Source organism: Sciurus carolinensis, chromosome 11 (assembly GCF_902686445.1).
Source record: "Sciurus carolinensis chromosome 11, mSciCar1.2, whole genome shotgun sequence".
Lineage (NCBI taxonomy): Eukaryota > Metazoa > Chordata > Mammalia > Rodentia > Sciuridae > Sciurus > Sciurus carolinensis.
The window spans coordinates 122808424-122880512 of record NC_062223.1 but is presented as its reverse complement, the minus strand read 5'-3'; the positions used below and the strand labels follow the sequence as shown (position 1 = coordinate 122880512).

At 35.7% G+C, this 72089-nt stretch overlaps 5 protein-coding genes across 5 annotated transcripts; 2 read left to right on the top strand and 3 right to left on the bottom strand.

The window, feature by feature from the left end:
- The first annotated feature begins 10745 nt into the window (after positions 1–10745).
- On the top strand, positions 10746–11698 carry LOC124960136 (olfactory receptor 8G1-like). Its single transcript, XM_047518701.1, has one exon. It carries the CDS (start codon positions 10763–10765, stop codon positions 11696–11698), a length of 936 nt encoding a protein of 311 aa, XP_047374657.1. The 5' UTR covers positions 10746–10762.
- A 29242-nt stretch (positions 11699–40940) lies between these two features.
- Positions 40941–41885, top strand: LOC124959682 (olfactory receptor 8D1-like). Its single transcript, XM_047518030.1, has one exon. The coding sequence runs from the start codon at positions 40941–40943 to the stop codon at positions 41883–41885; it is 945 nt and encodes a 314-aa protein (XP_047373986.1).
- Positions 41886–49180: 7295 nt separating this feature from the next.
- On the bottom strand, positions 49181–50107 carry LOC124958765 (olfactory receptor 8D1). The gene has a single exon (XM_047517167.1). The coding sequence runs from the start codon at positions 50105–50107 to the stop codon at positions 49181–49183; it is 927 nt and encodes a 308-aa protein (XP_047373123.1).
- A 7613-nt stretch (positions 50108–57720) lies between these two features.
- On the bottom strand, positions 57721–60736 carry LOC124959729 (olfactory receptor 8D2-like). Its single transcript, XM_047518067.1, has 2 exons — positions 60701–60736; positions 57721–58659 (listed from the first exon to the last, which is right to left on the bottom strand). The coding sequence occupies exons 1-2, from the start codon at positions 60734–60736 to the stop codon at positions 57721–57723; spliced, it is 975 nt and encodes a 324-aa protein (XP_047374023.1).
- An 8248-nt stretch (positions 60737–68984) lies between these two features.
- LOC124960294 (olfactory receptor 8B3-like) lies at positions 68985–69920 on the bottom strand. Its single transcript, XM_047519009.1, has one exon. The coding sequence runs from the start codon at positions 69915–69917 to the stop codon at positions 68985–68987; it is 933 nt and encodes a 310-aa protein (XP_047374965.1). The 5' UTR covers positions 69918–69920.
- Positions 69921–72089: the final 2169 nt, after the last annotated feature.

Here is a 72089-nt window from a genome sequence, read left to right as displayed (position 1 = left end):
CACACACACACACACACACACACACACACAAACATACACACATCATGAAATATAACTTATCTTGAAAGAAGACATTCTGAAATTTCCACATCATGGGTGAAGGTGGTGGTCAATATGCTAAGTGAAATCAGGCATACACAAAAAGCAAAACAGTACATAATTTCACCTACATGTGGAAACTGACTTTAAATGGTGTTCTAAGTACCTATCCACTGTCTCTTCCCAATTTAAACTAATCTACATACTACCATTGGATCCATACTCACTGGATACATTCTATTTTATTCACTTTGTGTAAAACTTGTGTTCCCTTCTAAATTTATCATGCACATTAATTTGCTATTGCTGCTGTAAAAAACTACAATGATTTTACTGGTTTAAAGCAGCACAAATTTATTATCAAGTGTCCGAACAGGTCAGAAGTTCTAAATTAACCTAAGTAGGTTAGAGTCATTGTGTTGACAGAGGTGGTTCTTTCTGGAGCCCTACGGGGACCTTGACTTTTGTCAGTTTCTAGAGGCTGTTGTGTTCCCACCTCCACAACACTCCAACCTCTTGCTTCCATTGTCCTATATCCTACCTACTCTGTTCATTCCGTCTCCCTCTTATTGGAACTTTTGTAGTTGCATGAGGCCTATACAGATAAGCCAGGATACCCTTCTATATCAAGTTTCTTAAATTAATCACACCCAAAATTTGTTTGACCATTTTTATAATATGTTCACAGGTTCTGAAACAGATACATAGATATCTTTGGGGTAACATATCAGACTATCACTGCCCATGTTCTCTGGCTTCCAAAGATTCATTCCTATCCTGCATGAAAAATACCTTCACTCTTTCAAAAGATTCCCAAAAGATTCAGCCCATTACACCATGAACTCAATCCCAAATTGCATTCAAGTGTCATCAAATTGAAAGTCCCAAAATATCATCTAAATAATTTTAATATGATGGATGAAAATCTGAGTATGATCCATTATAGAGCAAAACTCTTCTCCAACTACAGATCTGGGAAACTGAAAAAGAAATTGTCTAATCCCATAAAACAATGTAGGGATCCTGTGATCCTGAAAATATTCACATTCCATCCAGTTCCAGCTCCCTTAATCTTTTTGTCCAGCACTCTTTTGTAAGAATCAACCATAGTCTGCACTCTTGAGACAGTATGAATGACACTGAATATTCCCTGAAAGGAATCCTAGAATCCTGTAATTGTTACAGTACCAAAGCAATAAAAGAGGCTTTCTGAATCCTGGATATGGGACTATTAAAATTTCTTTGTTGATTTGAAATGTGTGATCTGAGTAGAAACACTAATCCAGAGCAAACCTCTTTCACTTTAAGGTAGTCAAGGCTTACTTAGTTACAGTATTTTTCTCAGAGCACCTAATACATGACTGTCTGTATATTTTTCTTAGATTCATTCATTTACTTGATTGACATTCAATCTGAGAATTCTTTCAGAAAAAATACAAAGATATAAAAAGTAAAAGGAATGTGGAACATATTAGCTGCCTAATAACTAAATACTTCTTTTGATTATAAAAACTAGGAAGTAGTATGTAGATCAACAAGGAGCTCCTAAAGTTACGTGTTATATCACTTTTCCTAATCCTAGCACATCTTGATTCCTCAAATATAATTACAAATCAATTAGACCCTTGAATCAATAATTTAAATTACCTATTTACAAGTGACATAAAATCAAACATTTTTGTGAAATAAATAAATAAATAAATAAATAAATAAATGCTTTAGCTCTGATATGGTCACTAGTTCTCTAACATCTGGTATTCGTACTCTGGGCTATGAACCAATAACACTAAATAGGAGCTTGTAAGAAATGCATAATCTCAAACCCCACTCAGATCTGCTGGATCACAATATATGTTTTAACACAGATGTCCCTATGCTCAAATAGTTACCACTAATTGATATATTTAGACTTTAAAGAGAAAATTAGGCAACTGGGGAAATGTCAATGCTAATTTCTTCTTTTTTCAAGAGTGTGAACCCTGAGAAATGGAAATCCTCGGAGAGTGTTTGCTTCCTGTTATTTGGTACCTGGCATATCTAAGCCAAGGTATAACCTTAAGAGACAGCAACTAGAACTGTTCATGTGACTGTGAAATTCAAGATGAAGTGAAACAAACTGAAAAGCAAGTTTTGGAGATGCTGACTAGTGATGCAGACAACAACATAGCTCCAAGACTGAGGACTAGGCCTTACCTACCCTCTTAACACTAAAGACTGCAAAGCACTGGATACCTATCTTTCAGCACCTGCATGAGTGCTCTTTTCAAGCAGTAAATAAAATTTGGCATTTTGTCTTCAGACAAAAGAAAGGTAAGTGTTTTCATCCCACATCTGTAATTTGAATCTATGAAGTCTGGAAATAATCACTGTTAAAATTCAGGCACTGTAAAAATAAATTTATTCAATTTTTAACAGCATAGTTTTTAAAAACTTCTACAATATGCTGGCCATTTTGATAGTTCTTAGGATACAGAGAATAGATGTGGTCCAACACCTGACTTGCAGCATGGTTCAGAGTCTAAAAGTGAGGCATTTAGATCTTTATTTCTGAGTCTGGAGTAGGAAATTCCACTCAGTTCCAATGAACTGGAGAATGTTTCCATGATGACATCAATTTAAATGTTATTTGAGAAGAAGAAAATATTTACCAGACATCAGAGGGAAAGGTGCTGGTAACTGTGTCATGTAAAAGGAACTGTGAATGAAAGGCTAAACAGCTGAGTGAAAGTGACATATGCCAGGAACTGAAAGAAATCAAATGTTCCTATGTAGACAAGGAGTATGGCAGGGACTAAAATGAGAGGGGACAAGAGATAATGTGAATCTGTGGACTTTATCTCAAGAGAAGTTATGGGGTATTCTTCTGGATGTTCTGGAAATTGGACCATCATCTGATTTTGGTCAAGTATATTTTAGGTCCAGAAATAAGTAGTTCATTCCATTTTTAAGAACTCCATTTTTAAGGTTTTTGTTTGTTTGTTTGTTTGTTTGTTTTGTATTAAATAAAGGTGTGTTCTTAACAGTATACACAAAATAATACTCTCTTCCTTTTTGCTTATGTTAGGATATATGAAAATGCCTAGTACTTCTCCCCTTGCTTAAAATATTTTCCAAGTTCTTAATAGCTTTTTTGTGGTTCCCATCTTGTCAGTGTCCCTCCTTAAAAAAGGACATCGATGGTGAACCAGAAACCCCAGATGTGTTATGAAAAGCATAGACCAGTGTTTCCTTACCACAAAAACACATGAACAGTAGAGTGAAACAGATATTATTACCTCATGTACACATATGACTGCATGACCAATGTGATCCTACAAATTGTACAATCAGAAAAATGAGAAATTATACTCCATTTATGTATGATCTATCACAATGCATAAATGCCTTCTACTGCCCTCTATAATAAATTAGAGCAAAGAAAAAAATTAAAAATAAATAAATGATTGATCTGAAAAATACAACACATGAAAAATGGTGATGACAATGTGGCATACTGGAGTAAGTGGATAAGAGAGTTGTGTTTGATAGAAAGCAGCCAAGAAACCACAGGTTCATCCACTGCACTTGAGAAATAAGGACTAAAACCTCAGTGCTATTTGAAACCTTTTTTGATATTCCAAGTCCATAGCACTTGAATCAGAAGTTATATTATGCATCTTATTTGGATTATTAACCATCAGTTTAGAGCACTGTATCTTTACAAGTGAAATATGAATCTCTCATTGATTTATTCACCATCCATGGTTCTATGTAGTTTATTGCATCATAAGGAATTATGAAATTTTGTTTTCATATAAATTGCATTACACCAGATCTCTCATGTGAAGAATTAATTTTTAAACTAAGATTACAAGTTAACATATATATTCTTGCTAGATTTTATCTTGTTTATTTTAACTATATTCAACACATATGTACATTCTCCTGTTTGTTGTTGTCCTATAGAGTTGACAGTACAATAACTTGGGAGCTTTGATGACCACAGGGAGTTCACCAGACCATGGAGATGGGCAATGCCAACTCAGGTTTGACTCAGAAGGAAAATGTCACAGTTTTAACTCCATAAAACTCTTTCCAACTGAAATCACCACCATGATGACTATAATTCACCTGAATCAAGAGTAAGAAAGAGGTGAATAAAAATCATTTGATAGTCATGGTGTTCAGCAACCTAATCTCATCCTCAATATTACATAATTAATAATTATTAATAACTAAGATTAAATATAACATGCAGTCATGTATTCTTAATTTGACTTCATGGTCATAGGGAACCATAATTTGCTTCACAGGCAGAGATTTTTCAGTTGCATATTCATTTTTGGCAGATTAAAATAAATAAATAATGGGAAAATATCATGTTAAATGACTACAAAAATTCAAATGCATGTAACTGCATAACTTTGAATAAGGGAAAGCATTCAAATGGTTAATGCCTGTCTAACTTCACTCCAGTTTTCTTGCCACATTATATACCTCACTATGGTGAATTCTGCAATAACATTTCTCCAGTTCTTAACACAAGCCAGTTGGGATGTATTAACAGTCAATTCAGTTATTAGTTTTATTACATATCCTTCCAGATTTATTTCATCTGTAAATTTGATGACTGTAAATTAACATCTCAATTGTAGTTAAAACCTAGAAATTGTATTAACAGGATAGAATTAGATGAGTTCTGTTTGACATGAGTAGATGTCATTTTACCTTTAATAACTGCATATCTGAGCTCAGTGTCTTATTCTTTGTCTCTCAGTAATATTTGCCGAAAGAAAGTCCTGCACCAGCCCTGAGGCATGCCACTGGACTGATTTTAATATCTTAATCTAATGTTCCCCAACTCAACTAGTCACCAGAATTACTTTGATAGTTTTGTGGGGCTTGTTGTTTTATTATTGTAATTTTGGTTTTAGAATGTTCAGATCTCTAAATCCATCCTAAAAGATTCTGATTCATAAAATCTGGTATAGGGTTAAGAGGTCTAAGTTAAACAAACAAAAACAGTTTTGCCAGATGGGTTGAGAAAAATTTGAAAGCTGATGAATAAAGAATTTTGAGAATATTTTAACAGTTCTATAGGCTCTTCACATACCTAAAATAAAACACAACTGCCAAATACCACAATGAGGGAGGAAGTAGTGGCATTGGTTAACTAAAGTCGCTGCACATATTACATGGAAGGTTGGTATAATGTTCAAAGTTGACAATTTCTGAAACAATGTGAGCAAATTATTTAGAGCTATGAGGGTAACCTTCAGAAAACTAGAAACAAAATGTTTATTGGAGCTATTCTACAGAGATTAAGTTTTCTTTTTTCCATATTTTTATTGGTGCTCTATAGTTGCACATAATGGTGGAATTTGTTATTATATATTCACACATGCATAAAAACGACAATATAATTTGGTTAATATCATTCCCCAGTATTTCCTCTTTCTCTTCCTTTCTCCCTCCCCTTGAAGAAAGAGCTAAAAGAGGTGAAGCAGTAACTTTTGTAGTTCATTATAACCACAATCACATTTTTACATTCATCATGCTTTTGTTAAAGCTGTAACTCGCTAGGTGAATCTGATGACAAAGTATACTGGAAATCCCTGGATTCATAAACACTGTTTGTGTTCAGGTGTTCTCTGCATCTGACTATATAGCAACAACCCACATCACTCTATCTCATTCCCAATCAGACAAGAAGACCCCATGCCACTCAGGGCTATAAAATGAGGATGAACTGTCTGCTGCAGACCTGGCTGAAATATTGAATTTGATATAAAATTATCTCATTATACTTCCATTGGATTCTGAAAATTAAATCATTTACTGATTGTATATATGGAGATTAAATGGAGAGAAACTGAAAGGGAAGGGGGTGAAGATCATGACAGACATTACTATATCACATTGAGTTTATAGAGGATGATGTTTGTAGCAAAATTAAATTAAACCCCTATCTCTCACCCTGCCCAAAACTCAACTCAAAGTGGATCAAGGACCTAGGCATTAGAGCAAAGACCCTGTGCCTAACAGAAGAAAAAGTAGGCCCAAATCTTCATCCTGTCAGCTTAGGACCTAGCTTCCTTAACCAGATTCCTAAAGTGTAAGAAGTAAAATCAAGAATCAATAAATGGGATGGATTCAAACTAAAATATTTCTTCTCAGCAAAAGAAACAATCAATAACACGAAGAGAGAACCTAAAGAATCGGAGAAAGTCTTTACCACATGCATTTCAGATCGAACACTAATCCCCAGGATATATAAAAAACTCAAAAAATTTAACACCAAAAAACAAATAATCCATTCAATAAATGGGTTAAGGAACTAAAGAGACACTTCACAAAGGAAGAAATACAATTGACCAACAAATATATGAAAAAATGTTCAACATCTCTAACAATTAGAGAAATACAAATCAAAACTACTCTAAGATTTCATCTCACTCCAATCAGAAAGGCAATTACCAAGATAAAAGTAACAATAAGCATTGGCAAGGATGTGGGGGAAAAGGTACATTCATACATTAATGATGGGACTGCAAATTGGTACAACCATTATGGAAAGTAGTATGAAGACTCCTCAGAAACCGTGGAATGGAGCCACCATTTAACCCAGCTATCTCACTCTTCAGTTTATACTCAAAGGACTTAAAATCAACATACTACAGTGATGCAGTCACATCAATGTTTACAGCAGCTCAATTCACAATAGCTAAACTATGAAACCAACCTAGATACCCCTTAACAGATGAATGAATAAAGAAAATGTGTATATATACACAATAGAATATTATTCAGCCTTAAAGAAGTATGAAATTATGGCATTTACTGGTAAACGGTTGGAGCTGGAGAATATCATGCTAAGTGAAATAAGTCAATCCCAAAAATCCAAGGGCCAAATGTTTTCTCTGATATGAGTATGCTGATCCAGAATGGAGAGGGGCAGGGAAGAATGAAGACCTTCAAATTGGGTAGAGGGCAGTAAAGGAGGGGAAGATGTGTGGGGATGGGAAGCTTGGTGAAATGAGATGGGCTTTACTACCTTATTTACATATATGATTGCACAACTGTTGTGACTCTGCATTGTGTACTGTCAGAGTAATGAGAAGTTGTGCTCCATTTGTGTACAATGTGTCAAAATGTGTTCTGCTGTCATGTATGACTAATTAGAACAAAAAAAATTCAATATTTTAACTCTAGTATCAGGTTAAGCCAGCATTTTCCACAAATCCTCAGCAATATTTAGAAGTAGCCAAGTGATCCCTCAGATATTTTAATATCTATTTAGATATAATATTAGGAATTGGATTATGTTGAGCCTATCCATTCAGCCATCCAAGAGTCTTAATATCTTTACAATATTAAGTGGTCAAATCATGAACATAGTAAACGCTTACATTTATTAAGGGTTTCTGTAATTTGCGGCAGGGTTAATTGGAAGTTTCATTGTAGAAACGTGGCATGCATTCATTAAATTTATTGCAAAGTTCTTAATGTTAACCTGGTGCTATTTTACATCATAGTGTATTTAAATTTTATTTTATTTGTAACTTATTTCAAATAATATGTTTTAAAATAATGATACATAGTGATCAAATGGAAGCAGACGAGGAATGATATGATTAGGAATGACTACACAAAAATAAATATCTGATACAGTGGTAACAGAGGAAGAAGGCATCAATCAAGGTGAATTACCAAATATTAAGTGTGCCATACCACAGCAGAGAGGGTTTGAAGTTAAAGGAAGAAAAAGAAAGAAAATTTAGTGTATGTACTGCCATACCTTGCTCAATAGTTATTAAAACATCAGCCAAAAAACATCACTATCCATATGAAATATTGACATATTTAAAGAATTAGAAATAATTAATTCAAAATACCTGAAACCATGACAAGACATAATTTAAAATGCATTGAGTATTTATAAAACTAGATCATACATTGTATTATTAAGGAAACCTCCAAAATTTGCAATAATTTATATATTTCAGAGTATGTGCATAATGTGAACATAATGAAATTGCATAAATAGTTTTAAAGAGGAATAGCTTACAAAAGAAACGCACACCCTTAAAGTTAACAATGAACCTGTACATAATTCATGAAATAATGAAAATGCAACAAATTACAAAATATTTTAAACTGAATATTATTATAAATTTGACATATCAAACCTTGTGAGATTCAATTATATTAAAGGGAAATTTCTAAATCATATATTCACATTAAAATAGAATTTTAAATGTATCAATTCAAGTTTCTACTTCATAAAGTTTGGAAAAGAACAGGAATTCATATCAAAGAGAAGTATGAGGAATAAAATAAAGAATTGGAAATTTTTTTAAAGGCAAATAAATATACTATTTATAAAATCAGCCAAGTTAAGAGTTAGTTTACCTAAATCAATTAATAAAATTAGACAACTTCTAGAATGAGTGCTATTTTACATGATAGTGTATTTAAATTTTATTTCATTTGTAACTTTATTCAATAATATATTTTGAAATAATGAAACAAGAAAACCCCATAATCTACATTTATTATAAAAAAAAACTATAGAGTAGTATTTAAAAGTTATTTATTATTTAAATGTTCACAAAAATTAATGCAATGTATTTGATTACCTGCAAAATGGGCAAACGTGTTGAAATTTCAACTTAGGAAAACAAGATAAAAATTTGATAAGTGATACCTATGAAATAATTTGAAATCATTATTAAAAAATTTTCACATAAAGAAAACCATATATCTAGATTATTACACTGGTACAAACATCCCAATATTTAATGTAAATTTTGTGTGATATATTCCAAAATAGATGCTTTTTAAGATTGGTGTCATTGTATATGTATGTGATGCTTTTCCCATTTAAATGCTGAGTAGAATTCCATTTAAAGTGCACTCTACAAGTACCTCAGCTTGTTCATCTATTCACATATTGATGAACATTTGGGATTTCTCCAATTTGGTGTTGTTAGAAATAAAGTTGGCATGCACATTTTCAGTTAAGTCTGATTTCTCATAGGTAAAACTCAGGGAAGTTGTACGGAATTACACAGTTATCTATTTAAATTCATAAAAATTTTCAAAGCTTTTTTCCACAGTGTTTGAAAATTTTTATACTCCCCTGAACTTTTGTGAAATAAGACTAGTTATTCCTCTCCAATACTTGGTATTGGCAGAAATTTGATTTGATTTGATTTGTTTTTGTTATTTTTCACCCATTCCTCTAGAAATATGCAGAAGCATCTCATTTTCATTTCCTACATGACTAATGACACTGAGTATAATTTGCATATGCTTTTTGAGTCTTCACATGCTGACTCACATGTCACATTGTAAGGTATCTGTTTGGATATTTTATTTATTTTTAAAATTTTGTTTTCATATTATTATTTTTTACAATTTGGATAAATCTCTTCTTTATATATATTCATTGATTTGCCTTTGCATTTCCTTAAGGGTGTCTTTTGAAAAATGGTTTTTATTTTTGATGAAGTACAAATTAATTCTTTTTATGATAAGATTTTTGTTTTCCTTTTGTTTTCATTTGTGTGTGTGTGTGTGTGTGTGTGTATACACCCTTTCTAAAAGTACATTAAATTATTGCAAGGTTTCAAAGTTTCTTTTTAATATTCACTTCCAGATGTTTATAGGTTAAGCCTTTTTTTAAAATCATGACTGTCACATCTATTTCAATGTAAAAAGATGATCTAAATTTTTAGATTATTTTTCATTTCACCTTTTTTATAATTCCTTTGAAATTCATTTGGAATTTTACTCTGGTATATGCTATGATTGTCTGTTCATAATTTAACACAATAGGAGATAACATTTATGTTTCCATGTTTTCCCAAAGTATGTTTCTGCTTTGAACTCCATCCTAATTCACAAAAGATTGAGGAAAGTTGGGACATCAAGATGTGCATTATTGTAATTGGAATGTGTAACTAGAGTTTGTTTTCTAATTGATACATTGTTAATAATTAGCATCAGGATGATAATAACATTGCTCATCAACTAATTGATGTTTCAGCCAATTTTACTATGAGATAAGTAACATTTTTATTTCTTTTACATAGTTACAAAATTAAGACACCAAAAAAGGTATTTTACTTGCCCAAGGGTATAAGTTAATAATGATGGAGTCACAATATGAACACAGGATCTTTGACATTAAGAAGTACCAGATCTGTTACTGAGACTACAAACCAGCTAGCTGTGAGCTACTTCAGCTGTTAGATTTGCACAATGGCTGTTGTAAATATTGTTTAAATTAAGTAATATTATCAGGTTTCTTGATAATTACATAAAAAATTGAAAAATCTGGAAATAATAACTTCTCTGTTCACCTGTGTCAGAAATCAGTTTGCTGTTATTAAACGCTGATGCCCTTAGTCGAGCTTGCTCTATTCAACTTTTCACTCAGCCAGTTTTACTCTCTTATATCAACTTCTCTAAAATAGTCAAGTTTTCTGAAAACATTTAAGTCGGCTAAAAATTTTTATATAAAATACATTTATAGTATTTGAAAAAAAGTCTTAATAAATATTAAATTGAAACACACTTCACTTAATTGACCCAGGCCAAACAATCATATAAAGACTAAGGGATATCTAAACCGGAAATATGGGGGCACACACATGTCAATGGAAAAGAATAATGAAGTCCCTCCAGCAAGCATGTTTTGTTTTGTTTTGTTTCCCCCTTCAGAAGCTGAACAGAGGACATGACAACAGAAAATCATTCCACAGTGACTGAGTTCATCCTGGCTGGACTCTCACAGCAGCCTGAGCTCCAGCTGCCCCTCTTCCTCCTCTTCCTGGAAATCTACATGTTCACAGTGCTGGGGAACCTGGGCATGATCACACTGATTGGGCTCAGCTCTCACCTGCACACCCCCATGTACTACTTTGTCAGCAGTCTGTCCTTAATTGACCTCTGTCATTCCACTGTGATCACCCCAAAAATGCTGGTGAACTTTGTGATGGAGAAGAACATCATCTCCTACCCTGGATGCATGACTCAGCTCTACTTCTTTCTCATTTTTGCCATCTCAGAGTGTCACATGTTGGCTGCAATGGCCTATGACCGCTACGTGGCCATCTGTAGCCCACTGCTTTACCATGTCATCATGTCCTCCCAGACCTGCCTTTCCCTCATTTTAGGGGTCTATATAATAGGTGTGGTTTGTGCATCAGCTCATACAGCCTTCATGATCAGGGTTCAATTCTGCAAATTTGATGTGATCAACCATTACTTCTGTGATCTTCTTCCCCTACTGAAGCTCTCTTGCTCAAGTACCTATGTCAATGAAGTGCTAATTCTGTTTTTGGGCACATTTAACATCTTTGTCCCCACCCTAACCATCCTTAGCTCCTACACCTTCATCCTTGCCAGCATCCTGCGCATTCGCTCCACTGAGGGCAGAGCCAAAGCCTTCAGCACCTGCAGCTCCCACATCTCAGCTGTTGCTCTCTTCTTTGGATCTGCTGCGTTCATGTACCTGCAGCCATCGTCAGTCAGCTCCATGAACCAAGGGAAAGTGTCCTCTGTGTTTTATACCATTATTGTGCCCATGCTGAACCCCCTGATCTACAGCTTGAGGAATAAGGATGTTAGTGTTGCCCTGAAGAAAATGCTACACAGGGAAACCTTCCTGTGAACAGAAGTAATTTTTATCAGATCTAATGCATTGATGATCACATGGGGTGAACTAATGTTGTTCAGTTTAGTCTATTTGTAAATATCCGTACATATTTGCTAAGATTTTTGACATTACTTCTTTTTATTGTCTTTTTGATGCCATTTTCTAGGTAGAGTTTTGTCTCATATATATCACAGAGGCAAAAATTAGAAAAAATGCTAAGGTTAGTGTTTATCCACCCCCATTAGTACCAACCCCATCATCTTTTATATCTTCTATAAAATTGATCAAAACTCAGTTTATGAAATGACCGTCTTTCAAAAGTGATTATCAACCTTCTTTCTTCCATATATATGAAACTGCATAAAACTTATAAATATCATGACTATAATTCATAGTTATGGAGATACTCCAACCTGAAAAAATCTTTTTCCTGCCCTTTTCTCTCATATACTTTATCTTATTTTTTCTCTCTCTTATTACAGAAACTTTAAAATCTGAGTTAAAAACGGATATATATGTTCAACTTGTTCTCAAACCAATATACACACTCTTTCCCCCTTTATTCTCATTCGTTCTTGCCTGCTTATTTTTTAACTGAGCAGACTGAGACCTCCATGCAAATTTCCTTTGTACATACTACCACACCACCAGGACCTAGAAGAGCTAATACCACCTATTAGTTCCTTGCTGACTTTATCATATTTCCTCCTGTGAAATATTTCTAGGAAAACCATATGTATCCTATATTGTCCGCATCCATTAATATATCCATTAATCTCTCCAAGGAACTATATATGACTTTTGTTTAAAATAAAAATATAGTCTAATATATTTTTGTGTTCAAAATCATTGTGTTTAATTTTGGAAAATTCTTAAAGGATCTGTAAGATAATGATGACATTCTGACCTATCATGTACGCAGTGCTTTAGAAGTCTTAGTCTTGTACTCCTTCTGTGACAGAATTCTAGTACATGTGTGACAGCTTGTGAATAACTGATCTCTTCATTCAATAATCCTGTCAACAACCAAGGAGTCCCTAAAGCAATGAACATTTTTTTCTTCGTTTTCAAGTATATGACACAGGGAAGTTAAAATGATGTCTGTTTTACACCTGATGGCTCATACCAGCCAAGCTGGAACCCTAAAACCCATTCTGGATAAAGAGCAATTCTTCAAGCCCAGAGCAGAACTTAAGCTGTTTATGCTGCCATCAAAAAAATTATTTCCAGTGTAGCTGTTTGGTGAATTTAATGATATATAAAATATACTACAATAAAATTGCTAAAAGAGAAAGTATGTCATACTATTACATATAATAACCTATATTACTATAGTCAGAAGATACATTGTTCTTTCTGGGAGTAGCATTAGATATGTGACTTTGCTCATATTCCAGGTAATACTGGTTACTTTATCTTTACATGATTATTCACAGATTCTAGGTCATCCAAACTATGGTTTGTTCACACTTTTAGTTGAAGGGAAGATAGTCTATCTCTCTAGAGGACTGTCCGCAGAAACTCTAAAATCATGTTATATATCAAATTAAGCACATTAAAAAGGAAGAGTCTCCTTGACTGAGTAAAAATCTGAGCCTAAGTGGACCCTATTATCAATCTATTTATTCTTTTTGAAGCTGAGTTAAATGATTTCTTTAAGTTAGTGATTTATTTACTATGACTAGTAGACTTCAAGATAATGGATGAAAAATGTAACAGAATCTGTCTTAAAAATATACCTCTCAAGGATACAGAAATTTAAAGTTAGTTCCTCAGGGAACTCATCTTTGAAAACCAGCCTAAATGATTTTCCATGTTGTCCCTCTAATTTGTCTAGGAGAATTGGCTATTTCATTTTAGACTATACTGCTTCTGATTACCATATGATCATTTAAATATTTACTCTTTATATTTCTCTGATTTCAATAAACTATAAGTTCCATAGGACAGAGATATTGATGATCATACAAGCATCTCATGGTTTCCCACGTCACATTCTCTGACTGCCTCTCAATTCAGCAAGTATAAGGCATATTGTCAGTCCTGTGCAAGATCAGATCCAGCTTGCAATGAGGGTGTTTCACTTCAAATCTGCAACATGAGCTTTTCACTTTCACTCTGGAAACTTCAGGTTCCAGGTTCATTCTGGAACCCCCAGGTGCTCACTTGGCCTTTCCACAAGTCAGTCCCTGTGTGCACCTATCAGGATATGCTGGAAAAAATGAAGCCATCATGGCCCAAAGGTGTTGTCTGCATCTGTTGAGATGACTAAGTGATATTTGTCTTTAATTCTATTTGTGTGAAGAAATATAGTTTTTGATTTGCATGTGGTAAACATCATTGCATCCCTGGGATAAACCCAACTTGGTCATGATGTATACAATCTCTTAATATGCTGTTAAATATTATTTGGCAATATTTTACTTAGGATTTTTGCATCTATCTTCATCAGGAATATTGGTCTATGTTTTTCTTTCCTTGACATGCCCTTTTATATAGTGTGATACTGTCTTCATAGAATTAATTTGGAAGCATTCCATTCATTTTTATGTCATGGAATAATTTGAGGAGTGTTGGTATTAATTCTTCTTTAAAAGTTTGGTAGAATTCAGGTGAGAAATCCATCCAGTCATGGGCATTTCTTTTTGGAAGACCTTTTACTACTACTTCAATCTCATTGCTAGTCATTGATTTGTTTAGGTTATCTATGTACACTTGGTTCAATTGTGGCATAGGAATAGAAATGTGTATAGAAATGTATCCATTTCTTCTAGATTTTCCTATTCATTGGAGTGTAAGTTTTCAAAACAGTCCACAGCAATTCTCTGGATTTCTGTGATGTCTCTATTGATATTCCCCACCCCCTGCCTCTGTCTTAGTTTGACTATAGTTTTATTAATCATGTTTAACTGTTCAAAGAACCAACTCTTCACTTAATTGATTCTTTTTATATTTTATACACTATTTCATTGATCTTAGCTCTAATTCTTTTTTAAATTTTTAAATGTGTTCATTTTAGATATACATGACAGTAGAGTGTATTTTGACATATTATACATACATGGAGTATAGCTTCCCACTCTTTTGGTTGTACATGATGTCAAGTTACACTGGTTGTGTATTCATATATGAACATAGGAAAGTTGTGTTTGATTCATTCTACTGCTTTTCCTATTCCCATCTCCCTTCCCTTCAGTCTCCTTTGTCGAATCCAATGAATTTATATTCCCTACCCCCACCTTGCACTGCTACTGTTTGTTAGCATCTGCGTATCAGAGAGAACATTTGGTTTTGGTTGTTTGGGATTTCTCACCTGTTAAATTCAGGTGAGAAATCCATCCAGTCATGGGCATTTCTTTTTGGAAGACCTTTTACTACTATTTCAATCTCATTGCTAGTCATTGATTTGTTTAGGTTATCTATGTACACTTATTTAACTTAGTATGATAGTCTCCAGTTCCATCCATTTACTGGCAAATTTGGCTCTGATCTTAATTATATTCTGTCTTCTAATGGTTTTGGAATTGATTTGTTCTTCTTTTCAGGGTCTTGAGGTGCATTATTAGGTTGTTTATTTGGAATCTTTTCTGATATTCTTATGTAGGGACTCAGAGCTATAACCTTTCCTCTTAAAACTGCTTTACTAATGTTCCAGAAGCTGGTATGCTGTATCACTATTCTTATTTGATTCCAAGAATTTTTAAAATTCTTTCTTGATTTTTCTATCATGCATTTATCATTCAAAAGTATGTTTTTCAATTTCCAGATGTATATATAGTTTCTGAAGGGTTTTATAATGTTGACTTATAATTTCATACTGTTAAGACCTTATAAGATACAAGAAATTATTTTTTTTTTTTGTATTTGCTAAGAGTTGCTTTGTGGCCTAAAATATGGTCTATTTTGGAGAAGGTTTCATTATTCACTAAGAAGAAAGTGTATTCAGCTTTTACTGAATGAAATACTCTGTAGATTGTGGACAGCAGTAACTGAAATTGGACTCTGATGACCTCAGGGCTGTAGCTGCTTGGTGCCTAGGAATATTTCTGTACAAAGGCATAGGATGCCTAGCTCCTTTGGTAATGCCCTGCATGAGGAGGCTTTGTGGAAAAGTCTTATCAGCTTCCACTTTTATCTCAGGCACATAGGTCCAGGAGACAGAGTAATTCTCATGTTAGACAACCACAATGCTTCACCAGCTCTGCAACTCCTGAGCCTGCCAGCTTAAGAGTAACTTTAAACAAAGGATCTTCATTGCACATTGCACATTGCAACTGTGAATTGCAACTGGGGAAAAGCTGCATAGATATTTCTAGTCCTGTGACTTTCTAAGTACAAAGAATAATGCTTGCATAATCTTTAACCTGATAATGAAACATATATAAATTGTATCTTTATATTATATCATTATATCTTCTTCTAGTATTGTTTCCTTTACAATGAAGTGATCTCCTTTGTCTCTTCTGATTAATTTTGGCTTGAAGTTCACATTTTTGGATATGAAAGTACATACAACTGCCTGTTTGTGGACTTCATTTACATAGCATATCAATTTCCAGTCTTTCACTTTCAGTCTATATTTGTCATTACCTGTAAGGTGAGTCTCTTGAAAGCATCATATAGTTGGATATTATTTTCTAACCCATTATTCCAGTCTACATTTTTTGATTGGAGAGTTCAGATCACTTTCATTCAAATATATTGCAGAAAGATCATAATTAATTCCTGTCATTTTGATTCATTTTTAATGTTTAATTTTGTCCTGTTTCTCATTGACTTCAAGTATTTGTTTATTTGTGAACTCTGGGACTTGCTTTTTATTTTTTTCTATGTGGAGAATTTCTTTATGGCAAGTTCTATTGTGTTGCTTTAGAAGTCATGAATTCTTTTACTTTCTGCTTAACTTGGAAGGTTTTTATTTTTTCTTTAATTTTGAAGGTTGCTGGGTATAATAATCTTGTTTGACAGTTATATCCTTTCAGAATATGGAAAACATTATTGCAAAGACCTCCTGACTTTTAGAGTTTGTGTTGAGAAATCAGAGGTAATTATGATTGATTTGCCTCAAAATGTGACCTAATATGCTTTCCTCCTGAAGCTTTTAAAATTATGTCCTTGTACTGTATGTTAGGCATTTAGAGGTTTTTTGTTGTTGTTGTTGTTTTTATTGTTGATCTTATCTTTTTGGGGTTTTGAATGCTTTTTCTATCTGAATGTTCATCTTACTCTCAAGGTCTGGAAAATTTTCTGTTATTATCTCTCTGAGGAGGTTATCTATGCCAAGAGTGTGCAACACTCTTTAATGCCAATGAATCTTAAATTGGGTTACTTAATGTTGTCCCAGAGTTTTTGTATATTCTGATCATAATTACTTATTTTCTTTAATAGTGTTCAAATGTTCAAGATTGGCAACTTTCCCTTTCAGCTCTGAGATTATCTTCAAACTGGTCTACTCTATTAGAGAGACTTTCAACTGAATAATTTATTTGATTTATTGTGTCTTTCATTTCCAAGATTTCTGTTTGTTTCTTTTCTAATCTCTCTCCTTATCAAATTTCTCATTCATATTCTGTACTGACTTCCTTAATTTATTCTGTGATTTTTTTCTGTATTCTCTTGGAATACATCAGTCATAGTTACAACAATAATTTTTTAAAAATTTCTTTTTCATGCCAAATTTGTCTATTGTGTTTCTCCCTTCAAATGATATATATATATATATATATATATATATATATATATATATATACTTTACATACTTAGATAAAATTCCTTTTCCAGACCCAGGTAGTATCTTAAGCTTGTCTTTCATTTTCTTAACGGTATCTTTAATTTTGTTTTTAGTTTTTTTAATTTTGTTAAAATGCAATTGAACCATGTTTATGAAGTTTTCTTTATTTTTTGTGTGGTTATATATCCTTTCTAAGAAATCTTAAACTACTCCAAGATCTCAAAGATTTGCTTTAGTGTTTTTCAGATGTTTAGAGATCTGATAAGTTTCACATTATATTTTGGTATAAAAATATGTCAGTCAGGCAGTCAGTGTAGGTAATGAATGTTGTGGATTGAGAGAATGATAACTGGTTATCAAAGAGAGAATAAAGGATTGCTAACACTTAACCTCTGCACTCCTGCTTCTAGTCACATATATGGGGAAGGGAGGAAAGACAATGAAAGACAATGATTAATGAAAGAAGGAATTTCGGGGGTCTATAAGAAAGCAAGTTGTGCCCCCTCCTACAGACACCCAGCTCTGGGTCCCCTTCTCTTCAGAGAAGTCTGTATCTATCACTTTCTTGAATAAAACTCGCTTTCTGTGCTTGCCTCAGTCACTCTCTCGGTGTTCATTCTTTGACTTCAGGGAATACAGACCTGATCTCCACCCAACTAGTGTCAGCTAGGGGCTCTCCAGGGATCACCATGGTGAGTTCCCCTGCACCAAGCATCTTTCTGTCTCTTTCCTTGTGGAGGACAATTCTGGGCACCCATCAGCCACTTAAATGTGATTAGCATGGCTACCAACTTTAAGTCTTCAATAAAAATCTTCATAACTTATTGTGGTTTCTAATCATCTGCCCTGTAGGTCAGGTATGTTGGGATCTGCAGAGGTCAATTTCTAATTTTCTGTCCCGGCTTGGAGCATGTCTGTTGCCAGTAAACAGTGGCTCCTGATATTGGTCTGCCTTGGATGCAAAGATTTGGGCAAAGTTGGGGAACAACTGTGAGGTCTTGACTGAGGTTACTTCTCAGTGGACCTCAAAGTTTCCCTCTCTGATCCCATCTCCCAACAGCCCTCTAGGTATCCTGTGTTGACTGGTCAACTGGTCAGTGCTGAGTGAATGCCCCAATAACACATATACCTCCATTTGAGTGAACCACACTCTCCTCCATTTGTGCTTGTCCCTCCCAAGCAACCCCCTTCCCTCACCAATAAGGCTTTAGCTGTTGAGAGAGGGACATTTAACTTGGTATGGTTCATAAGAAAAGGCCTGGTTTCCCTTTATTCACATATTGAGAACTTGCAAGCATGTAGTGATTCTCCTGATTGTTGTTTCTGTGATCCTCTGCGCCCCAGTTAGTTGCTTTGGCCACACAAGGGAGATTTATACTCATCCCTTCCTATTTTTCAGAGATCTTGGGAGACGTATTTTAGCCCATCACCATCTAGATCATAAGGTGTCCTAATTACGATCTCTATCTCAAAATCCCCAGGATCATTGGGACCATATCCTTTTAATTGACTTCTTCCTTAGATTTCTCTGGAAAAAGAACATTAAGTGTTCAACAACCACTAAATGTCCTTCCTGCCCTCTGGAGATTCTTTTGGCCCACAGTAATTTGCATAAGTTTCTTATTCCAGGCTTTACCCCTAATGCCTTTGGCCTCCATAGTCTGCTTGAACCCTGTGTGAGTGAGGGAAATTCTTCCAAACCAGACTACATAATCATGTGGATGCACAGAGCAGAGGAATACATCCTACTGTAGGTAACTTTTTTATTGTGGGACAACACATTTGCAAGTTTCAAAGTGGCCAAGGGAAGTCAGTAATAGCCACTAAGTCTGAGTTGCCCAAGTCTTTGGAATATGGCAAACAAAGATCATTGCATCCTCACAAGTAAGAGAACAATGTATCTGGCAGAACATGAATATGAGAGGTAGGATTGTTGGCCATGAGAAGCTCACCAAAGTATGTCCCTATAGAGTAAAAAGATAGTCTTGCCAGTGTGAACACCTATGTCTTGTTTCTTCCTTATCCAGATGGAAGCTTCAATCAAAAAACCCACTTAACTCCTCCAAAAGGCTTCCAGGACTACAAAGGACAAGACAAGTCCCCAGGAAAGAATGGCAACTTGATTCTACCCACATGTCTAAAAGCAGCAGGTTCCAATACTTGTTGATTATGGTAGACACTTTTACTAGATGAACTGAGGCTTACCCCTCCTGCACTGAACAGGCAAGAAAGGTGGTAAAATCTTTGTTATAAGAAATAGTTCCCTCAGTTGGACTGCCTCATAGCCTCCAGATTGATAGCAGGGCAGTTTTTAAGGTGGCTGTTACTCAGGGCATATCCACAATCCTAGGCATAAAATATCATGTCCATTGAGCAGAGAGACCTCAATCCTTGGGAAAGGTAAAGAAGACTGATGATATCTTAAAGAGGCATCTGGGAAAACTCATTCAAGAAACCCACTACCCTTGGCCTAATGTGCTCCCTTTTGCCCTCAGAATTAGAAACTCTCCAGGGACACTGGGGCTTAGTCCATTCCAGTTCTTATTTGGAAGCCATTCTGAAGAAATGATATTCTCAAAGATCATACAACTGCATATCTGGTGGTCCCTATCACAAAGATGGTTAAATTTCAAGTGGAAATCTATATATTCCACATTTGAACCACTCACTTCTATGAGCTTGGGGATCTGATTATGGTCAAGACAATACTTTCAAATTCTCCAAACTGAGATCCCATCCGAAAGGGGCCCTTCTCTGTGATTTTATCTATCTGCACTAAAAGTGCTTGGACAAGAAAATTGGATCTACCACGCCCAGGTTAAATTTTGGCATCCTGGATCAACTCACAGGGAAACTTCTCCTTCTCAAAAAACTGAGGCCCCATGCAGTAGCACATGCCTGTAATCCCAGCAGCTCGGGAGGCTGAGGCAGGAGGATCACAAGTTCAAAAGCAGCCTCAGCAACAGCAAGATGCTAAGCAACTCAGTGAGACTCTGTCTCTAAATAAAACACAAAAAAGGACTGGGGATGTAGATCAGCAGTTGAGTGCTCCTGAGTTCAATCCCCAGTACCCTATATTCCTGAACTCCATTTGAAGACCTAAAAAAATCTCTTCCACAAAGACAGTACTGATATGTAAATATTTCTCATCTCTTTATTATTTTATATAAGTCCACTGAAATTAACTTTTTCTATGCTGGGCTCAACAGTACACCACTAGAAAGATAATTGCTGGATATGTGAACTATTGCCCCTTACCAGCACTTCTGGAATGCCTTGGTGGGTATCTCCTGTACAAGGGAACGACTGGATAAAATCACCCTTTAATGTTAGAACAGGAGGAAGACATACACTCTTTATGAACCACCACCAATGCAGCTATTAATTATGACCTATAAATGAGACTTGTCACAACCCAGTCATGGAAAGAATTTCACTCTAGAGCAAACCAATCTTTAAAATTTGCTGATAAACTACAGGTAAGCCCACCTACTCCTCACCTTCCACCATCAATGCCAGAATGTCAAAGATAGAAGGATAGTTACTATCAGATTTGGGATGAAAATATATGGCTTACACCCACCACAGGACATTTAAATCAAACGCCCCAATCCATTGGGAACAGTGTAACCATGCCTATGAGAAATGGCCTAATGCCTCTTGGGAATTAGGATAGATCCCAGAATCATTATGCCAAAACATCATGATTTTATAAGCCAGTGATAGGTTTGGGACTAACTGGTTCTTTTGGCCTACAGTTACATAGCCAGTGTCCAATGGGACACAATGGATATGTGGGATAACTTATGGCCCTGAATTCCCCTGAACTGAATGGAAAGATGTATTATTAGGCACCCCTGGATGAGAGGAAGATGGACACAAAATATAGGACAATCTGCAAATCTCCCCAATCTCAAACATCAATGGGGACAATCTGTTTTCATATGTATGATCATTTAGCTTCACTGTTTATTCCATAAATTGACTTAGAGGATATAATGCAGCATGTGGAAGCTGTAACAAATCATACCCAAAATGCCCTCCATGAACATGAAGAAGGTATTTCTCTCCTTAACATGCAGGTAACCTTCAGGAGAAAGGCAGTTTTACAAAACCAGATGGCCTTGGATGCACTGTAGCCCAAGGTGCCATGCAGCCCAAGGTGGCACCTGTGCCATTTTTGGAACTGAATGTTGTGTTAACATTCCTGACAACTCTGGCAATGTCACTAAAATCCTTAAAGATTTATATTCCCAAATAGATGCCATAGCCTCACTGACCTTGTCATGGGGGCACCTTTTTGCCTTATGGTTCTCTGGCACCTCCTGGTGGAAAAAATTGCGGTTTCTATTGTCATCATCATACTTATTGGTATGTTTGGATGTTGCTGCATTCATTGTAACAATATCCTTCCAGTATTCATGTCTTCTTGCTTTCTCATAGGGCACCCTCACCCCAGGTTTTAACTAAACCAGACTTTTACCAGGGACCTCTCAGCCAGCCTGAACATCCCAAAAAGGGAAACCCAAGCTGCTTGCTCCTTGTCACTCCCTCTTCGCCTGATGAAGCCAGAGCAGTTATCACTCATTTCCCTTACAAGGTAAGGGTTCCCTTAATCAGAGGCAGGAATAAGAAAATAAGACGGGAAAATGTCAGGCAGTCAGTGTAGGTAATGAATGTCGGGGGTCAAGAGGATGATGACTGGTTATCAAAGAGAAAACAAAATGTTGCTAACAATGACCTCCATGCTCTTACTCCTTGTCATGTATATGGGGAAGAGAGGAAAGACAATGATTAATGAAAGAAATTTCTTTCACCCCCTCCCACAGACACCTAGCTCTAGGGCCCTTTCTCTTCTGAGAAGTCTGTTGATATCACTTTCTTGAATAAAACTTGCTTGCTATGCTTGCCTCAGCCATTCTCTCGGTGTTCATTCTTCCACTCCAGGGAACATGGACTCGATCCTCAGCAAACCGGTATTAAGGCCTGCATTTTTCTTATCCTAGGGGTGTATATGAGAGGCGTCATTTGTGTATGGTTAGGTTCCGACTCTGCAAACTGGTTGTAATCAGTCATTGTTTCCGGGATCTTACTTCTATTGTAAAGCTTGCCTGTTCTAATAAGTACCTAAGCAAGCCTGATTGATTCTTGAATTCAAACATAAATATGAGACAAAAATTTTTCATTGAACTTGAAATCTAATGAGTCAACATGACAAACCAGATGGCACAGTAATGTCTGGGTACCAAACAACACAATTTAGACTGCTACACCCACAGCAGGAAATAGCTCCACTCATACAAGCACAGAGGAAATTCCTCTGCTATTTAGATTTAAGAAGAAAGGCTATTAAATATATAAATACAAAAGCCTTGGTTACCACATCCAGTGAATGCATTATACTCCTCAATGATTTTTCTCTTTTTTGTTCTTTTATTTTCTTCTTCCTTTTGATTTTTTTGTGGTGGTGGAAGTGATTAAATTTCTCCAACTAATTTCCAGTTTATACCTCCTGTTTTATATTTACATTTGTTCACATCTGTTTGTTTTTCCAATTTGTAATTCAATCAAGTTTTTAATTGGAGAGAAGATACGATGATGGGTAAGAGATCTAAAAGGTGGTTCCCTGGAAACTCTAAAAATCTACTTACACATTAAACTAATAATATCAAGCAGATCTGGGTCAGGATCTTCATCAATCAAGAACTGTAGCTTTCAGCCAACACAAAATTTTAGTGTGAATCTGCTTATGCAATTTAAAGTTGAATTAGATGATTTTTTTAAACAAAAAATTTTATTGACCTATTTGTTATTATGAATATTTTTCCAGATAACTAATTAAAACCGTGCCAAAATCTGACCTAGAAAAATATACGTTAAAGGCTAAAGAACTTAACATTTGCAGCAGTAAAGCCAAGGAGCCTGTCTGCATCCTGGTTGGCTGGATTGGGTTCCCTGCCTGCAAAAGAATAGGCAAATGATGTTAAAAGAAAAATTAAATTGTCTGCAGTTTGCTCAAACTGGGGATAAGCAGCTAAATTTCTTCTCTGCCAGGTCCACAGATGTGGTTACAATTTATAGCAACGAAGCCAGATGGATGATTTGCATATGTAGATTCAGCTAGGCTGTGCTTATTCAAAGAATATGTCAGTCTTAATTTTCTTGGTATCTGTTCTCAAAAGTACAAGATAACATATTTCCCCTATCAGCCCCTATTAATCATAATTCTATTCTCTACTTCCAAGAGTTTGACTTTTTTAGATTCCACATATAAATAAAATCATGGAATATTTTCTTTTCTGTACCTAGCTTATTTTACTTAGCATGTTTTCCAGGTAATCTATGCTCTTACAAATGACAAGAATTCTCTTTTCTAAGACTGAATAGTATTCCATTGTATATCAATACCACATTTTGTTCATCCATTTATCTGTTGATGGACACTTAAGTTGATTTCACATGTTGGCTATTGTGAATAATGCTCCAATAAACATGGGAGTGCAGATATCTTTTCAACATAATGATATCAACTCCTTTGGATATATAACCAGTAGTGGGATTACTGGATCGTATGATAGTGAATACAAATAGACAATGATCAGGTACTCAAAGTGATGGAACCCATCAGGGCCTTCTCCATATGTAAAAACCTTAAGGCTTACCTGTGGGAACATTCCAACCAACTCCTTTGTCCAAGAGTGGTGGGAAACTGGAAGGTGGGTATAAACCAAGATGGGAATTACAGGAAGGATTAAAACTTAAAACCCAAATGATACAAATGACTTTGGCACCTTTTCAATGCCTGTTTAACATAGATTTTGATGTACCCAAAATCCATATAAGCCCCTAGACTAGTAGATCAAAACAAATCTTCCTGCGTTTAGGTAACCTCCTGCATTGTGGGAGTTTTTCCTCTTCTCTTTTTTCTCTTCTCTTCTCTTCTCTTCTTTTTCTTGTCTTCTCTTCTCTTCTCACTTAAATAAATCCTACTTCCTTTGCTCTTCCCTTCCATTATTGTTCATGGATTTTATTCTTCAAATTTGTGAGGCAAAAACCTAGAAAGAAATTGATAAAACAGAAAATCTAGTTTCATTTCAAACCTCCAGTTTCAATAGTTCTCTGTTTTTCCCCAGTGATGTTACAAGTCAGGACCCGCCATAAAACCAAGGCAGCAGGGAAGCCCCCTACTTCATCCTGATTCTTGTAACCATGCCAGAAATATTTCAGACATTTCCCTCAGAGTAACAGGCGTGACTTTGATTAGAATAGAGAAAAAAGGGAAAGGGAAACACTCTCAAGGGAGAGAGTGGTTCCTCTCATAGAGGAGAGGGATGGAGTGTCCCTCCTGTACTTCACTTTTTGAGGGGAAAGATGAGAAAGATTCCAGAGTCCCTCTCAAGTCTACCTTTGGATTTTTGACTGACAGTATAGGAACTGCATGGACTTTCTCTAAGAGAGGATGGTGTGATTGCAGAATTGGAGGTTTTAAGGAAATTGAGTACTCCTGCTCTTGCATTAACTTTTGACCCCCTTCATTGGTATACTGCCCTTTGAATAATCTTCAGTAAACTTCCTTCATGATCGCCTTGATGTTTGGGTTGCCAGGGTGTTGGAGATTGTGATAGTTTTAGTGATGAGGAAGGTTCCAGGCCACCTAATAGGGTGTGATATGATCTTGAAACAACATTTTTTTTTAAAGGGGATGTAATCATGACTAGGGGAGGATTTAACATGCCAATTCATGTGCTTCTCTGTCATAGAGGACTCCCTGTGGTTTTTAGTTAAACTTCATTGTCTTTTCCCTATTTACCCATTTTTGACAGGCTAGATGCTTAACAGTATGATGTCCAACAGGAGTACTGAGAGAGGAAAGCCTGGCTTTATTTGTGATGTTAAAGACAAAGAGCACCATTCTTTTTACACTTATCTTGAGGTCTTCTCCACTATTGCTAGAGTTTTTTCCGGAGAGTTCTTTCATTTGAAGGCAACCCCAATGGGAACAGGAGCCTGTGTATGAATGCTCCATCTTCTGGTCCCACCCTTCTAGGAGGTTCTTTATTCATGTCTCAGGAAGTACCCATAAAGTCGATTCCCCATTGACCACAAATATCTCACTGATAACACTTTGATATTGATTTGTTCCCCTTTATAACTTTATTTCTTATCTGTGTGGGAAGAGAAATGTGTTTATTTATCAAGTCTTACCATTGGAAATTAAACTCAAGTTCAGAAACAATTTTGACATCATTTTTGTAGTTAAAAAGAAATAGATGTTTTCCTCATAAAACTATTACTTTTCAGCATATTTATTTTATTATCTCTTAAATATATTCTTGTATAAGTGAAGTTTAGATGAATTAATAATTACTTATTAAATAGAAAAATGGGAACAGAATACCCAAAATTTTGATCCCAAAAATATACCATATATATTGTGTGAATATCAGAAGAAGAAAGGAAGAAAGAAATAGAGAAGTATTTGAACCAGCAATAACAGATAATTTACCAAAATTAATTCCGGACACAAAAGCAATGATCCCAAAATCTCAAAGAATACTAAGAAGAATAAACGGAAAAAAAAAAAAAAAAAAAAGAACACAGTACCTAGACATATCATATTATGAGAAAAAGACAGTCTTTTTAAGAAATAGTTTGGAAAATGAATCTCCACATATAAAATTACACTGGACCTTTATCTCATACTTTATAGAGGAATCATCCCAGAGTGGATAAAAGTCATAAACAAAAGACCCAAACGTGAAAAACTAATAGAAGAAAATATAGGGGGAAAACTCTATGACGTCAGTCAGGGAAATTCTGTCTTGACTGTAACCCCAAAAGCAAAAGAAAAAATAGAAAATGGGATAGTATCACACTAAAACGTATCTGCACAACAAATCAAATGATTGTCAGAGTAAAAATAGCCCACAGCTTTGGAGAAAATACTTGAAAACAATTATCTGATAAGGAGCTAATATCAGCTGATAAGGAACTCAAACTATTCCATAGTAAGACAACAGATAACCTAATTTTAAAAAAATGGGCAAATGACCCAAAAATACATTCCTCAACAGAAGACATACAAATAGCTAACAGATATATATGGATATGTGAAAAAGTGTCTGCGATCACTAACCACAAGGAAAATTGCAATTTTTCTCAACAAAGAGTGAAGAAGAGTAAGGATCTATTATTATTATTATTATTATTATTATTATTATTATTACTATTTGGTACTAGAGATTTAATTTAGGGGTGCTTAACCACTGAACCACATTTATAGCCCTTTTTATTTTTATTTTTTTAATTTGTTCTAATTAGTTATACATGCCAGTAGAATGCATTTTGACACATACATAAATGGAGTATAACTTCTCATTTTTCTGGTTGTACATGAAGTAGACTTATACCTGTCTTGTAATCATATTTGCACACAGTCATAATGTCCTATTCATTCTACTATCCTCACTAGCCACCCTTGCCCCTATTTTATGTTTTACTTTGAAGTTGGCCCTCACTAATGCTTAGGATCTTGCTAAGTTGCTAAGGCTGGCTTTCAACTTGTGATTCTCCTGCCTCAGCCTCCTGAGTTTCTGGGATTACAGATGTGTATCAGTGCACCCAGCTAGTATCATTCTTAACCATGAAAGTCAGAATATTCTCCCCCAATGTCAGCAACAAAAAAAAGGATGTTTTTCCCCACCATGTCTATCCAACATTTTATTGTAGGATTTAGTCAGTACAATGGGTCAAAATAAAGAGGCATACTGAATGGAAAGAAGATATGAACATCTATATAGAAAATCAATAAAATTAAAAAAATATGAGGACTAATGTGGAAATTTCACGAGAATATAGGATATAGAATCTATGTGGAAAAAGTCAATTGTATGTTATTTTATATGATAGCAATGAGCAAACTAAACTGAAAATTAATGTTATAGAAAGATAAAAATAGGAAATAATGTGATAAAAGAGATGAAATATTCATGTATTAAAAATCTATGAGAGTCTTAAAGAAATTTTAAAACATTTCTATGAATCCAGAGTTATGCTGTGCTCATAGAGTGAAAGATTTAATATCATTAACATGTCAGATATCACCAAATGCTTAATAGATTTAACATAACCCAAATCAAAGTTCCAGAATATTTGTAAACATTTAAAATTGAATTCCAAAGTTAATATGGAAGTGCAAAGGGGCCTGTGTTGGGTTTAACTTCAGTCAATACCCAGGAAGTCTTATTGCTCCTTGAAGTGAATTAAGCAGGACTTCAGTGGATGTGTTATCCTGAGAAAAGAGGAGGGAAACTGACCTAGAATGTAAGTCATGAAAGCAGGAATCTGTGTCATTCAATATTGTATTTTCAGGACAGAAGACACTCTCAGTAGAGTGTTGGTTGAATAAATGAATGGACCACTGCAAGCGCTATATATGATAGAAATCATTTCCTTTTATAGATGAAGTAATCAAGTTTATGTAGAATAAAGCAGTCTCTTCAGAGATTAGGAGAAGGCCCTGCCTAAAAATGAATCTAGTTCCAATTCAACTTTAAAATCTGAGTTCTTTACTATGCCTCCAGACAAATATCATAAAACAAATTATGATATATTTCTTAAAGAGACAAAAATGTGTTTAGGGGAGGCACAAAGTCATAGCAAAAGAAACTACATGGACTCAGAGAATCTACCTGGAGAGTGAAACTTTTTAAATGCCTTGAGAAAAGGTGGACTATTGCTTAGAAGTATAAATGGGTATAGGCACAGGAATAATAGCAAAATTAAAGAGAGAAGAGAGGGATACCTGTGAAACACAGGAAAGCCTGGTTTTGATACCAGTCTTGGAGATCTGGAATGGGTCCTTGTTTCCCCAGAGTTGAAGATTAAACACCAGAGAAACACTGAGGCAAGCGTAGAAACCAAGTGTTAAGCAAGGGACAGAGAGAGACTTTTCTGGAAAGAAGTGGGTCCCAGAACTGGATGTCTGTGAAAATGTGTCTTGTTCTATTATAGACCCCCAGAATCCCCCCCACACACACACCTTCTCTTTCTTCTGCACATATATGCCTAAGGGCAGGAAGGAGCAGCCCTGGGGTAATTGCTTGTGCTGGGAAGTGCAATCCCTGGCGATGTTAACTGTTAGCCACCTGTTGGTTTCTCTTGGATAACCAGCCCCTCATTTTCTCAACCCCCATCATCCATTACCTACACTGACTGCCAGGCATTTCACTCCTTGCCTCAGTTTGTTGAAGAATGTGACATTTTCTGTTCCCTCAGGCTACACAAGGCTGCAGGTGATTGCTTTTTGGCAAAGCAATCATGTGGGAAGTCAATCCAGTGGGCTCATTTTATAGTATTATTATCTTAACCTCGTGTTGCCACCATCCTCATCTATTTGTCCCCTTTCATTTTGACTAGAGAGAGTTGTGTTTGGGAAATACTAGAGAATAAGGTTACTCACATAATATCCAAATGTTATTTTTTTGACTCATTCACCTTTTTATTACCATGACTGAAATACCCAACAACAACTTACAGTAGGAAAAGTTTATTTGGGTTCATATTTCCAGAGATGTAGTCGATGGTCAGCCAAATTCATTGCTGTAAACCCACTGTGAAACAGGAGGACATCATGGTGAAAGGGCAGAGCAGAAGAAACCAGCTCAGCTCAGGTGGCCAGGAAGCAGAAAAAAAGGAGGAGGAAGGAGCCACAAGGAAGATGCATCCTTTTAGGGCATGCCCCAACTGACCCACCTCCTCCAGCCATGTCCCCCACCCCACCTATAGTTGTCACCCAGTCGGTTCATTCGAAATAGCATAGAGAGATTATGTTACAGTTTCATAATCTAATCAGTCCAGTTGAATATTTCTGCATTAGCACAGGTGAGAGATACCTCCTATCCAAACCATTGCATAGATCTTCTTTTTACTTCCTCCAAAGTAGCACTGATGCCCTATCAAGATTTGCTATGTTCAATCATGTTTCATCCCCATCTTCATAATTATAGACCTATTTCCTTGGTATTTTCCTCATTTTCTTCAAAGAGAAAAAATTTTTTGTTCCACAAGGTGTTCAAAACTGAAAATCTAAAGGAAGAGTATGATTGATTGCTCAATTGCTTTGCTTTGTTGTTTTATAACAAATTTATATTATAGAAACTGGGGTTGTTTTATCACAGGATAACTTATGTGTGTGTGCGTGTGTGTGTGTGCTCACATACATGTCTTCCATTTCTGTTTTCTTTTTCTTCTTATGTCTATTGAAGTACCCATGAAGCCAGAATTGGGGACAGGCAGTTAGTGTAGAAATAGGGGACCTGGTCAAATGGAGGAAATGGAGGCCATGAAAACCATCTACCTCTGGAAGTTGGAGACTACCCCTGGGAGAATGGAATGTCAAGGATCTCAGGAGCCCATTGATTACCAAATCTACCTGCCCTTATCAAGGACTGCAAGCAAGGGGCTGCTAATTAATGCTTCAGGGGCCCTTACCTGGCTGAATCACTTTGGCCCTCCCCCTACCTATTCGCTTCTCACTTTATGCATCACACCTGCAAAACCAGGCCTAGTCACATAAGCAGGAAGGAGAGATAAGGGGGGAGAGAACTGGAGAAAAAAGAGACCTTAACCTATAAAAGATGTAGGATGTGCTCATTTCTTGGGATTCTATAACATCAGCCATGGCCCCCTTCTCCCTCCCGGAAGAAGTCTGTATTATTACTACTTTTAAGTAAAATCTGCTTAATATGCTTGCCTGGGTGTGCTTCTCTGATGCTATACTTCAACACCTGAGGAAGCAGAACTCGTTACCAGTAAACAGCAGTATCAGCAATATAATCCTATGTAAACATGAAGCAAAACTCCTTGCAATGTTTATCATACAATAGACTACTCTAATAGTCTCTAACAATAGGAAAATAAAATCATGAGAGTACATGGTTTAGAAATAATAATAGTGAGTAACATTAAAACTGTGCAGAAGTGACCATACCATGTTTCGATTCAGAAAAATGTTAGTTTACAGAGCATGTTACCTTGTAAATTAATTAGACAATATACCAGTCATGGTTCTCACACTGACTAGATAACTTTGGAAATTTAACAAATACTGAAAAGAACATTACCTTCAAACTTTTGACACAGCAAGTGCTTATTTAATCCCTTTTTTGTTTGTCCTTCAGTCCATCTGTAAAGTGGAAACAATGTTCTCCTTCTTAGTGGTTTTGAACATGTAATAAAGTCTTGAATACCATGCTGGTCTCCTTCACCTGGCACCTGAGAGACCTCCATCGATGCAGCGTCTTGCTTGGCTATCGCTCTCCTTCTCCTCAGTCTCTGAGTACATGACAATGGCTCCCGTCTAGCTCTGCCTTCTTCCCTCATCCCCACCATGGCTTCATTCCTCCCACATCTGTATCATAACATGAATAGGAAGAAGGAACAGCAAACTCGAAACCAGGAACCCAGAGGGGAGGTGGAAAGCTTGGAGGAGTTGAAAGTCCTCTGAGGTTCGAGTCAGAGGCTGAGTGAGCTGGGAACAGATGCTGAAGTCGGAGGGGAACTTTAAGGGGCATCAGTAAGGGAGGCTTTAAGTTCCAAGACACCAATGAACACAAGTCTGTGAAGACAGAAGAAACAACTAAATAGGAACAAAAGCTCTGTGGAGATATTTCCCGAAGGTGATTGAATAACCGAAAGGTTACTCTTTACAGGAAAAACTAGAGCTCAATTTGTGGAGACAAAATGAGTTTCACTTCCAAAAGTGAGTGATCAAAACTTAAGCTAAATGAGTTTCACTTTTAAATGTGAGTAATAAAAAAACTAAAGCCATATGAAGTATCACCTTCTTGATAATAATTCAATTAAGAGTAATTTTAGCCTGTTCAGTTTGTTTGTTTTATTGATTCTCTTTAATTAGACATGACAGTAGAATCCATTTTGATGCTGGGTTTAGATTGTGAAATTCTGGGTCAGTTGGAAATGGTCGTTCCTCAGATCTCAAAGTGCTAAATGATGGTCCTATGAGAACATGCCCCTTTCCCCACTTCACCTATCACAACAGGGAGGAGAATGGGCATAGGGAATCATTCTTCCACAACTGTATTGGGAAACTTGTGCTTGGTAGTATATATATATATATATATATATATATTGTTTTTTTCAGTACTGGGGATTGAACCCAGGGCCTTGTGCTTGCAAGATAAGCACTCTACCAACCGAGCTATATCCCAGCCCTATGCTTGGTAATTTTAACCAGAATCAGCTCTCAGTTTCACTCCTGTGTGTTACTTTCTCAGTAACTCATCCTCCATAGATCTCTGCTACTCCTGTATCATAATCCCCAAGATGTTGGTGAATGTTGTGTCATATAAGAATTTTGTGTCCTTTCCTGAGTGCATGGTGCAGATCTTTGTATTCTGTTTCTTTGATATGCTGACTGTCATGGCATATGGTCGCTATGTTGCCATCTATAATACCTTGCTCTGCAACGTCACCATATCCCATAGAGTCTGTTTGCTACTGGTCACCAGGGTGTATTCAATGGGGGCCTTTAGGGCCTTGGTTCATACCAGCAATGTATCTACTCACTTCTTCTGTGGAACTAACATCATCCACAATTACTTCTGTGACATCCTCCCTCTTCTGAGTATATCTTGCTCAAGAAATTACACCAAGGAGCTTCTGGGGATGGTTTTTGTTATATTTCATGTATTTGCATATGCTGTAGCCATTCTCATCTCTTATGCCTTCATCCTTTGGACCTTCCCTCAACTGAGTGAATTTGCAGGATGCTGGAAAGGATGAAGGCATAAGATATGAAACAGAATATACATGTACTAGAGGATATGTGTGTGTGTGACTGTGCATATGACCATGTAACTCTGCAAGTGCACATGCAGTGTAATGTGGGGAAAGAACATTGAAGTATGCATGACAAAAATCACCAGTGAATTCAAGGGAAGAATATGCGGATGATTATTATTCTGTTCTTGCAACTTTTCTCTAGGTTATAAATTGTTCATAATAAGAAGGAGTGGAGAAAATAATCACCCCGTGTGCTCTTTAGGTAGAGAAAATGGTAGGATATCCCTGGAAGCAGGGAGAACAATTAGGAAGTCATTCCATGAATCAGGTGAAAAATAAAAGTTACATGGACCAGGATGGATATAGCAAAGGCAGTGAGAAGAGGCAGAATTCTGGATATACCTTGAGGATCAATTAATATCTATGGATAGCTTGGCTATGGATTGGAAGAGAAGGAAATTTTCTCCAAAGCTTTTTATGTCAGCCATCAGAAAGATAGGGTTGCAATCTCCAAAGCTATGGAAAGTTATAGGAGGAGGGACTTTGTGTGAGGATACATTCAATCCGTGTTTATGGTCTTGACTTCTTTACCATAAAAGACCCTTTAAAGAACAAGTATCTATATTTTATTTGTATATGGACACATTAATGAAAAAAATCACTTTATTCACGAAATAAAGCAAATTGATTCTAGATTTCAGGAAAGAAACCAAAGAGCAATAAGAAGACAAAGGAAAGTGGATCCTGACTAAGGCCAGTCCCAATTACACTAACACTCACACGTTTCTAAGGGAAATATATTACCTAAGTAGATTTCACATCAACACAGAGTCCTTCTGCAGTTATACTGGAACCAAAACTAAACTGTAAATAAAAAGGTGGGCCAGTGTTGAAAACAGTAGGAAGAGATGAAGTTAAAATAATATCATTGTCCCTCTAGTATTTTGACTCTTCACTCTGAAAGATATCAGAAGAAAGCCATTACTGAGACTTAGGAAACCTGGACAAATATGCTCCAAAATAACACTGTACAATTTGATAGTTTTCTGTGATCTCTGGGACACAGTTTCTTTAAGTTCTATTAAGTTCTCCTCTTCTAGGTTCCTAGGAACAAAATGGATAAGGTCTTGTGGCATATGACTTCATAGAAATCTATGCATCTCCTTCATGACACTCATTGTAATTAAAATTTAACAATTAGCTCTGAGAATATTTGGGTAATATATGTCCACATCTAGAATGTAAGGTCTGTGACAACAGTGGCCGTGTCTGTCTTGTGAACTTTTCTTTGTGGCTGCTGTCATTTTAAGACAACAGCCAGGACCTGTAGGACTCCTGGCTGGACTGACTGAGCCTTTCTTTCCAATTTCTTAAACAATAAATGATGCATAGTTGCTAAAATCATGTTTAGTGGATGAGTAAGTAAATGAATTTTTATAAATAAGAATTTCAAGGAACAATAAAATAGAGAAGATGTATGGAGCCAGACTCCTAGATATATTTCTCTCCTCTGGGAATATCCTTTTCTGAACTCTGGTTCTCATGCCAGTGAATAGTAAGGGCAGCACTTAAAAATTGATCTCATGGAATTAAAACAGTAAAAATGTGTGTACATCTATCTGTGTGGGCAGCTGAACATGGTATGACCTTTATTTCTCTTCTATTTCATTTGTCTCATTTAAATGTCTTTGAAATTATCATATATTATTTTCATAAAAATAAAATGATTATAAAAAGCTTTTTAAATGATAAACTAGACCACAAAAAGTAAAGTGTTATAAATCAGTCATCTATTCCCTGTGCAGAATACCAGGAAATTAAACAACAGAGAATAGGATGGCTTCTCTCCACTTCACTGACTTTAATTGTAATTTGCTTTGGAAGTGGTAATGGTTGTTGCTGTACTTTGTTTTGTTTTTCAGATTGTTGAGCCAAGAAATCAGTCATGCTGAACATGAATTCTGTATTATATCCCCAAATTTTATCACACTGAATATTAAGTGCATCATTAAGATAAAGTTCTCATGAGATTTAAACAATCAAAATAAATTGAAAAAGAGAATCATTACTCTTGAAATGTTCCTTAGTGCCTGGGATGAACAAATGAAAGAAACATTCAAAACACAAGGGGGTGGGATATAATTTTGAGAAGATTTAGTTTTTCAGAACAATTTTAGGCTATAAAAAGTGAGCAAAGAATACAGAGATTTCATATAACACTTCTGACCTCCAAAAACCAGAGTAATTTCCCCTTTTATTTATATTTTCCATGGTATGTTCATTTAAACTGATGAGTGAATATCGTTACTTTATACTAACTGAAGCCCACTGTTTACATTAGGGTTTCTGACAACTTTACAATTGCACGTATCTGCCATTACAATACCACACAAATTTGCTTCATTGCGCTAAAAATATCCTGTTCTAATCTATCCATCTCTTCTTTCTTCCACCCAAGTTGTGGGCAATGACTGATCTTTTTGCTGTCTTCAAATGTCCAAAAAGTCACAAAGTTGAAATCAAATAACATGTATACTTTGCCTCAGTGGCTTTTTTTCACTTAGAAATGTGCTTTAAAGTTTCCTCCATGTATTGTTGTGGTTTGGTAGCTCATTTCTAAAAATCAACTAATAATATCCCATGTCTGGATTCACTGCACATTGTTTATTGATTCACATTTTGTTTACCTCCAACTATTGATAATAATGAATAAAGCTGCTGTACACACATGAATTGTGTGTGTGTGTGTGTGTGTGTGTGTGTAGACATTCATTTTCAACTCATTGTGGTAAATAGCAAGGAACTTGATTGTTCAATCACATGGTAAGAGTATGTTTGTTTTTTTAAAAACCTGAAAAACTGTTTTCCACCATGGTTGTATTTTTTTGCATTCCCACAAGCAATGAATGAGAGTTCCTTTTGCTTCACATCCTCAGCAGAGTTTGGTGTTGACAGTGTTTTAATTGCAGACGTTTTAATTTGCTTTGATTTGCAATTTTATGAAGATTTATGTTGAATATCTTTTCATGGAATTATTTACCAGCCCTATATCTTCTCTTTGGTGAAACGTTTGTGCAGACCTTTTGTCCATTTTTAAATTGAAGTGTGGGTATCCTTATTGTTGATTTTTAATAGTTCTTTGTAAATTTAGGGTATCGACACTTTATGAGACATGTATTTTGCAGACTTTTCCCACAATCTGAAACTTGACTTTTTCTTTTTTTAATAATACCTTTTGCAAAGCAAAACTTTTTGGTTTCAATGAAATTCAACTTATTTTTCTTTAATTCTCTAATATACTGTGTATTTTGTGTTGTGTCTAAAAAGTTATTGCCAAACTCACACTTATCTAGATTTCACCCTAGGTCATTTTTCTAGGAGTTTATTTACAATTAGATTTGTAATTCATTTGATTTGGGTTTTGTGAGAGATGTGAGACTCATTTTTTTTTTTTTACATATGTTGTGCAATTGCTCCAGCATCATTTGTTAAAAAAGTCTATCCTTCTCCTTTATATTGTTATTGCTCCTTTGTCCAAGATCAGTTGATTTTATCTGTGTGGGTCTATGTCTGGGTCCTCTGTCCTACACATCTCTTTGTCTTTTCTTTTTACAATCCCTCACTTTCTTAAGTACTGATGCTTTACATTAATCTAGAAGTCAGATACTTCCAGTCCTCTAACTGTTCTTCCTCTTCAGTATTATGTTGGCTAGCCATAATATATCCACAATATATCCCAAAGTTTCCTATAAATAAAAATGCATATGGAATATTCATTAAAATCACAGAATACCTGTTTAGCAAGTGGATCATCATTGAAACTGCTAGCATATTTACTCACTCTTCCAGAAGTATAAATCTTAATTAACCTTAATTATAACACATAGAGTTGAAAATATAAAAGACAGGGTTACTATGCTTTTTTTCCGTGCTCAGTCATGAGGTCAGAGATATTTGCTTTTTGAAGTGAGAATCTGCAAGCTAAACTGCTACATATCTGGTTATCATAATCCTACAACCATAACAGGTGGGAACCACTACCATCTTTCACATACATTTTTTTCTTCCAAAAAGTTAGATCAAAAATTTAATTACTTTGTAGTAGAGTTGAAGATCTGGTATTGCCATTCCCCCTGCTTCACTCTTTCTGCCAAGGATTGCTTTAGCTATTCTGGGTTTTTTATTCTTCCAGATAAATTTCATAATTGCTTGCTCTATTTCTGTAAGGTACATCATTGGGATTTTAATTGGAATTGCATTGAATCTGTATAGAACTTTTGGTAGTATGGCCATTTTAACAATATTAATTCTTCCTATCCAAGAACATGGGAGATCTTTCCATCTTCTAAGGTTTTCTTTAATTTCTTTCTTTAGTGTTCTGTAGTTCTCATTGTAGAGGTCTTTCACCTCTTTTGTGAGATTGATTCCCAAGTATTTTATTTTTTTCGAAGCTATTGTGAATGGGGTAGTTTTCCTGATTTCTCTTTCTGAAGATTCATCACTTATGTATAAAAATGCCTTAGATTTATGTGCATTGATCTTATATCCCGCTACTTTACTGAATTCACTTATGAGATCTAAAAGTTTTCTGGTGGAATTTCCTGGTTCCTCTAGGTATACAATCATATCATCAGCAAATAGGGATAGTTTGAGTTCTTCTTTTCCTATTCATATCCCTTTAATTTCTTTGGTCTGTCTAATTGCTCTGGCTAGAGTTTCAAGGACGATATTGAATAGAAGTGGTGAAAGAGGGCATCCCTGCCTTGTTCCAGTTTTTAGAGGGAATGCTTTCAGTTTTTCACCATTTAGAATGATATTAGCCATGGGCTTAGCGTAGATGGCGTTTACAATGTTAAGGAATGTTCCCACTATCCCTATTTTTTCTAGTGTTTTGAGCATGAAGGGGTGCTGTATTTTATCAAATGCTTTTTCTGCACCTATCGAAATAATCATGTGATTCTTGACTTTTAGTCTATTGATATGGTGAATGACATTTATTGATTTCCTGATGTTGAACCAACCTTGCATCCCTGGGATGAAACCCACTTGATCATGGTGCACTATCTTTTTAATATGTTTTTGTATGTGATTTGCTAGGATTTTGTTGAGAATTTTTGCGTCGATGTTCATTAAGGATATTGGTCTGAAATTTTCTTTCCTCGATGTGTCTCTGTCTGGTTTAGGTATCAGGGTAATATTGGCTTCATAGAATGAGTTTGGGAGGGTTCCCTCCTCTTCTATTTTATGGAATACTTTGAGAATTATTGGAATGAGCTCTTCTTTAAAGGTTTTGTAGAACTCGGCTGAGAACCCATCTGGTCCCAGACTTTTCTTTGTTGGTAGGCTTTTGATAACTTCTTCTATTTCATTACTTGAAATTGGTCTATTTAAATTGTGTATGTCCTCCTGGTTCAGTTTAGGCAATTCATATGTCTCTAGAAACCTGTTGATGTCTTCGAAATTTTCTATTTTGTTGGAGTATAGATTTTCAAAATAGCTTCTAATTATGTTTTGTATTTCAGTCGTGTCTGTTGTGATATTTCCTTGTTCATTCCGAATTTTAGTGATTTGGGTTTTCTCTCGTCTTCTCTTTGTTAGTGTGGCTAAAGGTTTATCAATTTTGTTTATTTTTTCAAAGAACCAACTATTTATTTTGTCAATTTTTTGTATTGTTTCTTTTGTTTCAATTTCGTTGATTCAATAGTAACAAAAACGGCATGGTATTGGTACCAAAATAGAAAGGTGGATCAATGGTACAGAATAGAGGACACGGACACAAACCCAAATAAATACAATTTTCTCATACTAGACAAAGGGGCCAAAAATATGCAATGGAGAAAAGATAGCCTCTTCAACAAATGGTGCTGGGAGAATTGGAAATCCATATGCAACAGAATGAAACTCAACCCATATCTCTCACCATGCACGAAACTAAACTCAAAATGGATTAAGGACCTCGGAATCAGACCAGAGACCTTGCATCTTATAGAAGAAAAAGTAGGTCCAGAGCTTCAACATGTCGGCTTAGGACCAGACTTCCTCAACAGGACTCCCATAGCACAAGAAATAAAAGCAAGAATTAATAACTGGGATAGATTCAAGCTAAAAAGCTTTCTCTCAGCAAAGGAAACTATCAGCAATGCGAATAAAGAGCCTACAGAGTGGGAGAAAATCTTTGCCAATCATACTTCAGATAGAGCGCTAATCTCCAGAATCTATAAAGAACTCAAAAAACTCTACACCAAGAATGCAAATAATCCAATTGACAAATGGGCTAAGGAAATGAATAGACACTTCACAGAAGAAGATATACAAGCAATCAACAAACATATGGAAAAATGTTCAACATCTCTGGTAATAAGAGAAATGCAAATCAAAACCACCCTAAGATTCCATCTCACCCCAATTAGAATGGCGATTATCAAGAATACAAGCAACAACAGGTGTTGGCGAGGATGTGGGGAGAAAGGTACACTCTTACATTGCTGGTGGGGCTGCAAATTAGTGCAGCCACTCTGGAAAGCAGTGTGGAGACTCCTTAGAAAACTTGGAATGGAACCACCATTTGACCCAGCTATCCCACTCCTTGGCCTATACCCGAAGGACTTAAAATCAGCATATTACAGAGATACAGCCACATCAATGTTCATAGCTGCTCAGTTCACAACAGCCAGATTGTGGAACCAACCTAGATGTCCTTCAATTGATGAATGGATAAAGAAAATGTGGTATATATATATACAATGGAATATTACTCAGCCATAAAGAATGATAAAATTATGGCATTTGCAGGCAAATGGATGAAACTGGAGAATATCATGCTAAGTGAGATACGCCAATCTCAATAAACCAATGGGCGAATGATATTGCTAATAAGTAGATGATGACACATAATGGGGGGTGGGAGGGGTTAGTGTTATGGTTAGAGTTAGGGTTAGGGAGGGGGGCAAGAATGGAGAAAGGAAGGACTGTATAGAGGGAAAAGAGGGGTGGGAGGGGTGGGGGGAAGGGGAAAAAAATAACAGAATGATTCAAACAACATTACCCTATGTAAATTTATGATTACACAAATGGTATGCCTTTACACCATGTACAAACAGAGAAACAACATGTATCCCATTTGTTTACAATAATTTTAAAAAAAAATCCAAAAGTAAAAAAAAATAAATAAAAATTTAATTACATTCACTGAAAATGACAACACTCTGTGCATATAATCAATCTAAGACCAAATAGTTTGTTGTGTTTCTCCTTCTCAGGAGAATTTCCCTAGATCTTGTGGTCCTCAGAGAATATTCTTCTCATCCATTTCCTTGGAGGCCAAACACCTACAAACAATGAGTCAATGTATTCCCTTGCTTAGAAGGGGCTGTTCAGGTTATGGGGGTGAAAGAGAATCTTATAATTACTCATCCAGCGTCATTAAATTCCAGAGATACATACACGATGGAGAGCCTTATCCCAACACAAATCCATTCTTTCATAGAAGAGTAAAGGTGAAGTGACTTTTCCAAAGTCATACAGTGACTTAGCGACACAGCTGAAGCATGAGGGAAGCATTAGAAATGGTCGGAAGGTCCTCTATTTTTCCTCCATTTTCAAGACTATCCATTTGATTTTCAGTGCTAATCAACCACACTCCAAAAAGATCAACAAGGCAAGGAAGGGCCATATTTTTCATAAAGCTGTCTGTGTAAATTCACTCACACTGAAGGAGAGTGAACATAAACCAAGTCAGAGCAACAATTCTAATCCTACAGCATTCAGGTAAGTGCACACGTAGGAAAACCTTCATTTCCTTAAAGCTTTCATTGTAAAATAGGATTACTTATGGATAATTGCAAATTTGTATTCCAGTAAAAACTAGTTAACTCAAATACATGAGCTATTACTTCACTCAGTGTAGCTAGAGTTGAAGGAAACAAATTTACTCTTCTCTGTGGTATGCAGAGGGTAGAACCACAGAGAGATCTGTTTTTTCTTTCTCCTTATTTCATCAGTGTCCTAAGATGTACCCACAATATATCCCGAAGCTCTTCCTAGAAATAAAATTATATGATGACATACTCATTTATTTGAATAACAGAACTTCAGAATCAGTTTGAAAACCTTAACTTGGAGCACCAAAGTCACTGTGCTTCCCTCTGTGACCTTGAACCCTGATCCTAAGTTTATGCATTCTTTCCCCAGTTCTTCTTTGTTCCATAGTAAACAACCACCCAATGCACATTTAGGTCTGTAACTAACCCTGAAGTTACTTTTTCAACACTTGATTAAACCACAGTGTTAGCAGCATGGAGCATCTCAGCAGGCTTTAGCCATGAAGAGGTCAGTTGAAGTTCCAGCTCCAGCCGTTACTGTGGAGTGCCTGTTTATTCCAGATACCAGAGTGGTGTCTGAAGGTAAAAAAGGGACAGGCGACCTTGACCTCTTTGGATACTTTCCTATTATTTTAAGATCATATTGTACTTGTTCTTTGTTTCTGTGTGCCTTATAATATTCCTTGACTAAAAGAAACTCAAATCTGAGATGAAAAATATATAATTTTCTTTGTTATCAAGTCATTAAACTGTTCTCATTTGATGAGCAGCCTTTCTTTTCTTCTGTCACACTAGTAATAAAGCAATTTCCCACCATGGGAACAGAGCTTTCTTACTTTCTGAGTTTTTCTTTTTTTTTTTCTTTTCTTTTCTTAGGTTCACACCCGGTTTCATAGAGAAAATGACCAGATGCAATTTTTCCACCATGACTGAATTTGTCCTCCAGGGATTAACAGACCGACCGGAGCTCCAACTACCCCTCTTTCTCCTGTTTCTATGGGTCTATGGGATCACTGTGGTGGGAAACCTGTGTATACTCCTCCTAATCACTGCTGATTCCAAGCTCCAAACTCCCATGTACTTTTTTCTTGGTAATTTGTCATTCTTAGATCTCTTTTATTCCTCAGCTGTTACCCCCAAACTGCTGGGAAACTTTATATGGGAACAAAATGTGATCTCCTATTCTGGGTGTATGACACAGCTCTTTTTCTATTGCACATTTGCTATTGCTGAGTGCTACATGCTGGCAGCCATGGCATATGATAGATATGCTGCTATCTGCAATCCACTGCTGTACAGTGTCACCATGTCCCAAAAGGCATGCAGTGTGCTGGTGACAGGGGTCTATATCATGGCAGCTATTGGAGCTGTGGCCCACACTTCCTCCATGATCAGGCTCTCCTTCCATGGGGACAATGTCATCCACCATTACTTCTGTGACATAATTCCCCTCCTACAGCTGTCCTGCTCTAATACCTATCTCAATGAGCTCCTGGTGGCAATCATAGGTGGATTCAATGTGTTAGCAACAACTGGGCCCATCACCGTGTCCTATGCCTTCATACTCAAAAGCATTCTTCGAATACCCTCAGCTGAGGGCAGATCCAAAGCCTTTAGTACCTGTGGCTCTCATCTGACAGCTGTTGGTGTCTTCTATGGATCCATCATATTTATGTATTTCAAGCCAGCATCCAGCCACAGCATGGTCCAGGAGAAGGTGGCCTCTGTTTTCTATACCACACTGATCCCCATGCTGAACCCCTTGATCTACAGCTTGAGGAATAGGGATGTAAAACATGTTCTGAGAAAAGTATTGAGAAAGAGACGTGGCCCACCCCAGGGTTAGTGGACACAATCATTAAGGGTCATGGTGATCATTTGACTCCTTTTTCTTAAAAGGAACTTCCCTGTTTCTTCAGATTAACATTCAATCCTTTCCCTCTTTCTATTTCCTATACTACAGCTGCCCAGTTGATTGAAGTTTGTGCAAATACACATACACACACACATATACATACTGCTATTTCTTTAACAAACTATGCCAAAATATTATAATTCATTGGATCCTTGATAAACCTGGACACATTTACTTAAAAATATTCTTCTGAGTTCAATTTGCATGTCCTATCTCCTTCCTTATTTAGAAAATCTGGAGTAGATTATTTTTTTCCCTTTAGTTGGGGGTAAATTTGCATTCATCTTTTTCTGTCTCACATAACTAGCTTTGTAACACTCAGCATATGTCCTACCAACTTAGGTTTACCATGATAATAATCTCAGCATTTAATCATAGGAAAAATTCAAAAAATAAGTATATACTTGGTTAATTTGAATTCTCCTCATAGGTTCTCCTCCTTTTTTTGTTCTACTGTATACCTTTCTTGTGAAAATCAATTTGGGCATCAGTTAATAAAATGTTTCCTGGTGTCCCTTGGTAATCTGTCCCTCCATGCTTTCTGTTACTATAGATTCATCTTCATTTTCAAGAATTTTATACAAATTAAATCATATAGTAATTACTCTTTTGTATGGGGCTTATTTTACCCAGCACAGTTACTTTGAGTTTTGTCCACTTCAAAACGTGTAACAATATCTACTATTATTGAAGTAGCATTCCATGGATGAGGACACCATAACATATCCATTTATCTGTTGCTGGACGTTGTTTTTTGTCCCACTAGGTGTTTTAATGAGGAAAGATACAATAAGCATTTGTGTACCAGTCTTTGTGAGGACATAGGCTTATATGTTTTGTTTCCCATGGGTAAGCACATCAGAGTGGAATGCCTGGAGCATGTATTAGGTATACATTTATCGATTTAGAAACTGAAAACTGTTTTTCCAAAGCGGCTGCACCATTTTACATTCTCTGTAGCAATTTACCAGAATGTGTCCTCCTCTATTATTTTAGCAACATTTGATGTGGTCACTCTTATTATTGTTATGCTTAACTCCTCCATATAGTAGTTAATGGTGTTTTATTGTGATTTTATTTCCATATTTCTTATGATTAATGATGCTAAAGCATCTTTTCTTACTGTTATATGTATCTTTTTCAGTGAAAATGTCTGTTTAAATATTTGGCTTCTCTTTTTTTCTTAGTTTTTTTTTTTTTTTTTGTGATGCTGGGGATTGAACCCAGGACCTTGTGCTTGCAAAGCAAGCACTCTACCAGCTGAGCTATATCCGCAGCCCCTTACTATTGTTTTGAAATTTCTTAAAATCATAAAATATTTTGTATATATGTCACTCATGAGATAGCTGGTTTGAAATATTTTCTCCCTGCCTATGGATTATTTTAATTCTTTCTACGGTCATTGAGGGGTAAAAATTCATGATTAAAATGCAGTTCAATTTATCAATATGTTTTTTTGTGTGGATTATTTATATCTGGCACAACTTTGCCTAAAACAAGGTAACAAAAATTTTTTTAAATATACTCTAGATGTTTCACAAGTTCAGGTTGTACATTTAGATATATGACCTATTGGACATTTGCTATGAAGTGTATATTCAGGTTTAATTTTTGCATAATTTTTGTTTCCATAATCTTTGTTGTAAAGACTTTTTTTCCCACTGCCTTTGCACTGTTTTCAAGAAGAGTATTTTCATAAATACATGGATCTATTTCTGTATTCTCTATTATATTACATTAGTCTCCTTGTTTTTCTTGATGTCTTATTAGAGCATTTTTATAATAAGTTGATATTGGATTTTATTAGTTCTCTTTTTTTTTCATCTTTTCCATGTTGTGATTATGCTAGGTCTTTTTTTTTCCCATGAATATTTCAGTTGAATCAGGATATCAACTTTTACACACACAGTGTGATGATTAATTTTTTATTGTATTGAATGTAAAGATAAATTTGAAAAGAGCTGTCATCATATGAATACTGATGCTATAACATTTTTTTTTACTTAACAAAAGAAGAATAAGTTTTATTTTGGAGGGCACACAGTTAAGGCACAAGGTTCATTTTAATTTTTTTTTTTATTTTTACAGACTGCATTTTTATTCATTGAACACAAATGGGGTAGAACTTTCTGATTCTATGGTTGTGCATGATGTAGATTCATACCATTTGGGTAATCATACATCTACATAGGGTAATGGTGTCTGTCTCATTCCACCATCTTTCATACCTCCTGCCCCCTCCACCCTCTCATTTCCCTCTACATAATCTAAAGCGCCTCCATTCTTCTCTCACACCCTACCCCCTCAACCCCATTATGTATCATCATCCATTTATCAGGGAAAACATTCAGTCTTTGGTTTCTTGGGATTTGTTTATTTCACTTAGCATGATATTCTCCAATTCCATTCATTATCTGCAAATACCATAATATTATTCTTCTTTATAGCTGAATAATATTCCATTGTGATATATACTACCATTTCTTTATCCATTCATCTGTCAAAGGGCATCTAGTTTGGTTCCACAATCTAACTATTGTGAATCGAGCTGCTATAAACATTGATGTGGATGTGTTACTGTGATGTGCTAATTTTAAATCCTTTTTAGATCTCCCCTTAGCAATACTTTTTAATTTTCTCTTCAGTGTAGAGATTTTTTTAAAAAGTTTTCTAAGGTATATTCTTATTTCTCACTTGCTTGATTCTCTTATATTTATTTCAATTTTGGTTTGCTCATGTTATTATACAGAAATACATTGGCTTTTATATAAAAAATATTTCACACTAAAGTTTTACTAAATATATGCATCTTGGTAGCTGTTCTGAGGATTTCTTAAATTTTCTACAGACAGTTTTACTACCTTTCCCATGTTTATTTTTCTTTTTCCTTATTGCAGTATCTGAAACCTCCAATAAAATGCTGAATAGAAATGATGAGGGCATACGTTTTTGACATTATTGATCTTAGAAGGAAATCATTCATTCACAAGTATAATTTTAACTGTAGGTTCTTCATAGATGTCTTTTATCAGATTGAGGAATTTCTCTTTTATTCCTGGTTTGTTGAGAATTTTGCTTCTTTTTTTAAATGAGAAAGTAAGGTAGTATTTTGTCAATGTTTTCTTCTAAATGATTGAAATACATTTCTTTTAAAAATATTGTTGATTATCAAAAATTATAATATTGTTAAATTCTTGGAACAAACCCCACTTTGATATGATATGTTATCTTCCTAACAGATGTGTTTTGTTTAGAATTTTGCATCTATTCAAAAGGGATATTTGTTTACAGTTTTCCATTATGTGACATCTTTGTAAGATTTTCATATCAAGGGGGTTTTATCATTATAAAATGAGTTAGGAATTATTTGCTCTCCCTGAAAGTTCTTGAAGTGTTTGTGTGGAGTTGAAATTTCTGCTTTCTTAAATGGTTAATATCATTTATTACAGAGCAATCTGCATCTGGATTTTTCCTTGTGTGAAGATTTTTCTGACTCAATTTTTAAAAAATAGGATAAAAGGAAAAAGTCCAGATTATGCATTTCCTCTAGAGTAATTTAGGTAGTTTGTGGTTTTTGTGGGATTAACCACTTATATTTAAGTTCCAGAATTTTTGGCATTGAAGTCCATTCAAGTTTCATAATTTTCATCAATTTGTTTCTGATATTGGTAATTATCTTCCCTTTTTTTCCTTATCAATGTTGTTACACACTTATTGATTCCACTGATCTCAGAAAATAAAGGAGATAGGTTTTACTTTCTGTTTGATTCTGATCAATTTTATTTAGTTGGGTTTAACTGAATTTTTTTCCTGTTGGTTTATTAATTTATATTTCAGTTATTTCTGCTTTGATATTTATTATTTCCTTTCTTCTGCTTCTTTGCCTTTCATTTGATGTTATTTTTTCAAGTTTTTAAGGTAGAGCTATCTCAGTGATTTAAGATAATTGCAAACCTGTAATTGCAAAACCCCAAAAAAAACCATCAGGGAGAGTAGAATATTTGTTGACAAGGTTATTATTTTTCTTTGGTCTGATGGCTGAAACTCAAAATTTTATTTTTAAAGTTACAATTCAAAGATATTTCCTTCTTGCTGGTTTTTTATTATGAATTTGAAATACAGTTAGCTAATTTGTTTTACTTATATTCCTTTTCAGATATTTGTTCCTATATCTGTGGATTTTATTTTATTTTACTGACTGTATAAGTAATATAGATGATTTAAAAGTCAAAATTCTTTTGGTGGATGTATGATACATGCATGTAAATGCTATTATAATTCAATAAAGTTGGCAATAATAAAAAATCTTACCTATTCATATTGATATTGTTTCTAATATCTTACTATAAAGTGTTGATCTATGAAAACTCTGCACTTGTGCATTTTCCCATTACTGGAGCATCTTCTAGATCATTCTGATAAAGTACAAAATCAGTAACCATATACAGTTTTGTTAGTTACTTCCAAATCCTACTAATCTGAACTGCCACAATGTGTACTTCCACCAAGTATGTACAGAAGTGCCTTTTTATCCAGTTTCTCATTTATTTTTATCAATCTAATCACTGAGAAATGGCACCTCAATATAATTTATTTTGCATTTTCTTATTATAAATTCACTTCAACATCTTTTTTTATGCTCACAGGCCTTCCCATATCATTTTTTTGAATTATGTATGTGTTTTTCTATATTTCATTGTTTTCATATTGATTCTCCAATTTTTTTTAAACTACATCCATTGTATGTAAGCAAGTTTGGGTTTTGACAAATATAGATCTATATAAGCACAGCAACCAAGATGCAAAGGTGAAAGGATTCGTCTTTTTCCAGCCATATTAGAAGCTCCTTTATATTACACTTGTTATGGTTTGGCTGTGAGGCATCCCCCAAAAACTCACGTGTAAGACAGTGCAAGAAGGTTCAGAGGAGAAAAGCATGAGTTATAAGAGTCTTAACCCCATCAGTGAAATAATCCCCAGATAGGGATTAACTGAGTGGTAACTGAAGTGGTAGGGTGTGGCCAGAGGAGGTGGGCATTGGCGTGTGGCTTTGGGGTATATATTTGTATTTGGCAAGTGGAGACCTGTCTCTCTGCTTCCTGATCACCATGTAAGCCATTTCCCTCTGCCACTCTTCCTCCATGTTGTTCTAGCTCACCTCAAGCCCTGAGGAATGGAACCGGCCTTCTTTGGATTAAGATTTCTGAAACCATGAGTCCTCCAATAATTCCTGGGCCTGGTTGAACAACTTGATGGGAAATCTTGGAAGCATTATAAAAGAGAAGATCTAAAGGTAGATATGCTTTTTTAGAACAGTGGAATTTTATAGATGCAGATCCTACTGATTTCATATTTCTCAATTAGAATTATTCCCAACATAAAATTTAGAGCATTTTATTCTAAAAGCAATATTGCCTAAAACAAAGAAAAAGCAAAGGGAGAAAGACATAACTTCAATAACTCCCAACTAACACAACTGGTTTAAAATGTGATATAGGATGAATAGAACCAACTTGAGATGGAATTTAAAATGCTGGAAATTCAATGAAACATTCCTTGGAGGAAAGAGATCAGTTTATGGAAAGCTTAAAGCTTAGAGGTATATTTTATTACTACACCTCTCCACCCAACCCATGCCATCCCCCCAAAATGAAGGAAATGCTACATGTGGTCTGGAATATGACAAAAATAGTGTCTACAGAGCTCAAGCATCTGAGATTTTTCTGTTCTTATTTGTGCTATAGTCACGTGCTTAGAAACATCAAGCACAGCTTCAGTTCAGAGATCTGCTGATGCCCACTTTCCTGCTGAGGCAATGTGAGAGCCAGCCTTCCCTGTGAGGCAGGTTTCACACACAGGCAAGACCACTGCAGCAGGTATGAACACAGATGAACCTGCAGAGACCACCAGTGTGGCGGCCAAGAAAATACACACTCAGAAGCCTCTCAGAGTTTACCTGTGGTGTTAAAACAACAACAAAAATAAAATAACAACATAAACCTCATAAGGGCCAAGATGAAAGTGGTAATAAAGAGATTTTGAATATATTGAATAGAAAAAAGATATCAAAACCATATTAAGTTCTGCCTAGTCAAATTGCCATTCTTATTCTATGGATATTTTTCCTTTGTTTTTCTTTCTTTTTAATTTTCTTGCACATTTGCCTTGTTTCCTCAAGAATTTTTGGATCATATGTGGGATCAGGTTACATTTCTCTTAGCATGCATGTCACTGAACAACCCAGTGATATGGCCAGTGATGAGAATCAATCAGAGCCAAGTTCCATTTCCCCAGATGTGAAGATTGAACACCCAAGAAATGCCAAGGCAAATGTGGAAAGCAAGTTTTATTTAAAGGATGGAACAGAGATAGATTTCTCCCCAGAGAAGGGGATCCAGAGATTTTTATCCAAAGAAGTGGGGGTGTCCTGCCCCTGTTAAACATTTTAGAATTCCTTTATTCTCATGCCCTTCTTCTCTCCTTATGTGGCCTCTCCTCACCGTCCTGCTTATGTGACCAAAAAGTGGGTCAAAAGGTGAAGGTGGAGTGATCCAAGGGCAGGAATGAGGCTGCTCAGGGGTACAGGCAGGAAAGGACCATCCCAGAAGGCATTAATTAACCACTCTTACAACTGCCTACAGGGAGGAACAATTCCTGGGCCAGGTTACCATAGCAACAGGTTGGAGGAGGAAGGGGAAGGGCTTTGGAGATATCAGTATTTGATTTCCTTTCCTTTCCAATCAGCTCTCATCTCCTAATCAACCCAATTATTTATTATTGACATTGACCATCTTTTTGCCCCTGGGCCTCACCAGCACCTCTCACATAGCAGGTATTCAATAAACAAACATTAAAAATTAGAAAGATAAGAATCAGGTTGAGCAACATCTTAATTCTCAGTTCTTTTCTATCACAATAGAATATGAAACTCTAAACCTCAGTTTTCATGCTGAAAAAAATGAGAACACTACTACCTTCTTTACGTTTTTCATTTTATTGTGAACATAGAACCAAATACAGATGGGAAAGCATTTTTTTTAAAAATCTTGATATTTGGATGGAAATGTAGCTCAGTAGTAGAGCACTGTCCTAACATGCAGAAGACCCTGGGTTTACAAAAGCAAAATAATCTAGAAAAACAACACAGTAACAAAGAAAATGAACAAAAGGAGCATTTTCATTGAAACTATCACTTCCCCCATCTATAAACTCTCAAAAAAGAAGACTCATCTCCCCACTAAGACCTTCCTCAATGCTTTCTTCACATCCTTGTTCCTCAGACTGTAAATTAAAGGATTCAGCAAGGGGATCACTGTGGTATAGAACACAGAAGACACCTTCTCCTGGTCCAGAGAGTTACTTGAAGGGGGCTTGAAATACATGAAGGTGATAGATCCAAAGAAGATTCCCACAGCCATGAGATGAGAGCTGCAAGTTCCAAAAGCTTTGGAACGGCCCTCTGAAGAGCGGATGCGAAGGATGCTATAGAAGATGAAGGCATAGGAGATGGTAACAGCCAAGGTAGGCACCAAGGTGTTGAATCCCCCTATGACAAAAAGTAGAAGCTCATTGAGGTGCGTGTTGGAGCAGGAGAGATTGAGGAGGGGAAGAACATCACAGAAGTAATGATTGATGATGTGGGATTTGCAGAAGGTCAATTTCATCATGGCACTTGTATGAGCCACGGCAGACAGAACACCCAGGATGAAGGCCACCAGCACTAGCAGTGAGCAGAGCCAAGAGGACATAGTCACATTATAAAGCAGTGGGCTGCAGATGGCAACATAGCGATCATATGCCATGGCAGTCAGGAGGTAGCCCTCAGCCACCACAAAGACCACAAAGAAAAATAGCTGGGCCATGCACTCAAAATGAAGGATCAAATTCTTTTTCCATAGAAAGTTCACCAGCATTTTGGGGGTGATAACAGTGGAAGAGCAGAAATCAATGAAGGACAAACTGCTGAGGAAATAGTACATGGGGGTGTGAAGCACAGGGCTGACTGCAATCAGGAGGATCATGCCCAGGTTTCCTGCCACTGTCACCACGTAGATTCCCAGGAACAGGAGGAAGAGGGGCAGCTGGAGCTCTGGGTGCTGTGTTAAACCAAGTAGGACAAACATGGTTGCTGTAGAATGATTTGCTATGGCCATTCCTCCTTGAGATTTCTGTAGAAATGGGAAAAAAATGAATTTAAGAAGATCTTCAGTCCCCTTCCCAATGAAACCTGCACTAGGAAGTTGACAAGAACAGAAAGACCAAGTCATAATTTTTATTGTCTCTGATGAGGACAACTCTTCCCTATCACCTTAAATTACTGTGGACCTCCTCCTAGTTAGTCTGGAATTTATCTCTCTCTCTCTCTCTCTCTCTCACACACACACACACACACACACACATACATTCTTATGAACTGACTTGGAAATCTTTCCCTCCTGAATTTGACAACAAAATCAACATTTTTGAATATGGGAAGAGTTACTGATAGCCATTTACTGATCATTAAACAGCAGAAAGGATTAATGGATTATTCTAATCACTATCTCAATATTCCCAGTTTTCTCCCACTTTGAGGTTTGCCAGCATCTCTCATAAAATCTCCAAACAGGGAGAGAACCAAGTCTCAGGCTCAGAGCACTGAAAATTCTAACTCCAGCTGGAGTGAAGGTGACCATGGAGGTAGATACAGAGGATAGAATCATCACTCCATGAATGAAAAATGACTCTAACAGTCCTAGACACAAGTACTACAAAAGCAAAAGTGATCCTGCAATACCTCCTGGTTCTCCAAAAAGCTGACAAAGGATGCGGAGGCAGGGTTTCTCTATTGCATTCACTAACAAAAGCAAGGTAACCATTTGCTCAGCCTAAAGGTCATAATGAGAGTCTCCTCAGACCTCAACTGTTCCCCCAAAAATTGATTGACTGCGACATTAGCAATGAACCACCATCCCCATATGCATAAGAAACCCATACCCTATTGTGCAGAACTTTTTCTGTCACTGTGTCAGAAAAAGAAGCTTCTAAGATACCTGAAAGATGTTATTGCTGTGAACCTTGAACTTTCTAAACTTCCACTACCCATGGTTTTGGGAACCTGGATCTGAAGAACTAAGAGTATACTGCATTTTTCCAAGAAGACACACTGGGATCTTGTTAATACACATCTTTTCAACATAAACCAAGTTCGTGGTGGAGCCATTTTGAATAAACGTGCATGTTTTCATGGTACAAGTTATTTCTGTTTTTCCTTTTAGAAAAGGCAGCTAGAGAGGATAACAATTCTCTTCTCCTCCTTCTTCGCCTTCTCTGCCTACTCTTTCTTCCTCACTGACTGCATTTTCCTTCCACAAGGTTCACATATCTTAGTCCTCAATAACTTGAAATAGTATTATTATTTATATTCTTATTTTACTGGTGAAGAAAGCAAGGCACAAATACATGAAGAGTACAGACAAGATTAAAGTACAGGGAGTATAGCGTCAAGAGTTCCCTTTTCCCACTTTATTTCAGGTATACATGAATATTTTAATACATATTGTCTTCAAACTTGTCTCAAAACGGAGAATATGAGAGCCTAAAAGGAAATGTGACCATTTTTATGTGTTATAGAATAGCCCAGATTTCAACTCATTTCTGGGAAGGGACCATCTAGACAATGGGCAATAACAGAGCTCAGGGCTCATGCACAGTGAACAGCCTGAGAACAGTGCTCATCCCTGAGGAGTGCACAGCAGGAACAGCAGAGACCCAGCACAAACCTGTACCTCTCATAATTCTACCTAAAGCTGATGGGGACTTGGAAAAAATACAGAAAGAAGAAAAGAGATATTTCTGGCTTCCAAATAACCTATCCAACAGAATATTAAATGTAAAAGAAGGACTGAAAGAACATTTTCCCATGTCATCCTTAAAGGGTACACTGAGGCACTATGTCCATAACCATGACCACATTTCACAAACAATATCCATAACGTTCTGTTATAAAAAGAAAAGGAACAAATGAAACATATAGGCATACCTGTTTTTTTCAAGTATTTCCATGCACCCCCTGTGAAAGCACACACTGAACATTTATACATTAAAGATTTGAAATAATCAACTGGAAAAAAATCTGTCCATTTCTCAGCTCATTACTTCCCGTTTCTACTTGACAACAAAAATTGGTAAATGAGCTTAACAAATTGAACTGATTGTCTGCCCTGCAATGGGAAGGTTTTGGTGTCAGGAGAACCTTAAGTTCAAGGGCTGACACCTCTGCTTACAAGCTTGCATAATTGGGCAAGCCATTTAAATCTCTATCCTAGTCTGTGAAGTGGGAATGATAATACCTGTTTCAAAGGATTGTTATGATCAACTAAAATAAAGAATGTGAATGTTTGTTATTTAAAAGCACTAATCAAAATTTAATGTGGCACATATTTTTGAAATATGATTGAATACAGAAAGGCACATTATATGGGAAATACCACCTTGCTAAGGAGAAGATGAACTCCTATATCACCTTTTCATCCCAGGTCCTCCATCTCAGGTTGAGAAATAAAAATATATTAAAAATTTGTAACTTTTCAGGCTTTATACATTTGTCTCTAGATTCATAAACTTTGTGAGTGGTCAGAAGTATTGGGACTTTGCCTTTTTTTTAGAGGAGCTGGCTCACTGAGGCTCTTTAATCCAAAGCAGGTGCCTCTGGCAAGAACTTCTGAGGTAGGAAGGAAACAAAGGAGGGTTATTTGAAATAAATGGCTTGTCTATCTCTTAGTGGCTTAAGAATATTCATTTGAGACAGATGAGAAGGTAGAAATTTGTGTTTAATATTCTGTCCAAAACTGAACACTCTTCTTGGGAGAGTATCTGCCCTTGTTATCTTTATCTCTTACAGAATTCTGTGTGTAATATACTAGATAAGAATATAAGAAACACTAATGAATTTGTAAGCCAGAAACCCTTCGCAGAAGCAAGTGTTTAACAGTTCATTAAAACCCCAATGAGGTTCTCTGCACCAGAGCTACTTGAATTTGGATCTGGGATCATTCTCACAGATGTGTGACCTGTGTCACAAAGAAGTGACAAACAGGGTTGAGAGAATTAGATGGGAGGACACGACCAACTGGAAAGGAAAGTGGATTCAGCGCAGGGCAAAGTCAAAATGTTGCATGTGGCCACTGTTGCTAGACACCTACTGTCCTCCTACTAGATGTCACACAATGGCCAAAACTGAAACTGGGGACTTACCTGATCCTGCAGAGACCAACTTTCTTAGAAACTGCTCACTTTGCTCAGGTCACAGATCCCTCTTTTATCTAACAAAAAGCAATGCTTTCTTCCTGCCTAATATCGAAAACTGAATTACTTGATAGGATAAGAGTAAAGCACCAAAATTCATTCCATACCAAATCTTAACCCCTTAAATGGTTCACAGTATCTAGCTTTCCCAGTCTTAAAAACATGAGAGAGATATAACACACAGTTTTTATCTGAGGCTGAAGTTAGGGATCTCATTAGAAATACAAAACAAACTCCTGCAGGTACAAATCCCCCGAGACCTATAGAGCCCAGAGATTACCCAGAGTTCTCAGTGTTGAATAACCCTCTGCAAAATTGATCGTGTCATGCTTTGGGCTCCCTATTGCTATCTGTCCCAAGAGTATGGAAGATTCAGAGAGGAGTTCCTTATTTTATGTTTTCAAATTGTCAACGAGAATTCTGTAACACAGAAAAATTAGAACAATGATTCCCCAAAACAAGTGGGAAGTCAGGTGCTAGTTCTTGACCAAGAAGTCATCGATTATTTTTAAAAAATGGGGAAAAAATAAAGACAATTAAAATTTTCTCCTAAAACTAGTTTATTCAATTTAAAGACTGTCCATATTTGAGGTTGCCATGTTTAGTTTTCAAATGTTTTGGGGATTCAAAATATTCTTTCATTTTATGATATGGTTATAAGAGTCCATAGTAGTTATATTTTTTTGGTTGCTAGCTTATTTATTTGTATATTGTGTTTGAAAGCTTTGCTTTGGCAAACCAAATTTTAGACAATTTCTTGTTACCACATTGGAATTTTATTATCTTGGAAAATCCAAATTCTGAAGTGTGGTTAACATAGGAAAGGAATGTCCTCTTTGTCCTTCCTATCCAAGGACTTGGGTCAGAAATATCCTGAGACCCTGAGAAAATTGTCCATGAACTCCTTCCCTCTGAACTCTAATCTTTTTTTTTTCTCCTAAACAAAGTTCCATCTGTTTATCCATATAATTCTCAAGACAGCAATATGAAGTAAAATTTATTATTCCAGATACACAGTAAGAAAACCGAGGCACATGGAGATCACACAGCACTTGACAGAACATAGATATGATTCCAGAAAGTTGGGCTTTAAAATTTATGCTCTAAACCACAGATTTTTTTTATTGTTGGCAGGAATTTTTTTTTAATTTATTTTTATTGTAAACAAATGGGATACATGTTGTTTCTGTTTGTACATGGAGTAACAGCATACCATTTGCATATTAATACATTTACATACAGTAATGATGCTTGATTCATTCTGTTACTTTTTTCTCCCCCTCCACTCCTCCCACCCCTCTTTTCCCTCTATACAATCCCTCCTTCCTCCATTCTTGCCCCCTCCCACCCCCCATTATGTGTCATCATCCGCTTATCAATGAGATCATTCGCCTTTTGGATTTTTGAGATTGGCTTATCTCACTTAGCATGATATTCTCCAATTTCATCCATTTGCCTGCAAATGCCATAATTTTATTATTCTTTATGGCTGAGTAATATTCCATTGTATATATATACCACAGTTTCTTTATCCATTCATCAATTGAAGGACATCTAGGTTGGTTCCACAGTCTGGCTATTGTGAATTGAGCACCTATGAACATTGTTGTGGCTGTATCTCTGTAGTACGCTGATTTTAAGTCCTTTGGGTATAGGCCGAGGAGTGGGATAGCTGGGTCAAATGGTGGTTCCATTCCAAGTTTTCTAAGGAATCTCCACACTGCTTTCCAGAGTGGCTTGAACTAATCTTTAATTACCATTATTACCATTATTGTCATTATTCTGTCTCTCATCCTGATCACAAATTCTAAGGTTTTATTAGTGAACTCCCTTCTTTAGTGAAGTTAATTTAAAAGCATCCAACAATCTCTAATGACACTTACACAAACAGTATAATAAGATAGTCAACTAAGAATTGAATTTATTCAGTAGCAAGTTTAAGTTCCAAAACTTCCCTACTAAAAATAATAGTGCTAACTCTAACAAATAATCTTTATATTATTATTATTATTTTACTATCATTAGCAATACTGTTTATAGATGCTCATTATGTACAAGACATTGACCTTGGTACTCTACACATATATTTATTTAGTCAAAATATTTGACACTGAGAAAATCATTGAGATCCTGAAACTCACATTTCTCACCTATCATAAAATAACAGGATTCAAGTATATTATTTTTCAAATTTCTTGGTGCTATAAATTTTATGATAGGAAAAATTACACCAGAAGCAGAAGGGTGATCTTTGTAACTCAATTATTCTTTAATTCAGAAATCATGTTTAAATCCTTTGGATTTATTCAAGGAATTTTTCATGATGAAAAGGTGGAAAGAATCCTGTATTGACATGTAGGAAATTCACATTATACACTTTGCTTTATACTTATTATCTGTGGTTAACTTTAGTTTTCCTATCCAAAAATAGCTCCATCTGCCTCACAGAAAATCATAAAACTATCTAATACATAATGCCAAATGCAATTTGAAAATTATGAGGCACTTTAAGAAGTAAAAAAATAATAATAATAATCTCCACCATTCACCCCACAGACAGCCCAGGAAGCAGTGCTCTGACATTCATATCTATTCTCTCATTTAGGCAGATATCTTTCTGGACAAAATCATTCTGTCTGCAGGTGATGGTAGAGGTAGAACTATGACTGGAAAATCATATAGGACTTATTCCAGCTAAGAAGTATTCGACTGAAGTAGAGAAGTCAGAAAAGGTAGAAAAGGTTCCATTCACTTCTAGTCAAGCCAAAGAAACACACAGTTCCCAAAGCAAAATGAAGTGAAATCATTGTAGCTAGACTTGGTACTGGAATTGGTTATAAAAGACAGGTATTAGTAGGCTATGAATGACTTTAATGGTTCTTCAGGATGTTGGATATGAAACAAATAAAGGTACCATTGTTATGTAATGACAGACACTGATGATAACTTGAGAAGAATGCATCCTTCTTCCAAGAATTTGGACATACGTCTCAAATGAGTTAAATTACTGTTTTGTGGTTTTAAGGCAGAGTTTCAGAATTATTTTTCCATGCTACTGCCTCAGTCAGCACTCAAGGATCCCAGATAGAATATGTAACTTTCAAATTAATCTCAGGGGTCCTTGTGTCCCTGAGGACTGTGGTAGATAAAAAATGTCTCCCTAAAGATATTTACATCAGTGTTCCTGATACACTTGAATGTTACTAGATTTGGAAAAGAAGAAAAAATATGTTGTAAATGTGACTACATTAAGACTTTGAGAGAGGGAGATTATCAGATATTTTCCAGGTGGGTCTTAAATGCAATCAAGTATAGCCTACCAAGAGATAGTAGAAAGCACAAGGCAGAAATTATAGCAATGTGGCCACAAGCTAAGGCAGCCAGCAGTCCTAGGAATCTGGGCAAGACAAGGGATGGATTCTACCTGGGACCCTCCAGAAGGAATGAGAACCAGCTGAAACCTTGATTTGAGCCCATTAAAACAACTTCTGGACCCCTAATGCCTACAACTGTAGGGCAAATATCTGTTGTTTTAAGCCACTACCCTTGGTGGAAATTTGTTATAACAGCCATAGGAAACTAATTAGAGTCCAAAACAATGATTTGTCATATTTTATTACAAGGAAGAGCTTTCTCACTCATTGCACATCACTAGGTTTAAGCTGTGTTTAAGTTAAGAGACTGAAAAGCTGAGACTGGAGGCAGCATAGGGTCTCACCCCAAAAACACATGGCAGGATGGAAGTGTGAGAGGTAAGAAAAGAACACAGCAGTAAAAATTGAAAGGTCATCTTTAGTCATACTCCTCATTTTTAAAAACTGAAACTAGACCACTGAAATAAATTCTTCACTTACAGGGAAGAATATTTTATATATTCAGTTATCTCTGGACTCTTGTCTTATAGTCCTTATAATATTTAACTTGAATCCTATAGTCTGCAACTTGACAATTTCATCAAATTATCTTTAAATGGAAAAAAGAGGAGATTATTAAATTATTCTTTCTTTTAAGAAATGAGATAATTAAGGCCAAGGAGTTTCCCAAGTGGACTAAACCAGATACTTCTGTACAATGTCTCTTTTCATTGGATAAAACACAATACATGGAAAACTAGTATGTTGATTTCCACAGAAACTGGAAGATTAATGATGGTGCATGTAAACTCACTCATACAAATTCTTGTCCCTACACTCTGACCCCACAAAACTACATCATCTCTAGTTTCCAACAAGTAGAAAAATATTGTTTTCATAATCATAAAATTCATAATGTCTGTTGACTTTCCTTCTGCCAACCATTACTTCTCTAAAACATATCAGAAAACTAGGTTACTTAATAATCTTCACAAAAGTCGCAATTATTCTCAAGCATAGAATATATATTTTGCAAATGGTTAAAAGTTTTCTCTTTAGAAGACAGAAATTTCAAAGATCCTCTGATAACTTATCATCTTGTTAATTTTTTCTTTATTGCCTATTTATTAGGATGACTGTCTCCCCACAACCACCCTTCTCAGTGCGTTCTTCATATCCTTGTTCCTCAGGCTGTAGATCAGGGGGTTCAGCATGGGAATCACTGTGGTGTAGAACACAGAGGACACCTTCTCCTGGTCCATAGTGTTGCTGGAAGGAGGCTTGAAATACATGAATGTTATAGACCCAAAAAAGATGCCCACAGCCATGAGGTGGGAGCTACAGGTGCCGAAGGCTTTGTACCGCCCCTCGGTGGAGCGAATGTGGAGGATGCTAGTGAGGATGAAAGTGTAAGAGATGAGGATGGCCAGTGTAGGAACTAAGGTGTTAACTCCTCCAATAATAAACGGCAGTATCTCATTGACACGGGTGCTGGAGCAAGACAGAGTCAACAAGGGCAGAATATCACAAAAGTAATGACTGACAGTGTGAGACCCACAGAAGGACAGCAGTAACATGCAGGAAGTATGGACCATGGCCCCAAACAAATCCAGGGAGTATACCACAGCCATCACGATGGAGCAGACCCTGTGGGACATGACAACGTTGTAAAGCAGTGGGCTACAGACAGCAACGTAACGGTCATATGCCATGACTGTGAGGAGGTAGCCTTCTTCAATAGCCAAAGATAGGAAGACATAAAGCTGAGTCATGCACTCTGGAAAGGAGATGATGTTCCTCTCTGACACAAAATTCACCAGCATCTTAGGGGTAATGACAGAGGAGTAGTAGAGACCAATGGAGGACAAATGACTGAGAAAGTAATACATTGGGGAGTGAAGTTGAGAACTGATGGCAATTAAGAGGATCATGCCCAGGTTCCCCACCACTGTGACCACATATATTCCAAGAGACAGGAGGAAGAGGGGCAATTGAAGGTCTGGGCGTTTTGTTAACCCTTCCAGTATAAAATCAGTCACTGAAGAGTGGTTTGAAGTAGCCATTTTCTTACAAAATATTATCTGTAGGAAGAGATAAGAGGAAAAGGAGACATTTATTTTCAAATTTCCAAAGCAGAATTTCATGCTCTTTTTGGTGATTTCCATTCTTGACACCCTCTTGAGTCCTATAACTTCATCTTTTCCAAAGACCTCTTAAACTCTCCAGGACAAAGACTCTGAATAGAACTCAGAGATATGGATCCACCTAAACCTTCTGAGAAATTGATACCCATTTACTTTTCAACATTTACCGTAAAAAACAAAAATGTTGCATTGGACTTAAAAATATACTATTGTTTCCCAAAGACTTACAAAATCTCCCAATATTTGTCTCCCTGTGCAATGCAGAGTTAAAGGAAAACCAAACTACAGCTCCACATGATCATAAAAACATTCACTCACTCAAGGAATTGATCTCAGTAAGAATCAATAAGAAAATATTTTTTGTCCTTCTATAACACTTTATAGTTTGTAAATGTTTTACCAAACATATTTCTTAACAAAACTTTTCTTGTGAATCTCTACTCTAGTTTATCTCAGGCAGCCCCAAGAAATTTGATGTCTGGAAACCTCCAGAGCTTTTCCTATTTAATAGCCCAACTGTTTCTATCATGAAATCCATAAGGGAACACAGGGTCTTTAGTTAACTACAGTTATTACTATAACAAATGTAATTAAAATATTCTTTCCTGAAAAACATGAATTTGATATCTTAATTAGTTTATGCTATCTGTTCAAATCCCTACTTTCTAATGTGTGATCTTAGATTATGCTAGATAATTACAACAGATATTATCTGGTTTGCTATCAGAAAAATTACATATTTCTATAGCATATTAATGTGATTGACCCAAGTATGTCATATTGCCCTATTAATATTCCTTTTTCATGCTTCTCTGTTTGATTGAATAAAAATGCTCTTTTATTTCTTCATTTATTTATTGGTTTTTATTTTTGCTTTTTGCGGTGCTTGGGATTGAACCCAGGGCCTTGTGCTTGCAAGGCAAGCACTGTACCAACTGAGCTATATCCCAGCCCCATTTATTTATTGTCTAGACAGTATCTCACCAATTTGCCCAGGCTGGTCTCAAACCCACAATCCTCTAGCCTCAGCTTCCTGAGCAACTGGGAATATAGCACTGTGCCACCAACACCAGCTTTCATTAGTGCTTTCTTAACAATTGAAGAGAGCTGTTTCTAGCCCATTAAAATATTCACAAAAATTGGACTGGTTTTCAGTTTCATTAGAATTTACATGCTATCTCAAGCATTTTTAAGAGGGAATGGGAATTTTGAACTCCTGATTATATTTCTCTATTGATTAGAGGTTTATTCAGAATATTTTAAAAATCAGGTTTTTATAAAAAATGGTGTGATGAAAGGATTTTTTATTTTATCTAATTTCTCAAATTGTGTTTAACAGGATGTATTTTTCTGTATCTGACCTTCTGAATTATGTCCCCATTTCCCATTCTAAAGTTTTTGGAATTTTCTCTTTTATTCAATTGACTTTTCCAGATTTTTTCTATTTCCTTAATCATGTAAATAGCCAACTTTTGATTTTGTTATTCCTGTTTCCTCATTTCTTATTATGTTATTCTTTCTTGCAATATTTATTATTAAAACCTTATGGTATCATTCTTGTAATATTTTATAATTAAAACATTATTACTCTTTGAGTTTATTGTGGTTATTTGCATTCAATTATTAGCACATTAATTTCAAAATATTTTATCTCATTATCTTAAAATAAAATTAATTCCAGGCCAAAGTTTCCAGGCCACTACTTTAGCAATTTCTTATAAGTTTTAGTATATGTGTATGACCTATGATGTGTATGAAACTCTAAATATATTCTTATTTCATTTTGAATTTGTTTTTTGTCCTTTAAAATATTTGGAAGTGCTTCATAAAATTTTAAATCTGGAAGAGTGAAGAACTTTGTTTTTATTTCCTAATTATAAAGCATGGTAATTAGAGAAAGTGGTCTTCATTTTCAGGTTTGTACTTATTGAGACTGAATGTAAGGACTAGTTCATAAGTATACTTTGAAATATATTCTAAGTGTGCTTAAAAATAACATGGACTTCACTTTTGAGAGCATGGTCCTTGGTGTAATACCTACAGGTCTAGTTCATTAATTTTAATGCTCAAATTGACTCATTTTTAGATTTTGTTGATTTGTAAAGAGTGCCAGTACACACTTAGCCTCCACTCAAAATCCCACACTACAAGTCTGTATTTGTTGATTTCTTCTTGAAATTCTGCTATATTTGTATTATTTATTTTGAGACTCTATTAGTAAGTACATACAGGCTTAATGCTATTATATACTATTATTTTTATGATATTAAGTGGCTTATTTATCTCTGCTAATTATACTTAAAGTCATTTTTTCTTTGTTTTAATTTAGTTATGCCAGTTTTCACTGATTGCTTTGTTACTGGTATTTCATTTTTACTCCTTTATTTTAAATTTTTATTTGTCCTTCAATTTTATAGTTGTTCCTTCTGAATAACATGGCTCTACTGAAATAAGTGTTGGGAGTTAAACTTTTTGACCCCCAATCTGAAAGCCTCATTCTTTTAAATAATGGTGTTATCTCATTTGCATTCATTATTGTTACTTACAAATTAAAATGATTTCTGCTAATATATTTTATTTATTATACATTTTTCTCCTACATTTTTTCATTTTCCTTCTTGTTTCTCTTCTTATTTGAAAATTACATTTTTCCCTGTATCTTAGAGGATACTCTAATATTTGAGCACGTGTCCTTGAATTAACAAGGTCTAAAGTAGTCAGAATATACACCCTCCTCTCAAAAAATTAAAAGATATTCTTTCAGCGTGTCCCAGAGATTTTGATATGTTGTGTTATTGTTCTCGTTTACCTCTAAGAATTTTTTTTATTTCTTCCTTGATGTCTTCTGTTATCATTGCATCAGAAACTATTTTAACTCTAATCTCACCCCATTTTGCATGTTATCACTTGGTAAGTTAATGATATCTTGTTGCAAATGCTCCTAATGCACTTATTGTTATCATTTTTTGTATATAATGAATGTCTGCTTAAATTGATCAACATGCTCAAAATTTCTCCCCACACCATGAGATTTTTTCTCATTCCTTTATTCCAACTCTATTCTTAATTCTAAAGCATTTCTGTTGAGTGTTAGTGAGAATACCATCATTCATAAATGCAAACTTGAAAAAATACAGAATTTAGATTGACAAGAATTTCTTTCCTTGGCATTGAGAATATATTATTCCATTGCCTTAAAACTCTGTATTTACTCCTAAGAATTTGACATCACGATATATATATACATACATATATATATATATATATATGGTAATATCTCTCTCCTTCCCTCTCTCTCCCTTTCTCCCTCCTCGAGTTCCTGCTGCTCCCCATTCCTGTGCTCTTACTATTTTCATGAGAGTTATTACAAATTTCCTACAATATTTTTAGGTGTTCATTTGAGTTTATTTGTTCTGTAAGAATTCAATTCTTTTTTTAAATTTTGGAATATTTCTCTGCCATTTTGTATGCATATAGGGCTTCTCCTGGATTGTCTCTTTCTGAGGTTTCTGTACCTTGATCTATCTTTTGTGTCATTTAGGTTTTCTTCCTTATTGTCTCATTTCATCATCTGCTGAACACGATATAATTTACTCAGATCAATTTTCTATTTATTCTCTCTCCAACTCTGTCTAATCTGACAATGTACTTTATCCATCCACTTTTTAATTTCAATGATTACCTATTTCTTTCTAGACATTCTATTCAGTTCTAATTAAACTCTTTATGTCATTTCTATAACATCATGGTAGTTTTACTGTCCCACTACCTTCTTTTACAGTTAGAATAATTTTAAACCATTTTTCAGTTTCTAGTAGTCATGAACAACATAATACAGAATATCAGTCTCTTCTGAGTCCTAATGAGGAATAAGATAAATTGGAGACAAAATGTCACCTTTAAACACATGAATCTTATGGTGAAGACACAAACATAACTTAAAAAACTGAATTTTCCAGTGTTTCCTAATATGTGATTAACAGTTTTCGATCTGCTCAACAGGCTCACCATTCCCTATAGTGGCAGAGCACATTCTTCCCTTAGGCAGGCCAACATTCTAAAAGAAAAAAAAGGGAAAGTTATGGCCAGTCTTGTTGGGAGGAGAGGAGGAGAGCACAGCCAGGTGATGGCACCGACGTCCTCCACATGGAAGGAAACATCAGGAGCAGGGGATAAGTGGCCACTCCATACTCCACAAGTCTTTTGTAAATTCAGAGTCTGCTAGCAGAAATTGTTGAGGTCAGATGTGTCCATTTGTTGCATGTAATTCCTCCCACTCATCAATTTTCTTCCTTTTTCTTTTTCTTTTTTTTTTTTTGGTAGAGGGGGGGGCGGGGATAATGGGTGGGAACTCAGGGGCACTTTGGGGTGGGATACTGGGTGGAAACTCAGGGGCACTTGACCACCGAGCCACTTCCCCAGCCCAGTTTTGTATTTTATTTAGAGACCGAGTTGTTTAGTGTTTTGCTTTTGCTGAGGCTGGCTTTAAACTGGCGATCTTCCTGCCTCAGCCTCCCAAACTGCTGAGATTACAGGCAAACACCACCGCACCCAGCACATTCATCAATTTTCACTCATTAATTATTTATTTTTTCCCTGAGGAATTCCCCTGCAACCCGATATATAAAAAATTTCCTTTCAGAGAAGTTTTGCATTTCTTTTCAAGCATTTACTGCAGCCTAACACTATTTATAATTACTTTGTAGTTTTTCATTTGTCCTCAGTTCTTTGCTCTCTATTCCTCTGCACTACTTGTCTTGGAATGAGAAAACCAATGCGTTAAACATGTTTTTCTATTTGAGTTCTTATTTTTCTTTCAACTCAAATCAAGGTGAACAGCACTGTCCTAATATGTTGCCAAAGATCAGAGGAGAATGTTTTTTGTTGTCAGAACTTGACACTCTCATATATTCCATTTGTGCTTTAAGAAACACAACTGTAACTATAACACATCAATAAAAGATGTTGAAAAAGAGAAAAGATACACAACTGTAGCATCTCTAAAATGTCCTCTTCTATGGATCTGGAGTTTATCATACTAAGTGAAATAAGCCAGTCCTAAAAAGCCAAAGGTGGAATGTTTTTGCTGATATGTGGAAGCTAACCCATAATAAGAGGAGAAGAATAGATATTCAGTAGATTAGACAAAGGGGAATGAAGGAAAGGGAGGTGGGATAGTAAAAGGAAAAAAGAAAAAGAAAAGAATGAATCTGAAATAATTTTCCTATGTGCTTATGTGAATATGCCATAGTGAATCCACCATCATGTAATTCATAAGAATGGGATACTAATTAGAACATGATAGATTTCATGCTTGTACAATTATATCAAAATGAATTCTACTGTCATGTATAAGTAAAATGAACTAATAAAATATTTTCTATATGAAAATTGCCGAGGATGTAGTTTAGTGGTTATGTAATACTGGGTTCAACCCCCAGTACCAAAAAGAAGATGAGAAATTTAAGTGTTTAGCTCAAGGTTCTGGTACAACTATAAATAAGTCTATACATCTATATCAATATTTTCATCTCTATTCTTTTGACAAAAAATGAAATTATAGTTTATGTAGTAGTTTATGAATTTTGTTCCTTTGCTTGGTTTTGGTCTGGGAATAATGTAACACAAGGACATTTATCCAGATCATAAAATATTTTTTCTGCAAATAGTTAAAAATTTTAAAACAGTAAAAAATCATTTGAAATGATAAAAATAAATTCATAAAAATAAAATAAATACTCATGATTTATGTTGATTTTCTAGAAATTTAAAATTAAAGTATTTACTAAAAGTGGATGTAAGGATAGATACTGCAGGAATTTTATAAGCATTTAATAATTTCCCAAATTTTTGTATTTAGCAATTTTGGCATCTTCATCATGCTACATTTTAAAACAAGAAAAAACCGAACATTTATATCTCTGAAAATGAGAAATATGATAGCTTGTTTTACAGTAATATTCAGAGTATCAAATACTGAGTGACTTCAGAACAAACACTCTGTCCGACACTAGAACACAAAAGGTGGAGAGATATGGTCTGTGTTTTTGAAGGGCTTAAGATATACTATGGGTATCGGACAAATAATTCTTCCTCAAAATGAACTATGGGAGTGGTAGAATAAAGGGAAAAAATGATGCATTCAATTATAAAGGAAAAATAGCTATACACTACCAAAGTTGGTTGAGACCCCAGTGTGAAAGGGAGTTTTCAACATGGTATTTACTTCCAGGAAAATGAAAACCAAAACTATATTGATATTACATGTAACTCTGGGCAGAATGGCAATCATTTTTTTTTTTCAATTCAATGACTTTATTCAAAGAAATTTTTTTCTTAATAAAGGAGTTTTCTTTTTTTCATTTTTATTAGTTCTTTATAGTTATACATAAGGATACACTTTGACATAATTATAAAAGCAAGGAATATAATTTACTCTAATTCAGTCTCCAGAATTACAGAATGGCAATTATTACAAATACAAATAACAAAAGCTAGATAGGATGTAGGGATAAAAGAACACTTACACTCTGTTAGTGGGAATGTAAATTAGTATAGCTGATTGGTAACAGACAGAAGTAAGTGGTGAAAAGTTAAGTGGATAATTCTGTGAACTGGACGCACTGTGCTGACCCCACATGCTTTCTTTTAAAAAGCAATCTGGATCTAACACTGACTGGCTTAAGTCAATAGGATATGCTATATTCCTCAGCAAATAACCTGCTATCCAAAAGGGAAAATGCATGCTTGAAGAAAGGCTTTACAAATAAGAACACAATTTACCCTGAAGGGGTAGTTCTGTGACCCTTCACAGATCAGATTCTAAAACTCAGAGTGATAATAATATTTACCCCTAATCATAAAATCTGTAAGAACATGTTCCAATTAGAACTAGTCACCATGGGACAAAGTAACCTGTGCTTTACCATGCAGAGTGGGGAACTGGAAGTCTGATGTAGTCCTGCTGACAGTTAAAAATCAAGAGGTGGACCTGAGCAATACTCTGGAAATTTCCCTGGGAACTTCCAATAAAAGGCATGCCTTCCTTTTCCTCTTTAAGGTCCCACTTTCTCTATTTGAGAGTGTCCCATTTTATCCATTTTAACTTATGACTCCTTCTTTGAACAACATGTCTGAAATCTTTTTTGGCATAAAATGTCTAAGAACTGGTAACAAAGGACCACCATGGTTATCTCAGTCTTGAAGCAGGTCCTGGGTCTGTAACAAAGCCACTATGGAAATCAGTATGGAGATTCATTAAAAACCTAAAAATAGAACTATCCAGCTATATCACTCCTAGTTTTTATCTGAAAGAAATAAATCAGGCATATCCATATTTATCACAACACACAATTCACAGTAGTTATCGAATCAGTCTAGGTGTCCATCAACAGAAGAATGGATAAAGAAGATATGGTATATATGCGCAATAGAGTTTTATTCAGCCATAAAGAATGAAATTATATTTTGCAGGAAAATTATGGAGCTGAACAGTAGCAGGTTAATCAAAATATGTCAGATTCAGAAAGACAAATATTATGTGTATTCTCATATGTGGAAGCTAAGAGGAAAAAAGTAAGGGGAAAAAAGACATCATGAAAATAGAACAGAGACTGTGAGCACAGAGGAAGGAAGTCAGGGAGAGGGCAGAGGGGATGGTAATGGGAAGTAGTGAGGAGTAAAACTGATCAAATTATGTTATCTGCATGCACAAATATGCAACAATGAAAGTCACTATTCTGTGTAATTAATGTACACCAATAAAAAAGGAAAGGAAAAGGCTAATATAATATTGGGCTACAATTTGTAGAGTATATGGAGAATTATTATTACATTGTCATTCTTGTGACAAAAATCTAAAACTAAAAAGTATATCATGTTAATACTATCATAATTTATAATAAAAATAGGATTCATACAAAATGAGGTATGCAGCAATAAAAGTAATATAGAATGTACTCAATAGAATGTGCTAATTTTTTTTTTTTTTTTTTTTTTTTTGCGGTTTTGAGGATTGAACTCAGGGTCTGGTACTTGCAAGGCAAGCACTCTACCAGCTGAGCTATCTCCCCAGCCCTGAATGTGCTCATATTTTTTTTATTGTAAACAAATGGGATACATGTTGTTTCTCTGTTTGTACATGAAGTAAAGGCATACCATTTGTGTAATCATAAATTTACATAGGGTAATGTTTGATTTGGATGATGACACATAATGGGGGTGGGAGGGGTTAGTGTTAGGGTCAGGGTTAGGGAGGGGGGCAAGAATGGAGGAAGGAAGGATTGTATAGAGGGAAAAGAGGGGTGGGAGGGGTGGGGGGGAAGGGAAAAAATAGCAGAGTACTCATATTTTTGAAACAATTTTATCAGTGCTGTACATCTAAAACCAAAAAAGCCAACAAACAACTTATTCTAAATTTTCAATACATAAATAGTAAATGGAGAGTAGAAAAAATGGTAAAATGATACATATTATTACAGTTATCTCAGAAAATATTGAAATTTGTGCATCAGGTTAAGAATTTTCAGCATGGTCATCTCTTTGCCTGTTTTCTCAAAAGGCAAAAGTCATTATCTACCCTCAAAAAGTCATTATCACATTTGTTTTATTCACCAAATGTACCTTTCAAACTCTTGTGGCTCTCCCAGCTGGAATATAGGATTTTCATACCTTAGATTCTATACCAGAAGAGTCTGCGAAAGTCAATAAAAACACAAGTGATTTAGTTGTTTCCAAGTACTCCTGCCTTCTGTGCCTAAATTCTTCAAAGTCAAATGACATAAATCTATGTCCTATTCAGGGCAATCTTATGATCTTCATGTTTCTAAAGTCTTCCACAAAAGAGAAAGCAGTGGCTTTCATTTCCTGTTATTTTACTTTTTAAATTCCTTCTTTCTTACTCAAATTCCAATTACCATTCATGATTTTGTATCCTGAAGTTGTACTCTCTTCCTGACTCCCCACAAATACAGTTAAACTATTACTCTATTAATATAAGGTGATTATGTTTTGTAAGTTTTACCAAGGCTTTATTAAAAGTGGAGAATAATTACTAAACAGGCTACAAATGCCGTTTTAACTGCTGTTGAAACTTTCATTGATCATGTTCCATGCATAGATCTCTTATTTACTGATCATGTGTCTCTTTGGGTTCTGATCATGGAGTTCTACTTTCTTCCTATTCTCTCAAATAAAAGACTCTAAATTTTTAAATTTTTTTCATAAAAAATGTCTGTTCCCAACTTCAGCCAATCATCTCCCACATATACTGGTCTAAAAAGACTTCTCTTCCCAACTAAGAAGAACCATTGAATTGATCTTCTGAACAAAAATAATAACAATAATAGTAATAATAATAATATTAATAATAACAATAATAATAATAATACAAAAACCTGTCTCATTCTAGAACAAAGCACAGTCAACTTTTAGAGTGGAATTTTTTTCTCATATCTCATGTTTAGTAAAATAAAACTAAGAAAATGAAACAGAAAATACTTTAAAAAGAATAATAGATTTGAAATCTGGTAACTTACATTTCATTCTTGGTTTTATCTTTAAGGAGCTGTTGAACATTAGGCAAATCATTAACCTCTTTGAACTTCAGTATCCAACCATAAAATAAATATGTATCAATAATCTAGTATGTGTTAGTTAAACTGTGCAAGAGAAATATATCATCTGTGAACAAAATGTTTAATGCATAGTGTTCATAGCTGCACAGTGATAGAAAATTTGATGTGTAAACATCTGTAACTGTGAAACACTTGGATTTGAAAAGGGCATATTCCTGCCCACTGGAGAATGGAAAGTCAGAGTAGAAAGATTACAGAACTGTTGCTTCATTAAAGCAGCAGACAAGAACCCTCCTGCCCAATGACATAATGTCAATGTCAAGTTGTGTTATTGAGTCAGGTGCAGAATCATTCACCATTTATTAGAAAAAAAATTCTACTCTTTAGAGCACACCTCAGGGGACATGGCTATGTTGTAAAAAAGTGGATTTCAGATGGCAATGAAAACAAAATTTCTTCCTTAATGTTATTCTTAAAGAGGAAAAAATGGTGAAAGGAAAAAAACAAAGAAAACCTGCTGCAATAAAAATAGGAAATGTGTTTCAAATTTCCCTCCCCATGTTAAAAAAGAAATACAATAAGAAAGCTGTCACTAAAAACATTTCAGGTAAATACTCACTCTCAGAATCTCTCTGTGCTGCAACTACATGCACAAAGAGGTTCAGATTCTGATCAAAACATTTTCCTGCTCAGGGTTTTCCTCAGGGCAACTTTAACATCTTTGTTCCTCAAACTGTAGATCAAAGGATTCATCATGGGAACCACATTAGTATAAAAGACAGAAGAGATTTTACTTTCATCCATAGACCCAGCAGAGGATGGTTTCAGATACATAAATGCACCTGATCCAAAGAACAGAGAAACAGCAATTATATGGGAACTGCAGGTGCTGAAGGCTTTGGACCTGCCCTCTGTGGAGTTTATTTGGAGGATGCTGGAAATGATGAAACCATAGGAAATAAAGATGGTGAGACTGGGCACAATGATGTTGATGCCTGCCACAATGAATGCAACTACCTCATTGGCATAGGTGTCAGTGCATGATAGCTGGAGCAAAGGGGGAACATCGCAGAAATAGTGGTTGATGGTGTTTGCATCACAGAAGGTCAGTCTCAGCATGCATCCAGTGTGGGCCATGGCACCAGAAAATGCCATCAAGTATGAACCAAGCATGAGGTTGGAGCACACCTTAGGAGACATGATTGCGTTGTACAAAAGTGGATTGCAGATGGCTACGTAGCGATCATAGGCCATTGACGTCAGCACGTAGCACTCAGAAATAATAAGAAAACAAAAAAAGCAAAGCTGGGTCATACACCCTTTGTAGGAGATAATATTCTTCTTTGATATGAAGTTCACCAGCATTTTGGGTGTAAACACAGAAGAGTAGCAGAGATCTATGAAGGACAAGTTAAAGAGGAAAAAGTACATAGGAGTGTGAAGGTGTGAATCCAAGCCAATCAGAGTTATCAAACCCAAATTTCCCAACACAGTGACCATATACATTACTAGAAATAGGATGAACAGGGGGAGTTGAAGAGTAGGCCAATCTGTTAATCCCACCAGAGTAAACTCAGTTACAAAAGAGGCATTTTCAGGAGCCATTCTTTTCAAAAAGAATCTGTAGACACAGGGAGAAAAACAGGAATTACATTAGAAGACAACCCAACTCTTCCAAGAATACCTTCTCCCATCAGTATGAGTGCACCAGTAATGTCTGAAACTAATCAACCTGAATACACACAACCTGCCTTTTGTGCTGCCAGGATACTGATTTAAAATTCCTATTAGAATCTCAAAACTAAGTACAGAACATCATGCACTTAGCCTGCCTAAGGAAGACTGGTGGTACCATATGCAAACAACTGTTAGAAAAGCACAGGAATAAAAAAGAAGAGAGCTGGAAAAGAGCAAATTGTTCTTTCATCTCATATTTCTCCCTTTCCTTGAGCCCTCCCTTGACTAGTAAATTTGGAAGCAAATGTCCGCAACCTGGTGATGACCTTCAATGCAGATTACACTCTAGTGGGTTTGGAACCCTGAATGTTCTTCCTAATCTAAAACAAAGAACATGAGTCTAGGAATTTTTAAGTTATTGACCCATGTCACAGAAAAGACCATAAATGTAGACTAATGACATATCTGTCCATAGACAGGGAAATTAATGATTAATGTACTATAACCTTGGTATCCATTAATTCTGTGAACATTCTCTGCTCCCTTTTCAAAGAATTTCCTCTACCAGTTTCACTTGAGTCTTAGGACTGCACAAAATGGAAAGAAAAATGGCATGTCTTAGATCCCTGGTCTTCATCTCAAAATATGAGGACATCCAGCTAAGAATAAGCAAAACAATGAAAGAGAAACAGTGCCTGATTTCACATGAATAGGAAATATAAATAGCTGTGTTCATATAAGTAGAGAGTAGAATGTTGGTTGCAAGAGGACAAGGGGAGGGAAAATCTGATACTGGCCAATGGTTACAAAGGCTCAGTTATGCAAGATGATTAAGCTCTGGACATCTAATGCACAACGTGTTAACAATAGTTGTGAATTTGCTAGCAGAATGGAACTGAAAATTATGTTCTCACTATATGGAAACACATACACAAAACACACACAAAGGGGTATCATTAATGGGGTTACTTCACAGTGTGCCAAAATATCAAGTTGTAAACCTTGGAGATTCATTTTTACATGTAATGATATCTCAAAGAGTTAAATGAAAAGACATTAATATACATACATTTCAAAAATCACCTTCCAGGCTGAGTGCTGTGGTGCACACCTGTAATCCCAGCAGCTCAGGAGGCTGAGGCAGGAGGATCATGAGTTCAAAGCCAGTCTCAGCAAAAGTGAGGCATTGAGCAACTCAGTGAGATCCTGTCTCTAAATAAAATACAAAATAGGGCTGGGGATGTGGCTTAGTGGTCAAGTGCCCTTGAGTTCAATCCCCAGTAATCCCACACCAAAAAAAAAAAAAACCCAAAAAACAAAAAACTCACCTTCCACAGGAGAGAAAACCTTGGTGCTTCCTTATCATTGTTTACCCCTGTGGTTCTGGAAGGGTGGTATCAGACTGAACTTCTCATATTCCCTGGAAATCATTCTGAACTGCTGGATTTATAATAATAACTCTAAGTCTTCTGAAGCATCAGAGAAAAATAAATACCTTCCTTATTATCACATCTGCCACTCAATGAGACTGTGGCCTGACTACAAGCAAGGTAGAAGCTTACTTTCTTCCTAGGGAACAGATTCTAAGTATAAAAAGCAAATGAAGGGATTATGTGTACAAACTAAATCATGATACTTCTTCATTTCCTTAGGGACTCAATGTTTTACTCAGGTTTTTCCCTCTCCTTAGGGACTGAACATACCCTATGGTAGAGCCAAAATGAAATTCCCATCTCCCCAGCACCTCGATCTCTCAAGAGCAATCTATTGTTTTGGCTCTTGCTCTCTTTGCTCCCACGTCTTCAATGTAAATGCTCCACAGAATCTACCACCAGGCATCCTTATTCATTTTTTAGGAAGTTTCAGAAAGTTTTCAAGGATTGTAGGAGTTTACTTCAAGATTCTTTCTCCTGAAATAGCTCCAAAATGAGTTCTACTGTTTTACAATGCAACTAAAGTTTTAAACTTTAAAGACCTACTGAAAATTTCTTTCTTTTCTTTTGTCTTTTTTGTGTGTACATGAGACAGGTTTACCAGGAATTGAACCCAGAGCTTCATGCATGCTAGGCAATGGCACTCTACCACTGGACTACACCCCCA

Coding starts and splice junctions, on each gene's coding strand:
- LOC124959729 (XM_047518067.1), bottom strand. CDS start 60,736: ATGTTATTTTTAAGCACACTTAGAATATATTTCAAA. Junction 58,660..60,700: donor CACTTAGAATATATTTCAAA/GTATACTTATGA, acceptor ATATTTTGTAAG/AAAATGGCTACTTCAAACCA.
- LOC124960294 (XM_047519009.1), bottom strand. CDS start 69,917: ATGGCTCCTGAAAATGCCTCTTTTGTAACTGAGTTTACTCTGGTGGGA.
- LOC124958765 (XM_047517167.1), bottom strand. CDS start 50,107: ATGGCCATAGCAAATCATTCTACAGCAACCATGTTTGTCCTACTTGGT.
- LOC124959682 (XM_047518030.1), top strand. CDS start 40,941: ATGACCAGATGCAATTTTTCCACCATGACTGAATTTGTCCTCCAGGGA.
- LOC124960136 (XM_047518701.1), top strand. CDS start 10,763: ATGACAACAGAAAATCATTCCACAGTGACTGAGTTCATCCTGGCTGGA.